Raw genomic sequence first — 72,089 nt, 5'->3', positions numbered from 1 at the left:
TTACAGCTGGTAAGCCACATGAGAAATTTTTGGGTTGCCCAGTTTGCGTCATCTGTAGACTAACCCATTAAAACAGTGACAACTCATATGCTAAACCATGTAAATATAATTAATATTTCCTTCCCAAAGAAAATTACAAAAAATTCCCCCTCCCCCTGGATCCCTGTTCTCTGGTTTGTCCAGAAGTGGTCTGCAACTGACACCCTCTTCCTCTTCATTTTTCACTTCCAGAGTTGTCTTTTCTATGATTGTATGACTTCTTCCTTCAAAGCAGTGAAGAATTTGGAGTACTTTAGCTTGCATCCTCATCCCATCTTCTCTTCCTCAAATTAAGTTTGATTTGGGATCCCCTTCAATGTTCCCTGTTGCCGTCAAGATGACCAATAAAAGAAATCCACCCCCTCCTCCATCCACTGTGCCCTATACCCTCCTTCGAAGATCCATTTCCCAAAAATTTCTTACTGTTAATCATAATTCCAAGAGAGTACAACTCATCTGAGAAGCCCCAAACTACTTATCAACCATCTCACTGGCACTCAGTTTTCCAAACAGCTGCATCCTCCAAACTGGACATGGTTGCAGCCAGGCTTGTCTCACTCCAACATTCCCATCCTCTTTCCAGAACAGCCACCCCTTGTCTCCAAATTGTCGGCAACTTTGCTCCAGTGCCAGATAAACCAGTCTAGCATTCATTCCCATCTCCAGCACCATGCACGCATTTGTGGTTTCTACCAAATGAACAAACCCAATCTTCAGGCCTGTCGCCAGCCATCACTTCTTCGGCGGAGATGTTAGGTTTAGTTACTCATAAAATCCACATCCTAGCTCTTTCCTCTTACACGTTGCTGCTTTGAAAGCAAGGATTCCTTTCAAATCAGGCCTTCTTTTGGACTTTAATTCAAGGAGGTCTTGCAAAGCCCTTCGTCCAGACATTTGTATGCTGTGCAATGAGTCTAACGAGACTATTAGTCATTTGTTCATTCATTGTAAGGCAGCAAGATGCATGTGTAAGTGTAACAATTTGTTTTCATACTTTGATGAGGTTTGGGTGACTCCAGCTACAATTCAGGATTTTTTGAAGGTGAAGTTTTGGGGTTTCAGAGAGAGAGAGAGAGAGAGAGGGTATTTTGGGACTCTGCTGCTTTTATAATCTTGTGTTCGCTTTGGCTGAAAAGGAATGCTAGAGTTTTTTCAAAAGACTTCGCCAGGTTTGCTTTTGAAGAGAGTTATTTTTCTTGCTTCTTTTTGGGTTCATTCTTTTGGGGTTTTTGGGGGTCTTTTGTTGTCTGATATTCAAAGGGATCGGAAGGCAGCTTTGATGTAATTTATTTCTTTTGTGCTTTTTCTTGGGGGATTTCTTATCCTCATTTCATTGTAATTATGTTTTTTTTTTAATAGACTTGTTTTATTATCTAAAAGAATATTAGGTTTAGGCTTTTACACGGTGAACAACCCAAGAGGCTAGAATCATTATAATCTGTCCACAATGATCTGATCTCCAAAAAAGACTGATAGGATATAAGGGGAATTGCAAGAGAAAGGGAAAGGGACACAATGAAGATTATATATTTTTACCTGGGGAATCATCCCATCTCCTGTGGCATAAGTAATTTGAGCAGAAGGAGCCTGGAAAAATCTCTCCAATCTAAGATGAGGGCATGAAATAGCAATAGACACACACAAGTATCATCTGATCAAACTCTCGTAGATATAGGATTATGATATTGACAGAAAAGAAAACAAGAATCATTTGATCAAACTCTTGTAGATTCTACATTTAGGGAACAACCCGCACGTTAGACCTTCCTGAAGAGCAGCATGAGCGACTCTTGTGTGGAAGCCATTGAATCAAATGTGCTGGAAGAGCTGTAAAAGGTGGGATTTAGGGTCCAAGTTCATGTTGATATTGATGATGAAGGGGATGGAGCTGCAGTGGGTGACAACCGTGGCCTTCTTCACATCTAACTGCTCCACTTCTTCAAGCACTTTGTTGTGGATCAATTTTCTAGTAGCTTTGTGCCCTAGCTGTCTCACCCTTAGCCTTCAGAATAAACCCCACTTCTGTTGATCTCTGTCTCTCTAATACAATGGAGTGACACAGACCTACTAGTGGCTTGATTGGTTAAATAACACCCCAACACCACCCATCCAGAAGGATGCAACATTTAAGAATAGAATTTTTTGAAGGTTGAATTCAATTGAAGCCTTGAAGGGAGAGATGGTGAGAAAGCTGGGATTTCAAAAACATTGGACCAGTGGCAACATTTTGACAAAGAGCGAGAACACATGGATTTTGTATTTTTGTAAGTAGTATAGATAAGTATCTGCCATATGGGGATCTCATTCCTCTTGCATAAACCAAATGGTCTAAATTCTAGGTATCTGTGGTCTATGGCTCCTGGGAACAATAAATTCTGCTGATCATTGGCATAAGGAGAGACAAATATCCTTGGATTTATAAGTACATCAATATTTAAAACTTAGGGGAGACTTTGTATTTTTGTAAATAGTATAGATGAGTATCCTCCATACGGCTATCTCAATCCTCTTGCACTAATCAAAATGGTCTAAATTCTAGGTAACTGTGGTCTATGGCTTTTGCAAACAATAACTTCTGCTGATCCTTGGCATAAGGAGAGACAAATGTCCTTGGATTTACAAGTACATCCATATTTAAAACTTAGGGGAAATAACCAGATTTGTATTCCCTATTTTTTATTTTTTTTTCTTGGGGGGATAAAAAACTTTCCTATTTTGACAGTTTCACTCCCACATGCCTAAACGATGGTGGTATATAAGCTGTTAGAGATAACCACCAATCAAACTCCACTATCAATATTGAAGTTACACCTGGCTTAAAATCCTTGCGACATGGTTGAAGCAACAACTATTATGGTGTTGTGGTCTAGTTGGTTCTCTCCTCCCATTGCCAATGGTAGGCAGATAGATGCTTCCTTCAAAAGCTTGATGGTTCTAAATGGAATAAGATATAAGCTCCTTGGTTATCAGTATCATTAAAAAAAAAAGCTTTAATTGAGACATTAGTGTAAATGCAATTTAGTCCTGTCACCACTTGATTGCGACTTGCCTTGATTTTGTTGTCCTTACTTCCCAAGATACCTTTTATGTGTCTGGAAGATACTTCCAGAATCATGAGAGTCCTTATAATTGTCTGCTTGGGTATTTCCTTTAACTTTAGGCAACCATGAAGGACTATGCAATTGAGGCACCAATCATGATTTCTGAGAGTATTTACTTTGTAGGAAAGGCTAAACACACTGCATATTCTGATAAAAAAAAAATTTTTTTATTGTCAACAAGTATTTGAATATATATGATTGATTTGAATTAACACTTCACTTACAAAAAGATATAAATGGACTTGTTAAAATTGGGATTCTACAGAGGATCGCTGGAGTGGTTGGCAGGGTCGGGTTGAGGATCACAGATTCTATCAACCTTATAAAATATTAAAAAATGCATAAAAATGCATGTGTAATGTTCTCATAAATTTCAGTGAAACCAAGAATGTGCAAAAACTATGAATTTTGTCCAACATTGAGCCCTCATATAACATAATGATCAAGGTGCTAACCACATTTTACTTCATTGTACAAGACCTGGCAGATTTGGTGTTTGATTTGGCTGGTCAGCTGCTGTTCAATCTTCTGCTTCAGTGCTGGACAGTGAGAAGCAGCAGCATATCGATGAAAACAATTTGGAATCTGAACCCTTTGCCTGTTCTGGTGCATTTTGGGGGAGAGTACTGGAAGGGTTTTTGAAGGGGCAGGAGGTGCACAGCCTGAAATTAAAGGATACCTTTCCTTTTCTGCAACCCTCGGTTAGCCAGGAAAAAATGTTGCATTCATAACTACTCCATCAAACCAACTTATAATGAAAAGAGCCCATGCCTAATAAAAGAGGAACATAAATTTTTTTAACACAAATAAGTGAAAAAACAACAAAAAACATGAAAACTAAAATTAAAAGGATGTTTTAAAAAACAAACAAAATCCAGACTAGCAAGTTAGCTCCCACTCATAACACAATTTGTCATCAATATCATTGAGAGTCTGAGATTATCATCACCGTCTTCATCAAGTAATTTTGTTTGTATAAATTAAACAAAATAATGGGTTGCATTTGCTTATACAAGTTGATAATTTCATGTTACACCTTGTTTCTTAGTCCGAGAGACAAGTTAAAACACAAATTCAATACAAATACAAAACCTTGGTATATTTACCAAGCAAGTTAAATGTTATGATACGTTATATTTTGTAGGTTCTTCAAGATGATATCCGGCAAGCTTTACTTGTGGTGGTTGATTGCTGCATGGAGCGAAACTACCTAGCTGCAATGGATCAGTACATCAAGCTGGCCATTGGAAATGCACCTTGGCCTATTGGTGTTACCATGGTTGGTATTCACGAACGTTCGGCCCGTGAGAAAATCTACACCAATAGTGTGGCCCACATTATGAATGATGAGACAACTCGCAAGTATCTGCAATCAGTGAAGAGATTGATGACATTTTGTCAAAGGCGTTACCCAACAATGCCATCTAAAGCAGTCGAGTTTAACAGCTTAGCAAACGGAAGCGACTTACAATCTTTGCTGAACGAAGATAGGGTTTTTGGGTGGAATAACCAAGCTTCTGAGGAAACCCTTAGGCTACCAGCTCCAAGGGAGACGTAGTCGTCGTGTTTTTAAGTGTACACTGTTGAAACGTCGTTAAATCTTAATGTTCTTGATGCAATATAATGTTTAACTTGATGTTCATGTCACGAAGCCTGCTGCCTGAATTGCACTTCTGAAGCCCAAATCCTCCCATACTATCATGCTTATACAAATGGAATTCTGACCGAGCCCAATGCATTAGCCCAGTTGCATGATAGTATGATACTTATATGAGTGAAGATATTATTTGCCTTATTGTCATTTTATGTCATTTTGCATTTTCATTTTCATTGCAGCGATGGCATTTTCATGGGCCTACTCTCTCTGTCCGTCTCTCTTTGGATTCTTGCAAATGAGGTTTGATTAGCAACATTCTTTTATGTTGATCAAAACACCCGAGTCCAAGCTATGCTGAGATTATTGATACTGTTGTTTTCCCCCACCCATCCGTTTTTTTCTTTCCAAGCATGAACTTGGAAATTTGAGTATATCTGGTATCTCTACAATTTTGCTCTGACCTATAGCCATTTGATCTTTATTCAATGACGGTATCAACAGCGTAAATTTTCTTTTGTCCTCAATAATCTATACATGTAATGTCACCGATGTGCCACAAAAGGCCGTTCAATTCTCTTAGAAATAGCAAATACAAATAAGAATTTGTAACCAGTCTTGAACTTAGAATTGTGCAAAATTAAACAAAATTCAAATGAGATGGTGTTTCGATTGGATGAAAATCAATTTTGTTATCCCGAATTAACCCAAAGCTGTTCAACTATGAACCTAATGTGATGCATAACTACTTACTTTTTTAACACAATAAAGACTGACAAGATGGTTACTCATAAAATTTGTAACCTACGAATTGAAAAATAGTATATTAATATTTGGATACACTAAAGTAATGTTGCGCTTTTATTGTAGGGATCTACACAAAATTATAACACTTTTATTGTAGGGATCTACACAAAATTATATTTCTGTGTGTTAATATGACAGTTTATGTTGATTCCAAATCTTAAGAGACTTGCTAGGAAACTTTTCCCCTTCTTGTATCATGAATATGGCAGGGATATTTTCATTTCTTGTCCATCCTTTATCGGTATTTTATTTTCCGTACCACAACAATTAGGAATAGAAAATTGATATCAAAGAAAGGCCTAACCGTTGGAATAATGGTATCCGTTGTCATTTGATAGGGGGAACTATAACGAATTATAGTAAATGCCTCTTGTAAGTCTCTTTTTTTAATAGCTTATAAAATTCACTTTTTTCCATTAAAAGCAAACTTGACATGGTGATGGAAAATGGAATTTGCTTGGTTCTTATTTACTGTGAATCTATTTTTGGGTGTAATGTACTATGCATTTATATTTTTTTGGGGATTTTGTGCAAACATTAAAATAGATATAGTCCCTATTTCCCAAAATACACCACATCCTTCTTCTTTTCTTTTCTTTTTTTTTTTTCTCAGCTTTGGTAATTTGCCTAATACCCTCATACCCCAAAATGTTTCCTTTTAACAATTTTGCATTTATTATCGTGGTGATTTTAGTAGTAGTAAAAAGTTTCTTTAGATTGGAATATAAAGGTGAGAGAAGAAGCATTCATAAATCTGTCTCATGTAAGAAATTTAAGTCAATTGAGATATATTTATCAGCTATTTTTCATCCCATTAGTTAAAATTGAAATTAGGGGGAAAGAAGTAAAGTCAATTATATCTATATATACACACACAACACTAGCAAAGATCTGAGAAAAAATTTCACAAGTTATATGAAAGTACAATTACAAATTTTAAACGGTAGAAATAAAGGCATAAAAACTTTGGTAGTGTTTCCTCAATGTTTTGGATGCTAAGTAATTTTTTAATCTTTGAGAATCCATGCATAAATACATATAATTCAAAAACATAAAAAACTTTTGAAGGAGTTCAAAAATTCTTCAATTCACGCTTAAAAGTATAAGTTACCAAAATTTCGACTACACTTCCCCTATATCGTTGACATTTTCTAATTTTTTTTACTTGAAATATTCAAGAAATTATACAAAATTATAACGGCAACTTTTGCATGTTAATTGAATTTATAGCAAACTCTTCCACTCCCATTAAACAATTATTAAGAAAACGAAAAAGTGGATCAAACTCTATTAGAACATTTTTCGCGATACTTCACATTTTCGATTCTTCAATTTTCATTTTGATTTGATTGGACCTCGGACCAACCTACTATCCAAGTAATCACGTCAATAAGTAAAATAAAAGTTTGCAAAAAAATAAGAATAATAATTTAAGAAATTTCAAATCTTTCAATAGAAATCAATTAATTCTCTTTGAAAACATGAGCTTTTATGATATGTCCTTCAGCCAATCGCCTGTATCTTTTCCCTTTTAATTATTTTCTTTCCCCTATTTGCATTCAATACATCTACATATTCAAATGGCACCAACCGTATTTAAACCACAGATGTAAGCTAGGTTAGTAAGAAATAACTTGGCTGAGATTAGAAATGGACTGTTTGAAAGAAACACCACACGAATCCCATAATGCATGCTGACTCCTATATTTTCCAAACCAGATTTTAATTCAATTGTAGCAATTATGTGCATCAGTCAGTATATATTATCTTAGTAATATGAAGCTAAAGAAAAAATAGATGAGAAGAACATAGTAGCAATGGTGGAGATATGCTGCATCTCTGAAATTAACATTAGAACTCCCAAAAACAGCAATGCAGGTGTTGACCCTGAGAAAAATTATGATTCAGCTACTTCTGAAATGTTATTTCCCTTGAAAAAAATCAATTAAAGAGGCATTAGGCTAGTGAAGTAGCTGTAGGTGGCATCAAGAAAATTTAAAACAAAAAAAATGAAAATGGCTAACCTCAATACAAATTCACAAAACCAAGATGGAACAGCACAAAGAGGCTTTTTTGCTTCATTGGCAACATTTTATCAAGAATTAATGAAAATTACCAAACCTTCAGTTCAAAATTTTCACGGTCGGCCGAACTTGACAATTGGGTCGACCAAACTTAAAATATAGTCGATAGAAAACTCTCGAGTTGAACATTTTTAACAAGGTTAATTTTTTGTAACCTTTTTTAATCTTTTCTAAAAAGACTCCTATGTCCCTCAACGGTTATAATTTTGAGTATGTCTATGTATACTCCTTCATTCGGAAAGATTAATGAGAGATTAGCAAACATCATTAACCAAAATCCTCTAAATTTCCAAATACTCATATAAGCTAAAAATTCCTCTCTTACTCATCCTACTTGCTAAAATCCTTTGATAAGAGTATTATTGAGATTGTTCATATTAGCTTACACTCTCATTGTATTTGTTTGATATTGATTTTATTGAGAGTAAGATTGAGAGTTTCCTTGTGATTTAATTCCATTAGTCTTTAGTGGGAATACTCTCTAAAACTTGTGAATCTTGCATTATTGTTGTAAGTATTCAAAGGCTTGTTTTTGTGCTTTTGTGAAATACTTTTCAAACAAGCTTGATTTCAAATATCTCTTATACTTTAGACTTGATATTTGTTCTAGAGATATTTGAGTGTGCTCCTGAGATCTTTGAAGTTATTGTTTGTGATTGATATACGTATTTTAACTCAAAGATATATTCACACCACTCTCACATATAAATTGTTATTGTTGCATATAATTGAGAGTTGGCATTTAGACTTCATTGAGCTTATACATTCATATAATACAGAAGTGCAATTTGTAATTGTATTGAGCATACTGTTGTACATCATCTGCTTAATTTTGAAGCACCTCTGTTTGTAGACAAATTTGATATTACTGGTTGTATTCCTGACAGGTTATCAGAAGAAGAAGACTAGCCCCGTGAATAGTCTCGAATTAGCTTTGACCCAGTTAGGAAAAATAGGTGCACCATCCTGGTAAAGTGTTGTAAACGGTGTCGCTCCACCCATTAAGTGAACGATAGTGGTAATCCTAGAGCTTGCGAGCTGAGGCGAGGACATAGGTAGTATGGGCCGAACCCCAATAACATTTCTTGTGCCTACTTTTAATTTCCGCACTTTAAATTTCAGCACTTAAATGTTTGTATTTAATTGTATTAATATTTGATTGGGTTTATGATTATATAGAAAAACCCTAGGTTTGTGCATTACTGTTTGAGGAATCTGAATTGACCTAGGCTAAAGTTTTAAAATTCCAATTCACCCCTCCTCTTGGGAATACACCAATTCCAACAGGTGTTCTCTTGCACTTCAGCAAATGGTTCGTCAGGCGTCAACATCTATCTATCCTCAATGGCACCAACTTCCATATTAATTGTTTGAGGAATGGTGTTTACATAAAATTCATAAGTGTAAATATGCGGGCTTGAGTTGTGTGCGTCCAATACAATGCGCAGATCATAATCATCTTGTACAAGAGCAACCTAAAAAAATATTATATAGGATATCTTGCAGTCACCCACAATGCAAGCTAATTTGGATCAATGTGCAGATATTTTGTATATTTTATCATACAGTTTGTTTAATTTTTCCCTCTTGCCAATTCAAATTGCTCTAACTAGTTGAGTACTATAACCAACTCCATCCATTCTTGTTATCATTCCTCCCCCCCCCCCCCAAATGTATAATAAGACAGTCACTGGAACATTTCTTGAGCTTCCTTCCATTGAGAGCAGTACTCTCAAGATAATAAATACCTACGAAAAACATAAAATCGAAAATTTCATAATTCGCTTCATTATAATCTATCGTCTTACATACGAAGGTAATCTTAATTATTGTGAATTAGGAATAATTTTTGTGAGCTTATTGCTGTGAAAATAATGATCATTCTATTAGTTGGAAATCTATGATTGAAATTGTTGATTTAACTAGTAATATTATTAATAATTTAAATTAATAATCATTTAAAAGTGGTATGCAGTAGATAGTTCTATTTAGAAGATAACAATGTGCTCTCGAATCCATGTTCTATCTTTTAATATTTTCTCGAGTACCGTCGTGTTCTTTGGCTTAATTACTCATAATGATGTACTCCTAGCCCCAACCAGGAATAATTTAACACTAGGAAGCTACTTTGATGGACCTCCACTTTTCCCTTCCTCTTTCACTTTATTAACTCCGTCAATTTATGCATGTCATTTGAGATGTATGCATAAACTATTTGATTATTAAGAATGAGGTATGACCTAGATGATTAGATTCTCAAGAAAGTTAGAAGTTCAAGGCAAATGACTAGATTTGGAGGCGGGCCCGCTACATATAGCATTCAAATTAGGAAAAAAGTAAATACATCTTTTAAAAAAAAAAAAAATAGTTCAATAGAAAACATGTTTTAAAGACAAAAGTCTAAAAAAAAATCGACATAAAAAAATTATTACCAGTAATATGATGAAAATTTAAAAATTTGACTAAAATAATATTTCTCCATTTTTTTCAATAAGTTTATCTAATTAGATGTATTAACATAAATTTAATTATGATTTTTTTGAAAAGAACATTTTGAAAATTCATATGCTCGTCAAAATTTAAATAATTTTAGAATAATTAGAATAATAAAATTAATGTTTTTGCTGAAATAATTTTTTTTAAAATTAATTATAGTATATCAAATAGCTTCAGTCTTACAATAAACTTAAATAATATATTCACATTTTTTTTATAGATTTAATATATAAATTAACATCTTACTCTCTTTTTATACTTCAAAAAAAATTTTAAATGCGACATGAAGCAGTATTCAACTACTTTTACTTCAATTCATAAATATATAAATCTCTATTTCTTTATTTTATTTCTTGTAATTTGTTTAAATAATAAATTTACACATGTGATGCGACTAAAGCATGGGATGATACAGATATTAGTTTTAAAAGATTTTGACTTCGAAAATTGGTTGAAACCTTGGTTTCAAAAACAATCTCTTATATCATAGTGATTTAATTAGGTTCTCTAAATTATAAACGACCAGATACAACTTGACATACTCACTTGTGGCTTCAAAATGAAAGCTACATTTAATTGAAGTTAATTTTTCGCATTCATCACTTATATATTCAAATTAACATAAGATGAAATAAATCCCTAACCAACAAAATTTACACATTAATCGATTGAACATTCAAATAATTATGAAATTAATTAAAAACCCTAACAATAAAAGTTTTCAATACGAAGCAGATGCTTCAAAATTGAAGCTAATTTTAATAATCATGCAAATTGATAACAATTTGACATTTATCATTTGCATATTAAAATAAACACAAGATTAAATAGAAATGTCTCATTCAAACCTCCAATTTAAAACTACGTTTAACAATCATGCAAATTGAAATAAAATTTACACATTCATCATTTATATATTCAAATTAACATAAGATGAAATAAAATCCTAAACATAAAAATTTACACATTAATTGATAATAACAATTTCACGTTCATCATTTATAGATTCAAATAAACATAAGACTAAATACAACTCTAACCTCAACAATTTACACATTACTAATTAAACATTCAAATAATCATGAAATATAATAAAAACGCTCACATTAAAACTTCTCGTTCCTTCAAAACTAAAACTACTATTATGCGAATTGAAATAAAGCGCTGACCAAAAAAATTTACACATTAATTTATTAAACATTCAAATAATTAAGAAATTAAATAAAAGCCCTAACAATAAAAATTTTCAGTACAGAGCATATGACTTCAAAATTGAAGCTAATTTTGATAATCATAGAAATTGATAATAACAATTTCACTTTCATCATTTGTAGATTCAAATAAACATAAGATTAAATATAACTCTAACCTCAACAATTTACACATTACTAATTAAACATTCAAAATAATCATGAAATATAATAAAAACACTCACATAAAAACTTCCCATTCAAACCTTCTTACTCCAAATTTTAAACTAAATTTAATATACATGTAAATGGATAATAAAATTTAAAATTTAATATGCATTCATCATTTATTCAAGAAAATTTAATATGAATTCTGAAAAAAAAAATTATAATGAAAAGTTTTTTTTTTTCCTTATGGGAAAGAAAACTACAAATCTTTCATTAAGAAAATAGAGGTATACATACAATTTCTATATCACGTGATATTTGCAACTACAATCAAAATCCCTAGAAATCTACAATCAAAATCCCTAAAAAAAAATTCAAGTTCTATTTACAAGAAATTGTGGAGAATCATAGGTATTTTTCTTGTTGCAATAATTTGAGGATCCTATCCAATTTTGGATTTTCTTGTTGCAATAATTTGAAAATCTCATTCAATTTAGGATTTGCTATTCCTGGAATTGAGGATGCCAACAAATTTTGTAATAGCCTCCCTCAAGCTGGTGTATTTTCGGACTCTACTGAGCTTGCCATCAATGTTGTGGGTATCTTCTTGTGCCTCCCTCAAGTTAATGAAGAGTGAGTTCCAATACGAGCTCGCAATGAGTTGAATGTTTCTATACTAAAATGCTATGTCAACAAATCTGCAAGCTGATTGTGTGAGGGAACAAAACTGAGAGCCAAAAGCTTTCGTTGGACGTGGTCTCTAATAAAGTGTCAATCCAACTCAATATGCTTAGTTCGTTCATAGAATACCAGATTTGATGCAATCTGTATGACTGATCTATTATTGTAGAATAATGGAATAGGTTTTTTAATAGAGAAAAACAAGTCTTTTAAGACATTATGTAGTCATACCAATTATGTAGTTGTCAATGCCATTGCTCGATATTTGGCTTCGACTGACGATTGAGATACCAGTTGTTGCTTCTTTGATTTTCAATTAATTGGAGTGCCTCCTAAAAAGATAAGCATTCCTAAAACTGAACACCTCATAGTTGGGCAAGTAGCCCAATCAGAATCACAGTATGCCTTCAAGCTAAGCGAGTTCATAATGGAAAAGAAAAGGCCCTATTCAGGGGATTTGTTAATATACCGAACCAATCTCTTTGCCATTGCAAGATAAGGAGCTCTTAGTGTCTGCATGAATTGGCTTAAAACTTGTACAACATATGAGATGTCTGGTCTGTTCACTGTCAAATAGATGAATCTCCCCACAAATCTTCGATATGTAATCACATCTTCAAGTAGATCTCCTATCTCACTCGATAGATTATGTTGTTGTGGAGTAGGTGTTTTTGCTACCTTTGCATCTTCTAGACCTACTTCCCTTATAATATCTCCTACATATTTTTATTGATTTACATAAATTCCATCTTGATTTTTTATAACCTCTAACCCCAAGAAATAATGCAAGGGTTACACGTCCTTTATTTTGAAACAAGTGTGGAAATATTTCTTAAATTGAGCACATTTATCTCCATTGTTCCCAACAAGTATAAGATCATCCACATAGATTAATACTACCAACAAACAATCCCCATTTGGAAGTATGAATAGTGAGTGATCCCATGGACTTTGCTTAAACCCATAGTTGAGAAGAGAAGTGGAGAGTTTCCCCAAACTACTATCATGGTGCTTGTTTGAGTCCATACAAGGACTTATCCAACTTCCAAACCAATGAATCAATAGGGACTTTCATGCCTTAAGAAGCTTTCATAAATACTTCCTCATCAAGTTCTCCGTGCTAAAATGCATTTTCAACATGTAGTTCCCATCCTTTAATCGTTAAGATAGCCAACAAGCACGAACTGTGGTGAATTTAGCCACAGGAGCAAAGGTTTCATTATAGTCAATCTCCTCTACTTGGTTATATCCTTTTGCAACTAGTCGTGCTTTGTACCTTTCGATCACTCGGTCTGCTCTTCGTTTAATCTTGAAAACCTATTTACTTCCAATTTCCTTTTTCCCTTTTGGTTAGGAAACTAGACTATAGGTCTTATTTGAATAGAGAGCTTTCAACTCTTGATTCATTGCCTTTTCCCACACTCGTTTCTGACAGCATCTTCCTAGGTATCTGGTTCAATTATTAATTTCTTCTAGTTCTGCATTGTTAGTAGAAGATACCACAAGATTTTTAGAAAGAAATGAATTTTGATAAACCTTATCATGCAATCTATTGATTTGAGTGGTATTCTTGGCAGGGGGGTCTATGGTCTTCTTACATGCCATTACATAATCTTCAAATTTTTGTGGCATCCTCCTTTCCCTTTATAGTTTTGAGTTCTCAACTATCATTTCTCTTTCAATTGCCTCATTTTTTATTTTAAGATCAACTTCTTTCATACCTTTTTCTTTCGTTTCTTTGTTTTCCTCTAACCCGATTGAGACTCCTACATCTCCAAATTGGTTTTAAGTATGTGTTGACTCTTCAGGTTCAATCACAGTTGGCAATGGTTGCACCAGTACACTTTTCAAATGTTGTACATTTTTAAATAGAAAAGAATCCTCATAAAATATGACATCTCATGATTCAAAAAACTTTCTAGTATTGAGTCCCATTACCCAATAGCCCTTCTTTCATTAGGTATATCCCAGAAATACACACTTTCTAAATCTTACAACAAACTTATCAAGTGGCTTAGGTTTGTGAGAAATGGTGTAATCCCTAGAGGGGGGGGGGTGAATTGGATTTTTAAAAACTTGGGCTAATTAGTTTTCCAATTCACCAATAATATCCCAATAAAAAATAAAGTTGTGTATATAAAATAATCACAACAATAAATATACAAACATACACATGTGGAAATATAAATGAGATAAGGGAGAGAGAGAACGGTACCGAGATTTTTACAAAGTTCGGCTATCCCCACCTACGTCCTCGCCTCGAACAAACCACCCTAGGTTTCCACTACACCACTCCTTTAACTGAGCGAAACAACCACTTACACACTCCTTATAGGCGGAGTCAACTCTCCGAGCAATATCCCCTTACACGGTCCACTCCTTATAGGTGGAGTCACCTCTCCAAGCGATACCCCACGCTTGGTACACCACTCCTTATAGGTGGAGCCACCTCTCCAGGTGATATCCCCTCACTTGGCTACAATTCACAACTCGAACCGCAAAGAGTATGAATGAAAATGAAATTTGCTTACAATGAATGCTTCTTCACAAGCTGATTTGTACAATGAAAAATATATCTAAATACACTCTCAAGTGATTTGAAATGTGAAGCACAATAGAGTTTGATGGAAATGATTTTTCTCAAATGACCTTTGAAATATTAAATGTAAGAAGGCTCTCAAGCAATATATATGAGTGTGAATATATGCTTTAGCCTTTCAAGGATAACTCAAAAATATTTTCTCCAAAAGATTTTTCAAAAGAAGAGTAGAAGAAATTTAAATTTGATGTTTATTGACTTTTTGAGTTCAATCCGTGTTTTGATGCTGATAAAGCACCAGTGTCTTATCTGTGCATTGAGTGCTTGTACAGGTTTTTATGTTGATACCCACATAAGACAAAGGGAAATGAAAGCCAGAAACACTTAAAGAGCACGTACTACTAGTGCAGTCCATGAAGACAAAAGAGCAACGAGGAAAAGAAGACATATTTATTTTAATTGTATATGCATTTATTTTTTATTATTTGGTTTATAATAATGCATGCATCTACAATATATGACTTGAATGCTCAAACTACCGTAGACTGACCTTAGGGCATCTAGAGTTTAACTAAAAATCATTTTCATAAAAACTAAAATCAAACAAAGGTTTTAGAACAACTTTTTTGGTCAACCGACGTTGGGTTTTTAGGCTTAATTCAAAAGTCTCGGTCAACCGAACCCTTTAGTACAAATCAGCTTGGTTGACCGAACCAGCCCTGAGTCAAAGTTTAACTGTCTCGGTCGATCGAACCCTTGGCAGTGTAAATGTCATGGTCGATCGAAACGTTTCGAAGTCAACATTTTGACTTTGCTCGGTTGATTATTCTATTTTGAACGTATTTTCCTCGGTCAATCGAACCAACACGTGTCTTAGACCCCAACTACTTGGTCGACCGAACTCACAATTCATTTTGGCCACGGTCAACCGAACCTAGAGGTATGGTCAACCGACCTTGTCTTGGTCGACCGAACCCACGAAGGGGTTCAGAATCGCCTAGATATGGTCGACTAAACTTGTAGTTCAAATTATCCACAATCGACCAAAGTTAGTGATATGGTTGACCGAACCTTTAATATGGTTAACCAAACCTATTAGGTTGGAAATTTTTTTAAGGGCTAAAACGCCATTAATTTTTTAACTAAACTTTTCCAAAATACCGAACGTGTCCCCGATAGTCATATTTTTCAGAAAATCTATAAATGCCCCCTCATTACTCCATATTAGCAACTTTGATTAACTCCAAGTTTCTCTCTAATCATTTGTTAATCAAAGTTCCCCCAAACCAATTTTTATTGCTAAAATCATTCTTTTCGGGCAAATTTTTAATAAGCGAAACTTTCCAACTCTTTTCCACTCTTTCATTTCAAAATTATCCTTGAAGAGAGTATATTTATTTTTGGGAATTTATTCTTGTATCTCACATGCACTTACTCTCACGTAGGTTTTATCTTGAAAATCCTTTTTGAGAGTAGCCTTAAGATTTCTTCCAGTTATTTTTCCTTGATAAACATTTTTGGGAGAAATCCTTTATTGCATAAATATTTTTCTTGAGCTTGAATTCCAAATTCTCTAAACATTCTTATTAGCAAAAATATTTGTTGGAGAACATAATAATCATTTTGATATTTTCATTTGCTTTATTTGTGCATTAACTATTTGAAAAAAACACTTTTACTCTACTGAGCATATTTTATATCATATTAGAGTGCATGAATTTAGAGCTAAAACGTTGTACATCTCTGCTTGTATTTAGAAGTACTTTATCATGTATAAAAAAATTTTTATTGTACTAGTTGGGTTCAACTCAGAATTCAACTGGAGAGTCTCAGCCCTGTAAGTGAGACTAGTTTGGTTCAACCTGGGAAATTGAACTGGGGAGTCTTAACCCCGTAAGAGAGACAAGTTGGGCTCAACCTTGTAATTGAGCTGAGGTTTACCTCGCCCCATAAGGAGAGGTTGTAACTGTAGAATCCGAATAATTAAATTAATAAAAGAAATAAAAGGAAGGAAAAAGGGAATTTTAAAAAGGGAGAAAAATAGGGCTTTGTCGACAAACCCAAGGTTTTCATCGACGAATGTCCCATAGATTTCGGCGACGAGGAACACGTGTTTCGTCGACGAGAGATTACTAAAAGAGTTTAGGGAATTTCAGGTTCATCAACGAAATATCCTCCTCATCGACGGAGTTCCTTTATGGGTTCGTTAATGAACCACTTGAATTCTGCGATGAATGTTGGCGTATAATTATGCAAATTCGTTATTTCAGCATGCATTTTCTCTCTCTCTAGATCCAAAAAACTCCCCCTCCTTCTCTCTTCATTTTTGGCTTCTTTGGAACCCAGATTGACGATCGAAAACCGCCACGAGGTTCCTAGGAAGATTCTCTACATCTTAGGTGAAGTAGATTTTCATATTGGAGTTTTGGGGCACCATCCCAAAACCAAGGTAAGTAATATACTTCAAGGATTTTTTAAGTTAACTTGGAGTATATGGAGTTTTGAGATTTCTAAATAATAAATGTTCTGGGAGTTGGGTTGTTTAATTTGGTAAAAATATGATTTTTAGGATTTTGGGTTATGAATGCCGAGGAGCGTCAGATTTGGAGTGTTAGTGGACCTCTCAGTAAGTCAGGTAAGGAGACTAAATTATAGCAGTTTATTTCTGAAAATTATGAGTTGAGAAATATGAGAAACGGTATTATGTTATTTTACTTGAAATTTATTATGATATAAATATTAGATGAAATTTGTGCGGCATATGATTTATATTGAGAAATGTTTTATGTGGATTAAATGATTTACCCTAAAAATGTGAATTGAGATATTAGATCTGAAATGGGGAAAAATGATGAAAGTAGAATATACTGAAAAATGTATATCTTCTAAGATATGAAAATGCTTTATGGATAAATGTGAATTACGTGTATTGAGTGGTATATTTGTATTTATGAGATGATTAAGTATTGAACTAATGAAATACCGTTGAAATGATGAAATGAACTGTGAATATTGAAAATGTGAACATTGCAATGATAATACTGCAAGGAGAATAATGATATATGAATATTGGTATGAGAATATGAAATTGTGAATATGTGAAATGAAAATATTGTAATGTTAATTTTGCAATATGAAAATGAGAAATGTGAATATGAGAAATATGATTATGAGAAATGTGAATTTGTGAAATTTAAATATTGCAATGCAAAATTTTACAATATGAATACTGAATTATGGGAATTAAAATGTGAAATTCTGAAATATGAATACAGACATGTGATTGACGAAATGCCAACACCATATAATGATTGTTGGTATGTGGCAGTGTTAACTCTGATGAATGGATATGAAAAATCTAATGACGGTTAGTGATATTGAGTACGGTACCGTTGCTAGTGGTGTTAGTGCAACCACATGGGCTCATGGAGCGTGTGACATGATAGTCGACTGAGTTGTATAGTAGAGTTGTTGTGCCCCCTGAGTCTGGATGAGGACTATTAGACGGCCAGTCATACTGTAGATACGAGATATATGATGATATTTGACCTAACTGGGTCGGCCAACCACGGTTAGGTCCAACCTTCGAGTCACACAATCCTATTCATAAGGGGAAGCATGACGTGGAAGATATCCTCAGGGCAGCCATGGGTACAGACACGGATGTATTGGGAACTAGTGACACTCATGAGCTTGATATGGAAATGGAAATGAAAAGGAAATTAAAATGGAAATGGGAATGAAATGAGAATGAAAACAGGAAAGAAAATGAGAAATGAAATTGCGTGAGTTAATAAATAATTAAAGCGAAGTAAAACACACCACCTGATGGCTTATCGAGTAAGGTGAGTGCTCTGATAAGTAACAATTGTAGTTGAACCCGAGTTGTTCAGGTTAGGCAGCAAACAATATCAAGGTAGAGAGAAGCTTGTATGGGCAGATAAGCTTCCCTATTCTCAGGAACTTCGCTGATAAACATGGGTTACGAATGAATGATTTTAGAAATGGAAGTAAAAGCTTATTAAAGCTTGTGTTGTATATCTATATGATTATGATTATGGAATTGGTATATTTTCTCAGAAGATATTATTAGTGAAACGAATACATGTTATAATATAATGAATGTTATAATGTCACACACTATAAATAATTTATTCCGTCTTACTGAGATGTGTCTCACCCAATTATTTAAATATTTTAGGAAATCGAGATAGACCTGGTGAAAGAGCTCCGAGATAGAGGGGAGCAAATACCCTAGGTAGATAGGGTGAGTATTTTGTGTTAGGGAGGTTGGATTCCTCTAAAGTTTTTGTGTTGGACATGTATTTATGTATGGTAGTACTCTGGTATGTGTATTCGCTGTGGATTGTATATATATATGAAATGACTTCCGCTGTTAAGATTGTGTATGAGCATGATTGTATACCCGGTACCCACTTTCTGGTCAGGTTATGTATTATGGTATTAGTGGTTGACGTGGTCGGTTTATGGTTATATGTGATATTTACATGGAAAATAAATGGTATGAAAAATTGGGGCGTCACAGTTTGGTTTCAGAGCTTAGGTTTGCTAGGTTCTGCAGACATTAGTAAACAGCGGAATACAATATCAGATATTGATGAGATATAAGTCAATTGTTGTTAAAGGATGAAATTAGAATTTAGGATTCTGTCTTACGATCTGGAAGCAGGAGTTTCGTGGTTATTTCTGTATTTTTCCTGAAGTGACAAATTTTGGAAAACCATAGATACTATTGCCGGATCATGTTTCTGAGTGGTAGGATTGAATCTTAAATGGGGATTGAGAATGTTAAGAGAAATGTCTATAGTAGAATATTTTTTGAGTTTGAGTATGTTGGGTGTGTTAGTGAGATATGATAATAGAGTTCTAAAATGGTTTTACACCCTTTGCACGATTGATCCCAGGAGTAGTAGTGCACAGGCTAGAGGGGATGATACAAGGCATTCCAGTATGCGTAGAGGAGACCTTGATGTTGTACTATGTGGCGTCACCCAGCAGATAATGTCAGAGATGGCTAGGAGTTTTTGAGGGTGGAGCTGCACGATTAAGTAGTTCACGCGGATGAGACCTCCATCGTTTTCTGGAGGAGTTGACCCACTTGTGGCTGAGAACTAGGTCGTAGACATAGAGGATATGATGGTAGTTCTTCCATGTACAGATGAGCAGAAAGTTTTATTTGCAACATTTAAGCTGACAAAGGAGGCAAAGCGCTAGTGGATATCAGCAAGATTGTTGGAGGAGCAGAGACCGGACCCTATAACAGTGACATAGAGCCGCTTCATGGAGATCTTTTTTGAGAGGTATTTTCCTGCTACTGTTAGGAGTGTGAAGGTGATGGAGTTTCTGCATCTGACGCGAGGATCATTGATAGTACAGCAATATGTAGCCAGATTTATTGAGTTGTCTCAGTTTGCTCCGTATTTGGTACCTGATAAGGAGAGGAAGACGAGGAAATTTAAGGAGGGTCTAAGGCAGAGTCTTTTTGATCAAGTTATAGGCTTTCAGGCTCAGACATTTGTGGAGGTAGTAGATAGAGCTACAGTGATTGAGGGTGGCCTTTAGAGAGGCACCACAGCACAAAGTCAGAGGAAGAGGCCCACGCCTTCAAATGTTTAGGCAGGGTCTAGCTGAGGACCTTGGAGGAGGCTGGATAGCAAAGGTGGACTGAGACAGATAGTGAGAGATCAGGCTGTACAAGGCAGTCAAATGCTTCCTTCTTGTCCCATATGCTTCAGGAGACACCCGGGAGAATGCCAGGTCAGGGAGGTGATATGTTATCGGTGCTATCAGCCTGGGCATATGGTAATGGATTGTCGTGCACCGCCAGTTGTTGCACTAGCTTATAGACCATATCGAGGAGGTCATCAGGCACCTCGAGGCAGACAATAGAGGAATATTGCCCCAGATCGAGTCCACGCGCTGACACTAGGGGGATGCAGAGGCAGGAGGAGATGTTGTGACAATTATAGTTTCAATTCTGTCATTTACACCTATTGCTTTATTTGATTCAGGGGCGACTCATTCTTTTATCACCTGAGATTTTGTTAAATTTTATAGGTTAGAAACACAGTAGTTGGGTGTCAGTTTGTCAATGGCTACGCCGACAGAGGCTGTGGGGATATGTGATAGAGTACTTAGTAGTTGTCCGATATGCATTCAAGGGAGGATTTTATTAGCTAATTTAGTTGTCTTGGACATGCATGAGTTTGAGGTGATATTGGGTATGGACTGGCTAGCTTCTTACTATGCCAGTATATATTGTCATCAGAGGGAGGTAGTGTTCAAACCTCCGGGGGGACAGGAGTACAGGTTTGTGGGGTCTTATGTGCGTATCTCACCACAGTTGTTATCCGTCATTCAGGCGAGGTGGTTGTTATTTGAGGGTTGTCAGGGGTTTGTAGCCTGTGTAAAGGAGACATCAGAAGGGGAGTTGAGATTATAGGATATTCTGATAGTGAGGGATTTTCCTGATGTTTTTCCCAAGGATTTGCTGGGACTACCTCCTAATCGTGAGGTAGAGTTTTCTATTGATCTAGTACCAGGGACAACGCCGATTTCGAAAGTGCCGTACAGAATGGCACCAGTAGAATTAAAAGAATTGAAAGATCAGTTGCAGGAATTGTTAGACAGGAGATTTATTCGGCCTAGCATGTCGCCCTAGGGAGCGCCGGTATTATTTGTGAAAATGAAAGATGGGTCGATGCGAATGTGCATCGACTACTAAGAAATTAACGAAGTGACTATCAAGAATAAATACCCACTTCCCGCATTGATGATTTATTTGATCAATTACGGGGCACACGAGTTTTCTCGAAGATAGATTTATGGTCTAGGTATCATCAGGTAAAGGTCAGAGAAGAGGATGTTTTAAAGAAGGCATTCAGGACTTGATATAGCCATTACGAATTTTTGGTTATGTCATTTAGATTGACAAATGCTCCTACAGTGTTTTATGGTTCTAATGAATCGGGTATTCCACCAATATTTAGATCAGTTTGTGGAGTGTTTATCAATGACAAACTGGTGTATTCAAAAAGCCCAGAGGAGTATGAGGAACATCTAAGGATAGTACTTTAGGTACCGAGGGAAAGAAACTATTTGCGAAATTCAAGAAGTGCAAGTTCTGGGTATAGTAGGTTACCTTCCTAGCAAGCAGGAAATTAAATGCGATGCTGAAAATAAATAGTGAAGGGAAAAGAGAAGGCAAACACAGTTTTACGAGGTTCAGCCTACTTGGCCTACGTCCTCGCCTTGAGCAACCACTCAAGAATTCACTAAAACCATGCTCCTTAAAGTGGGACGGAGCTTCCCTTACAAGCCGCTGCTTACAAGAGGCACAGCTTCCTCCTACTCCGTTGCTTACAAGAGATACAACTCTCTCCTCTCACACCGGTTCACACACCAAACCGTGTATACAATAGAATCTGGAAAATACACTCAAAAACAATGCTTCTAACAAAAGCTGGTGAGTACAATTCAAATTCCTAAAACATTGACATATGATATAACTTGAAGCTCGTGAATGAATGAAAACGATAAAATCATTTTATGTATGATATGCCTCAACATACAAATCCCTTTTTAACCAAAACTTTCAAGTAAAGATAAATTCAAACTGTTTTGGAATAAACTAGGGTTCTTGGTTCACTTTGCAAAAATGCACACTTATATAATTGAAGTGAACTAGTTAGCCAAAACTTTGTCTTGAATATACACTTAATCAAAATCACAAAGTTTTATTTCATGTACTCAATCACAAAACTGAGTATATTAATTTGCAGAAAATATCCCTCAATTAAAATTATAGTTCTACGTACCAAGGATATTAAATCAAGCTCTAATGTATCTAAAGATAGATCCTTTTAGAAACCACACACTTGAATCAAACCTTTCAATCAATCACACACCATAAATCAAATAATGATCTTGTTTAAAATAGCTTTGTATATGTATGGGTACTTTCAAGATCACCCTTTTAATCAAAACTAAGTTTTTCAATAATAAGCTCTTTGAGAAAATATATGTATATTTATATTCTCTTGAATCAAAATTTAATCTACCAAGTTAGATAAACTTTCTTAAGTAATGATCTCTTTAGAAAATTAATTTTTGTACAATAGGCACACTCAAGATCAATACTAGTCAAGAACAAGCAATGGATGAGATGTAAAGTTCACAAGACTAATAACTTGAAAGATCAAACCTCAATACTAGATTGAAGTACAGTAGAGTAAACAAGTTCCCTTTGAAAAACTGATTTGATTTGCCCAAGCTTGAAGATTTGAGATTGATGTATATGTAATCGAATAACACTAAGAGTAGATAATCAACAATCTTACAACAAGGTGTGTTCTTCTCTTTCTTGTGTGCCTAGCTTTTTGTTCTAGGGTTTAGATATTCATAATATATAGTATATTACCCTTAGAATTGATCTCAGCCATTGGATTAATAAGATACCTCGCGTGTCTTTTTAATAAAGAACCGATTTTTAGGCTTTCCCGCGAGTTCAGGCAACCGAACTCGACTTTAGGTGCCTAAGGTCTAAGGTTAGGCGACCGAGGTACCTCTGCCAGATTTTGTCTTTCCCCTTTAATTCTTAGGCTACCGAACTTAATCTTCACACTATCAAAGAAATTCTTCAGGTGCTTGAGGATAACTTCAGGCTACCGAAGTCCCCTTTTTCACACATATTCATTTCCAGTTTAAAATTATACTTTGATTCTTTGCTTAGGTCTTTTATAAAACAAGGTTTTCATGATTTTAAAAAACATTTCTGAGCCCATGTATGTACTCTAATGATCTACATGAAATGCATGAATCCTAAAATCATTCTAAGTTGTATTGAACCTCAAGATAAAGCATACGAAAATGTAAGTACATGTGTTCTAAATACCCATTCCCAAAACATTCTTGACCTTTGCTGCTTGCATCTTGATTCGCATACTCTTTGAGTTCTATGGTGCTTTCTAAAATGTATAATCTTTACTTTATGGCGTCCATGACTCATTATCTTTCCGTGCATGCTCAGTGTAAGTCATGTTCACAAACTCAATGCACAGATCAAATATCAAGTGATTTGTCATTATCAAAAACCGAATTGGACTCATAGAGTCAACAGGAATCATTCAATCCCATTATAAACTGGTGAAGTTTCTCTTCTTCTTTTTTCCTAACCAAGATTCCACACATACAACTTACACATCTGTAGTAACCTAGGGAATTATGGTATTTAATAATGAAATAAGGGAGGAAAGGAAATTGTAATTTTAATATTTAAACAGGGTCTCATCCTTGTGAAAACCTTTCTTCAAGATCTCTCCAAATGTTATAAGTAGTGTCATGGTATGTGTTGACTTTTTGAGTCTGATCCCTGGTTTTGATAATGACAAACCGCGAGTTACTTATGTGTATTTTTAGTGCTTGAGCAGACTTAATATTTTAGCGCACACATAAGGAAGTGATGGATGCCAGGAGGAACACAAAGACCATATCATTTGGCATACTCCATGACGAATCAAAGAAGCAAAAGAAGAAGGAGAAGACATTTGTGCTATATTGTAAATGCATTTTGTTTTATATTTTGGGTTTGTAATATTATGGACTATAACAATTGCATCGCATGCATGATATGATGCATAAGCTCAAAAGACTATAGAATGACCTTAGGGATCACCTTTAGTCGATCGACGTCAGATTTTTTGGGTTAACTCAAAGCCCTAGATTGACCTTAGTTCACTTCATGAAAAATCCCCTCAAACCTAATTGCAAACATATACAAATAAGGATAAAATCATACTAAGTCAAAAGAAGAGGAAATATTTTTCAAAGGGTTTCAAGCGACCGAACCTTGGTATTATAAATGCTTCGGTCGACCAAACCAGCCTAAAGTCAAACTATTGACTATGGCTCGGGAGACCAAACTGATTTTGTGCATATTGTCCACGATCGACCGAACATGAAAGTTCACTTTTTCCATTGTCCTTGGGCGACCGAACTTGTAGTTCAAAATAGGCTCGGGCGACCGAATTGTGACGTTCGACAACCTGAACTATGGACCAGGCACCTGAAACCACGAAGGTTGAGAAGTTGCCCTACTATTCAACCAACCGAACTCACCTCAGCCACCCGAAGCTTGGAACAAGCTTGTGTCTATTCGGGTGACCAAACCTCTCGAGTTGCTTGATTTTTTATCGCATTTAAACTAGGTTAATTTTAATTAACCAACATTAAACTTTTCCAAAATGACCCTTGTGTCCTCCAAAGGTTACAATTTGTTGAAAACTTATAAATACCTATTCATTTAGAGAAATTAAGTGGGATTAGCAAACTTGATTAGCAAAAAACACTCTGAAATTTTTACAAATTTTTCTCATACTTTCTCTCAAACAAACTCATATATTTTATTCCTACTGATTTCTTCGTTCTTGTAAGAGTGTTTTGAAATCATCCATCTTATTTACAAAAGCTCACACTCTCATTGCACCTTCACATTAGATATTGATTTTAGAAGAGTGAGTTAGAGTTTTCCCTTGGTATTTAATCCATAAATCTCTTTTGGGAAAACTCTTGGGCTTGTGAGTTTTGCATTTTTGTTGTGAAATTCAAGAGCTTGTATTGTGATATTGCCAAATATTCTTTGACAAGCTTAATTTCGAATATCTCCTATACTTGATACTTGAAATTTGTTCTAGAGATATTTGATTGTGTTCTTAAGTTCTTTGAGGTTGTTCTTGTGATTAATATATATTGTGTGACTCAGAGATTTATTCACTAACACTCTCACATATTAACTGGTATAGTTGCATATTATTGAGAGTTGGCATATAGACTTTACTGAGCTTATAAATCCTATCATACTGAAGTGTAATTAATTGTATTGTGCATGTTGGTACATATCTGCTTATTGGAGAAGCACATATATTGTACACGAAAAGTTATATTTGATAATTTGTTGTATTCTAGACGTGGTCTGAGAGGGTGTTAATCCAACCCGTAAGGATTAGTTGTAAAGGTTGAGGTCAGCCCTAGTAATTTGACCTGGTGTTGTATGCGGTGCCGCTCCACCTGTTAAGTGAGCTTTCTTGGAATCCTTGGGCTTGCGAGCTAGAGGCGGGGATGTAGGCAGTATTGGCCAAACTCCGATATCATATCGTGTGTTTCCTTATTTTCTACACTTCAATTTCCATGTATGTATGCTATTATTTATTGTCTTGATTATTTTACATACATGGTTTGAATGGTTGAGAAATATTGAGATTGGTTTATTTGTTTAAATATTTACTTAGTAGTTTTTTTGTGATTGGTAAAAGCTTATATAGACCTTAGGTTGTGTATTACTACTGTTGGCTTAGATGAACCTAGGAAAAATTTTTAAATTTCCAATTCATCCCCCCTCTTGGGATTATACCAAAGTCAACAAGATGCAACACTGTTATGTAACTCCTCGTTGAGTGAGTTTAACAACCATGCGACTAGTATAGCATTGCAAGTCAACCAGTTGTCCTCTTTCGAATCTCCTTCTTCTGATTTTGGTATTTTTCCATTCACAAATACCAGTTTATGTTTTGATCGCAAAGCATTGATGACAGCTCTCCTCCATGTTGAATAGTTGGTCCCCGTTAGTGGATGAAACACCAACAAGTCACCTGGTCAATCTGAATTGCTCAAATGATAATGAGGTGGTTTTTCACTCATGATTTTGGTATAAGTCTTTGTTTTGGTCCTTGCCATAGGATATAAAAACAAAAGAATTCAGTGTTCACAATATAGAACAACTTAGCTCTGATATCATGGAAAAAATATAACAAAATTTTTTTTTCCTTATGGGAAAGAAAACTACACATCTTTCATTAAAAAAATGGAGGTATATATACAATTTCTAGATCCTATGATATTTACATCTACAATCAAAATACTTAGAAAAATTTCAAAATCTATTTACAGGAGATTGTGGAGAATCATACGATTTTCTTGTTGCAATAATTTGAGGATCCCATCCAATTTGAGATTTGCTTGTTGTAAGAATTTGGGGATCCGATTCAATTTAGGATTTGTTGTTGTAATAATTTGAGGATCCTATTCAATTTGGTATTTGCTATTCCTAGAATTGAGGATGTCCACAAATTTCATAATATATTCATCATTTATATATGAAAAAATCAGACATGAAAAAGACTCTAACCTCAATTTGGGGGTTGCACAACGATGCTTAAAATCACCAAATTGACTTCTATAGAAGCCAATTCAAGATACAAAATAGTAATTTATACTTCAAATTAATTAAAATTTCAACTCAAATTTTAGAATCTCAACTCAAAATTCTGATTACAAGAACTAGGGTTTTAAATAACACAGATGTGGGAAAACATATCTCATTTATGTTCCTTATATACTACTTCCCAATGTTCACTTGTACCTTGTGGCAGAACATTTGGATTGTACAATTCGAATTAGAATGTTCACTTGCAATAGTGGCTAGCACCCTCTTTACTCCTTTGTTAGCATCATCGGCTCTCCTTGACTTCGTGCGATTGCAGACAGAGAGGAAGGAACAAGATTTAACTAAGCAAAAAATGCTATACCAACTAGCGTTTTTTAATTGCCACGTGTCCTCCAATGGGGGATTGCCTAGATTATAAAATGATGGTCCATCCAGCATTTTTTGGGGCACATTAGTTTAGGAAAGAAAGTTATGTCAGAGCTATTTTTAAATAATTTTAATTAAAAAAATATTAATATAGAAAAAAAACTCTATATAAATACATGTTTGATGAAGTAGAAAGGAGGTCATTGAGAATGATGTGGTCGTCCAACAATTTATTGTGCCTTATAGATGAACTTTTATAATTTTCAAATTGACGGAGGTGATGTTTTAGGTAGTAGAAGAGGGAGAGTTTGAGAAAGTTCAGGGGTGGCAAAACGGGTCAAAACCCGACAGGTGACTCGTGACTCGCCCATTTAAACTGGATTGAGTTTAATACAAGTTGACCCGTTTATAAATAGGTCAATCCAGACCTGGCCCGTTTATAAAAGGATCAATCCGGATTCGACCCATTTATTAAAGGGGCTAGGCGGGTTCGGGCCGGTTACCTGCCAAGTGACCCCATTAAGTAATTATATCTACAATGAAATGAAACCCTAGTTCCTCGATCCCTATCTGGAGTCTCTGTCGTAGGCCAACACGACCTCCTCCACTGTTTGGAACTTGCCTAGCCAAATCTAAGCATCATTTTGCATTGAGTCGCATATTTTCACCCCTACTTTCCCCATGGCTACCGCTGTACTCCCTTGTCCTCTAGTGCTGCTGCTTCTTGCCCACTTCTTCTTCCAACGCCTCCTCGTTTCTTACGTCGGAGTCATCTCTGGATGCCGACCAAGCCCCACTGCCGGTGGTGGTGGTTTTGGTGCTAGTGCAGCTGGTGTTGGTGCTGCTATCGCCATCGGTGATGACTATAGGCCCTTAGGGCCCTATGGCAGATTGTGGTTATGGCAATCGACATGGACTCTGCCTTTCCTTTCTTATTATCTTAAATCTATTAGATATGTCTTCGTGAGCAGGCGAGATTTACTTTGGCAGCAGCGGTGCAGATTAACAAATGACTTCTTTCTTATTTTCTCAGTGCTGCTCCACTGTAATATGCTTTAGTAATTTATTATTATTTGGTTTAAATGAAACCCAAATCTGGTTTAGCTTTTTTACTCTATATTTTTGGAAATTTGAGAAGCTAGTGTAGGTCGGCCCTTAAATGTTTAAAAGTTATAAAATAAATAAATTATGTTTTTAAACTAATGACCCATTTATGATTCCTTATTAAATGAGTGGGTTTGAATTTATCTATTAGTCATCCATTAATAAACGGGTCAATCAAAACTCGAATCCATTTAAATCAAATCCATTTATGACCTACATGAACTTGACTTGTTAATTCGTTTTACCACCTTTATGAAATTTTAAATTGAGAGAGAAAGGAAGTGGTATAATCTAACCAACTCATGACTTTTACAAACATATAAATACATATTTGACTGAATAAATACTATTCAGTTGAATTTAAATATAAGCAAAGGTCTAAACCCTAAAATATTATTATTATTATTTAAAATTAAGTGATGAAAACAGAGCTGCCTATAAAGTCCAGCGACGGTGGACGGTGGAGCGAAAGCCACGGTGTCGTTCTCACGCCATCCGTACATCCTACGATGACACCACCCTTTCTCTTTCAGAAAACAGCCGGCGAACCATTTCTGGCTTCAGGCCCACGTTGTAAACATTCGGTGGCACGTGGCACTCGATGCTTACCTCGCGCTCCGGAACCCTCACTCTCTCTCTCTCTCGCCCTCTCTCTCCTCCACCCGATACGGATACGCTCTTCCACTGCGCATCCATGGCGAAGCGTCCTTGTTCCATCTCGACAGACCCTCATCACCCCGTCCCAAACCCTAGGGCTTCGTCTCCGGAACAAATGGACAACCTTCTCGACGCATTTCTAGGGCTGCGTGATGCCTCCGCTTTCTCCGTCGAGCTCTCCTTCGATCGGCTTCTCGAATCTAGGGCTTCCGACGCTGACCAGGCACAGCTTATCGATCGCGCCCTCGGTTTGGGCTCTGCTCTGCTTGAGGCTGGTAAACGAGCCGCGAGAAAGCGTGCCTCCAAGCACAACTCGATCGTTTGGGCTCTCCCTCCCGATCTTACAAGCAGAGTATGTTTGTGTTTCGTCGCTAATGAGTAAATTTGGGCAATTTCGTGGTCCTTTTTCTGCATGTTGCTTGATTCGGTTTAGTTTGAGAAGGGCTTTGGATTTTGGAATGTTGTTGCTGGGTCGATTTGAAGATATGCGCGTTGTCGCACGTTGATTAATGTATTTCTCAATTTAAAAGACTTTGAAAATTTTTTATTCCAGTGTAAATTTGAGATATGCATGTTTTGGCGTTACTTGATTTAATATTTATTGTTGATTGGTACCCGCAGAACAATGGGATGATGATGCTATGCAGGTTTATGTTTAAACATGTCCTATTTTTAATTTTTTGTTGAAACTTTGAACTGATGAATTATGTAGCTGGATGTGATCAATATTTCAAAATATTTTTTTGGTTGTCTAATGAATATGAATATGAATGAAGTTAGCTGATCTGGAATAGCATGGCATTTATGATGTAATGTATGTAAATTTTGCCTTTCTTTGGTGATGCAGTCTAAGTGGTAGTCCCTGGTATCTGTATTTGTTTGTATGTAATTGTTTCAAGTAAAAAACTGGTAGTAGATTTATTTTTATCTAAGTTTATCAGTTCATAGAAATAGTGGGCATTTTTTGAGAATATGGGAACTTAGTGGTTGGAGCATTCCAGTACAGAGTATCAGCTCTCTAGTCCAAGCAACACCTTCTATTAGCATTTCATGAAAATCTTGACCTTATCATATGTAGTATGGACTATTAAGTATAAAGTAGTGCACTTTCAATGCATTTCATGGAGATATCATATTATGATATAAATCTTATGGCACATACATGTGTTTGCACCTGTCCTATGTGCATATGTTAATGTGAAAATATTGGTATGCACCTAGCACTCACTTCACATTTGTTATGCTGATGGATTACATTCATATGGAGGGAAGTGTACTATCCGAGTAACTTTGTTTTTTATTCTGGTTTGCAAGGTGTTCTCCATGCTTGATACGCAAAGCCTGTGCTATGCTGCTGCTACATGTTTAATGTTCAACAAGTGTGCTATGGATCCTTTGTGCTATGCTGATATTGATTTGACAACAGTAGTCCCAAAGGTCAATAATGGAGTTGTCTCTACCATGATCCACCGAGCTGGAAAAGTACTTCAGTAAGTTCTATCATCGTATTCTGCTTATTCTGTGTTTTCTTGTCTTGATACGTTGGTTTTATTTTGATTATCTTGAGAGCCCCTATGAATTATATGCTTCAGAATTTATTTGTCATATTAATTTTTGTTTCTTATTTTATATGTTTATATACATATATACATATATATATATATATATATATAAAATTGTTTCCAATTATCTTCCCTTTCTTTTTCTATTATTTAACATCTAACTAATAATGTGCATCTGACTTAATAATTATTAATTTATAATTCATTCATGCACTGCTTCTTATTAATAAACTTATTATCCTCTTTTTCTTTTGATATCTCCATGGCTTGACTATCAGCACCCATGCACAATCAATTGGTTAGTGCAAGTCACTAGGATGCTTTGTTCTTACCATGGTTTGATCTATGAGGTATCACACAATGGAATGTTGAAGTAATGTACATTCAAGAATCCGAAACATTATCTTCATAGGGGCTGGGCAAGAAGGATTACCAAACTATCCCAATTAATTAGGTATAGTTTTTGCTCTCGTGTACCTTATTCAAGGTTGTTTGCTATGTAGGTGCATGGCGCAAGACATAAAACCCTTTGCATACAGAGAGCTTATTGAGCCTCGTTACATCACTTAATTACTAACATTAGAATTTTTTATTTCTGTAGATTCCAAGAAGTTCTATAGATTCTCTTTTTTTTTTCCTGGTAAAATATTTGTAGGATTATATTCTAGGGTTATGAATGAGTTTCATTTACAAGCACTAACCATTTTTCTCTATACATGAGTAGATTGTTGATTATACTTTTCAACATATGAATATGCATTTCCCTCTTTTTAAGTGTTTCATAACAAATTTTCTTCTAAATTCAGGTCTCTTAAGTTGGGTATTGTTCCAGGTCCAACCACTTCACCTGGTTCTTCTCAGCCATTAGTTTATACCATTAGGAACTCTGTAGACACATCTGGCTTCTTGTGGAATGATAAAAGAACTAGAAAGGGGAAGGAATCATCCGTTCTTACAAGGAACTGCTTAATATCTCTTAGTGAGGATGGTGGTGCCACTGGGTATGATAGAAAACTTTGATTTAAATATATGTTGATTGCTCTTAATGACTTTAAATTGCTCTATATATTTTCTTAATATTGCATTTTTGTATTATAAGGGCCCTTTTAAGAAGATTGCACCTTTACAATATTGAGAGATTGGATAACACCGCCCTTTCTGTGGCACTTTCAGCCTGCTCATCTCTCATTGATCTGGAAATTGTTGGCCTGTAAGTTTTATTAAACTGGTTTTTGTTTTCTTTGCATTCCTTCCTCCCTGCTTTGTTTGATCACATTATAGGATTGTTTTTAACATGGATTATATGGCTGTCGGATGTTTATCATGCATTTCTTTGCCTTCAATGTTTGGTGTGAATCTGTACGTCTATAAAAGAATGGTTCACTGATTGCTTGTTTTAGTGTTCTCTTCTGTTTTGATTGCTGTTAGGTTATGCATCTCCTAGTTGCCTTGCTATTTGGAGCTAATTGTTACGTGCCTTCTCTGCCTCATCTCTGTGTGATGCATTTGGCATGGAGTAGTTTTTAAAGCTTGATTCCATTTTTGTATTTTAAAAACTTTGGTATTGTATTAGAATTATATCTCTGAAATTTCAGGATATTTTTATTGAGGAAATTAATATTTTAGTTGATTTATGTTTCTAAAAATAGTTTCCTCATCTTCCAAGTATTGTAAGTCTATAAAAAGCGACTGTGTGTTAGTTTGATTCATAATTGAATTGAGAATTTAAGGTTTTGGACTTTGGTCCCACAGCTGTTTTCTGGAATTTCTAGCATGAACATGTGCGCTGTTCAGTTTCATCTCAACTTTCCATGGCTTTTAGTGTTTGATAGTGTTTGTCTGTGAGTTTTAACTTCAACTTTTAAGGCTTGTGATTTCAAACACCACCATTCAATACCAACCTCTGCTGCTCCTCTATCACTTCCAAGCATCATTAGCAACTGTATGAATTGAAAAAGAAGAAAAAAAAAAAAGAAAAAAAAAGAAAAGAAAGAAAGAAACTCATTTATCCTAGCTTCCTACCCACATTAGATGTTGCTGCCTCAGTTAGAGGCCTTCAAAGCAACCATTGGCCTTCCTCCTCTTTGTTTTGAGCCAACACCATTCCTGAATCCCAGAGCCTTTTACACCAAGTCCTCCAATATCCCTTAGAGCTTCCATGCTGTTCTCAAAGACCAATCAACCCATATCAGTTCAAATCCGCAATTGGAGCCGGCAACATCAAAGTATTCTGGCTGATAATTGCTGATTCTTCAGTGATCTTGTTCGTCGTTCGTAACTGCTTCATAACCGATGGTCTTCTCTACATGAGTCGCTTCTTGATATCATTGCACCATTGTCATCCAGAGACATTGGAGCTGCTTGACTGTTGTGCCAATGCCCAGTTGTATTCGTTGCCATCAATTATTTTTTTTGTCAATGTTTTAAAAGGCGAAGGCATAAGGCGAGGTGCTTTAACCCTTAAGAGGCGAGGCGTGAGACTTTTGAGAGATTTTTTTTTTTTTGGTTTAGGTAAAAATATGTAAATAAATCACATATATTTTTTTAAAAAAGAAAAAAATTAAGAAAATCATAAATATAATGTAAAAGAAATAATATAATTTGCAAATTGCTTGTTGAGCATACAAAAATTGCTGATACATCCAGTACGTAAATCATGACAAGAGATACTTATATTGCAAAGTTAAAATTATTTTCAAGATCTATGATACAACTCTCAACTCTCAATTATTTTTGGAAGATTGAGGTCCAAGAGTTTTAGAAATCAACTCATAATATGACATTCCTTATATGTAAACATGGAGTTCAAATTTTCTAGCAAATCTAACTTGAGAATCACACACCCAAAATGCGTAAGCCTCAACTAAAAGGCGCAAAAGGCATGCCTTTTGTACAAATGCATAAGCCTCAAGGTGTAATGCATTAGCCTTTTTGGATTTGGTATTTTAGATTGAGCCTTTTAAAACGTTGGTTTTTGTCGACATCTTGCCGGCATAATTACAAAGGTTTGAAGAGGTAGAAGTTGGTCCTATTTCTGCTCAAGTAGACAATTTAACACAGATTCACTTTATTTAGTTTGAAGTGGCCAAAATCAGTTCAGTCAAACAAGACTGAAGAGCCAACGACTAGAACTGGCCAGACCAATAAAAAAATCAGGGAAAAAATGCTGACAAAGGACCTGTTTGGTCTGTTGCTTACAAAGTCGCTCAAATGTATGAATGGGAGGAACGGGTGGAAAACCAAATCCATGAATTGACATCTCAAGTAGTTTCTCTTAATTCTCAAGTTGATCTCTTCAATGTCAAATTGTATCCAAATTTGATCAGAAGTTTGATGCTCTCGAGTCCAAGATTTCTTCACTCCTATCATTTAGTTGTCTAGATTAAAAACAGAAGGGAGTTGTCAACCTTTATAGCCAGTCTGAATGTTGCAGAACACTTTAGACTACTCTTGTACAATGTTTTAGCGAATTGGATTTTGGAATTTGGGTCTCTCTTTGCCTGAGTGCATTGGAGAGGGATATCTGGAGATTTACTGAATTGATTCAGTCAAATTGAAAACATCTTTATTTGTTGTATAGACCAACCAGACGAGAAGGTTGGTATAACAATTATTTGTTTCAAGGGCCTTGCATGTATCTTGTGTCTTAGGCTTGTTCATGAGTGCTGACTTCAAATTCAGGCTCCAATTAGCAAGTGAATTTTATGTGGCATATGATGGAAGAAAAAAATTCATCCCGCTCAAATATGAACCAGAGATGTGTGCATTTGATGATGAAGATGTTGATGTGTGCATGCTTGACTACCACAGATTATTTTCTTGATATTCTTTTGATTAAGATGGTTAGCAACATCATTTTGGGAAACTTTGTTGTGGACAATGCATTGAACTGCAATCCTGCAATTTTCATTCTGTTGATCAAATTGCTTCCAAATGGGTTGAACACTGTCTGTTTGGCTGCTATAATTGTGGGCAACAAGGACATTCTTATCTCAGTTGTCCTATGAACACAAGTGGTGCCGTGGGAGAGACTGATGTGAATGCACTTGTGTATTTTGGGGATGAAGTTGAGGAGGGTAATTTTAGCTAGCATGCATGTCCAGTCTAACTCCAGGTTGGGTTCTTTTTTTCCATTAGGTGAGATGGATGTAGTTAGCTAGCATGGTGAAGATTTTAAATTTAAATTCTAATTTTATTTTTTCCCTATCAAAAAAATTCTAATTGTATTTTTTTTTTTTTATGGTACTTTATTAGGTTAATATTTCTAAAATTTAGGATATTTTCATTTAGGAAGCTAACCTTTTAATTTATTTAGAGTTTCTGAAAATAATTTCCTTGTCTTACAAGAATTATAAGTGTATAAAGACGTTTTTATATTAGTTTTATTTAGCAAACTAGAATTGAGTTGTGAATTAAAGTTGGACTTTGGTCCTGCATCACTGTGGACCATTAGATCTGAAGTGCAGGCATTTTGGGCTTTGTGCAAGATCTGTTATTTTGTAAACCTTATTACTTTTTATTACTTTGAGATCTGTATAGGTACTATGTTTTGTCATCTTTTGGTTACTCTTTGAATCATGAAGCCATGAACTGTTTTTATATGCACAGTATTTTTAACATGAACATGCATTGTTATGTTTTCTTTTCCCCCTATGGTTACATTCTTTTTTCTTTTCCTATTTTTGTAGAGGATTCTTTACAAAAGTAAGTATTACTGTCGGATTTTTGGCCTGCTTTTGAATTTTTATGGTTTTTTTTTATAAATTTTATGGGTAATCAAAATATTCCCTTGTCTGGATCTCTCAATGTTACATATGAGAGGATATTAAGTATCTTGTTGCCTCCTTGTTTACAATATGCTTTCTTTTTGCACTCATTTAGTTTGCTTATGTATTTTGCTCCCTTGTAAGCATATGTGAATGCACTTCTAGTTTGCATGTTGATAATTGGTTTCCTCCTCCATCCTTTTTTTTTTTCACCTTTCAAGTTTGACCTATTCATATTAGTAATGATTCTTCTTCCCCCTTTCCCCCCTCCTCCATGCATCTTTGTGCAAACAGTCATGTTGAATTGAGGCAAACATTGACGTCAGTGAGCACACATTGTCACTTGATAGAGCGTTTGTTTTTCGAATCTTCAAAAACAGGTTTGGTTTCTCTTTTTCTAATGTTTATAGTTTCCTTGCTCTGAAAATATCTGCTCACCATATACTTGTTAAATATCAGGTAGAGATGACAGCTTGAAATCACCAACCTGCATTGATCTAGTAAACAATTGTCCTAATCTAAATTCATTGGCCCTTAGAGGGTTTAAGTTGCAGGACTACAAAGCTCGTGTACTTGTTAAGGTATGTTCTTAAACAATTGCAGTATATTTCATCGTGAGACTAAAATATTTTTCTTTTTCTGGTTCTGCAAGCAGCTCATATGCCCATGCGGATTTAGGTCAAATGTGTATATATATATATATAAATGTATGTACATGTATCTAATTTTCTGTTCACAAGTTGAGGCCTTGTGGGTAAAATGTTGCTTTGAATCACTTAGAACTTTAGACAGTATTGGATTGTGCCATATGCAACTGTAACCAGTAGTGCAATGGTGAGGAGTGATGGCTAGCAGGGTCTAAGGGACTGGCACCTTATTATCATTATTTTGATAAGCAGATAACCTCATCAAAACTTGGCAATCTATATTACTAGTACTTGGGGGAAAATGTGTGTCTTGTGTTAGGTTAAGGTGTAGACCCAAGGAGAGGGGGGGGGGGGGGGTTGAATTGGGTGATTAAAAATTTAAGCTAATACTTAAACAATTTTTGTCACAATTTAAACAAATTTTTTAAGTATGCACAGGCTATCAATGATCACAATAAATATGTATGAATGTAAATGTGCTGAAATTAAAGAGTTAAGGGAAGAGAGAACAAAACTGAATTTTTACAAGGTTCGGAAATACTTGCCTACGTCCTTGCCTCAAGAAAACCACTTGAGGATTCCACTAACCACTCCTTCAATAGGCGGAGATGCCTCTCTCCTTCGCTAGGCAGAGATGCTTCACTCCTTCGCTAGGCGGAGATGCCTTTATAATTCATCCTTCACTAGGCAGAGATGCCTTTACAATTCCTCAAGCGAAATACCCCTTTGGCTTGACACGACTCATCCTGAACCGTCAAAGTACAATGTAGAGTCAAGATAAGTTGATGTACAATGAATGTTCCTCAACTGAGCTGATAAGTACAATAAAAATAGCACAGTAATACACTCCCAAATGAATATGAATGAAGCTCAAAGGAGGAACTAAATGTTCTCTAAGACTTTGAGAGAAAATGAGAGTAAGAGAACTTAAAAATGATACCAATAATAATCCCAAAATCAATGAATGTTTCAATGAATGAATGAATTGCAATGAATTGCTAGAACAACTCTAGAAGCCTTGTATTTATAGGTAAATTCGAGTTCTAGCCGTTTATAGCCGTTCGGACAATAATTCTCACGAGTTTGGTCGCCCGAACGGCCTGGAGCAGGACTAGTGTTCAACCAGTAGTGATTCGGTCGATTGAATCCCCTGCTTCAGGCAACCAAACTTCCTGGAGCAGCAAAACCCTTAGTTTTTTGTTCCAAAAATGATTTTATCACTTTGAAATGATATTTGCACTTTTATAGAATGATTTTTCATGAAATTTAGAGTGCCTAGAGTCCAACTAAGTCACTTATGAACTTCATCACATAATCAAGGGTAGTGTACTCACATAGGTCCTATTTGCAGTATGCATTAAAAAAATTCTCCAAGTCTTCAAGCTTGGTCTTTATAAGCTTCATGACCATAGCCAAATAACATCATCTTGTATGCTTCATGGCTTTCCAATTTGCATATGTTATTGTGCTTAAAACCTTAATTCCTGTGAACACACTTAATAGCACAATTAGATGCCTTAGTTTGTCATTATCAAGATGGTTTGAAACCTTGAAAGGCCAACAGCTTGGAACTGTGAATGCATGACTGCCTAAGATTTAGAGGAAGAACATGTCCATACATAAAGGGAAAATTGAAAGGGATTCCTTGGCTGACTCCTATTATTTGATTTAAGAATTAAGATTTTGTGTAACTTAGTTTTTATGCTTAATTATTGGCAAAGTTGATATAAGATTAGGCCACCAAATAAACAAATTATTACCTTTGTCCGTGACATGGATAAAGCTAGTCCCACAATTGCTTCTAGGAGAATTCTTGAGCATTGAATTTTGATTTGTACCTCCATGGCCTGTTTTCTCATTTTACTCTCTTTGTTGTTTCACTCAATTTAAATTCACCTATAAATCACATCTCATCTTGAGTAGACTAAAAATTAAGAAGCATAGAGACTGGACTGGTGATGGAAAAATTGAAAGAAACATCAAAGTCTGCAGGAATGGACTAAAAAGAAGGGGAACGGGCCCATGACACATTTGGTTTGCGGAATGGAATGCAGATAGGATGGAATGGAATTTTGAATGGAGAACATGAAAACAAAGTTATGACCCCCTATTTGGTTAGCAGAATGGAATTGAAGTAGGAAAGGAATTGAGTGTGGACCGTAAAGAAGGCTTTCTTAGTAGAAGCCTTGTTATTGGCCAATATATATGGAAAAGATCTATTGCACCCTATCAAATGCTGTAAAAAATTATTTTGCCTAAAAATGTTGTACTTCTCGATAAACTTAATAAAATTCTCATACTTTATAATAGAGTAGTTAATGTACAATTTATCTATTAAAAATTAATGCTTTGGTAGATTCAATTGTTTCTAATCATCACACATAGCATAAGTACGACATTACAATATAATGCCACCATGCACTAGTTAACACCTTTCACAAAAAAATAAAAAATTAAAAAATCAGAAGATGAAGAAGGTGATTGCAATTTTTTTTTTATTGGTCCAGCTGCAACAAACTCATCCATTTGCACTCGAGCTTGATTCCATGCGGAGATGGAATCCGCATTCTTGTCCCACTAGGCTAGAATGCTAATTCCTGTGTTTAAAGGGGTATGATTCTGTTCCTTTGTATCAAACCAAACACTGGAACGATTAAGTGGAATGCTCATTCCATTATGGGATGAAATCTATCAACCAAATGAGGGGTACATTGATTCCATTCCAATTTCATTCCTTTCCATTCCTATGTACCAAATGTTAGGGGTGGAATCTGCTCTAATATGATTTGATTTTACCCACAACTAATGACCGAACTCAATTCTTCAGTTGTTAATGTTGTAAACTGATACTGAACCAAAAAACTGATGGCTTGGTTAAGAAACTAGAGCGAAATTTTCGGTTTGGTTCAGTCTTTAAACTGTTTTTGTAATTTTGAACTAACCTTAACATATAGGTCCATTACAGCGTAACTGCTCAATGAACAATAGCTGGAAGCCAACAAAAGGAGGTCCAAGTGCAAACATAATGCCAGCTGCAGTCCATTTGTTAGGAAGACAACTGATGCAGGGTAGGCCTTTGTAAGAGATTCAAGCCTAAGTGGGGCAATTGCTGCATGCACAAAACAAAGGAAAGCACAGAATGGTGTTATATGAATAAAGGAAAGGCCCTCCTCCCTTGTCCAGTTGTCTCACTTTGTTTTGGGAGAAGGGTGTGATGCTTTTCCTTGTCTATAAAATGCTTCCATCCCCCTCTTTACTTTTGGATCATATTTGGGATCAGTATGGATCGTCTGATTCTTCTACTGATCGTCTCGGGGGTCTATCTTATATGCCAGCTCCTCCATTAGAAGGCTTAGAGGGAATTAATATGTTTGAAGATGTGGTTACTAATGATGAACATAAGGTTAGGGATGGAATTCTGCCTACTCCAGTCCCAAGAAATTTCTAGAAAAGACATTGAAACTCAGAGGTTGCTGGATGATTTGGGCCTCCTGTTGTGTGATTGAGGAGGAAATGAAGTTAGGCTTGGTGGGGCCAAAACTAAGGTGAAGAAGGGTCAGAGTGAACTAGCTAATTTGAAGTGTTTGGCGAACTGTGATGGGAAGGGATTAAAAGAGGGATTTTCTTGGCTGATAATAGCAGATTTTGTTTTGCTTTTATTTTTCTATTTTATTTTTTGAGTTTTTTGTTTTGTTTTTATCTTCTTTTTGAGGATTTAGTATCCTTGATATGATTGTACAATCTCTTTCTTAATATATTTTCTTTTATGTAAAGTACTTTTTTAAATAAAAAAGCTAACAAATAAATTCAAAAAGCATAATAATTCAAATTTAAATAATAAAAGTATAATGTTATTTCAATTTTTTTGGCGCGATTTTCTTGAACAACTGGAAAATGTAAACCTATTGTTTATTATTTTATTTTTTGTAAAAAAACCAAAAACTCTAACCAAAAAACCTGACCAAAATATGGGACAGTTTGTTGATTCAGTCTGATTTTTGGTTATTCGGTAATTTTTTTACGCCCTACCAAACTTGCAATCAGAGATATGGCAAAAAATTGAGTGAAACTGATAAATGATTGACTACTGGAGGTGGAAAAATCAAATGGGAAAATGAGAGAATCTGCTCTTTTTTTCCCCCTTGAGTTGGCAAGCTAGATTTGATGAAGTTTTGAGGGATGAGAAAGTGAGTTTGGAATTTGAATGGCAGTGGGAGTTGATCAAAGCATTACTGCAGAATCTAAAGAGATGAAATTGAAAAGAGAGAGAATGATGGTGGGATAAGCTATCCACATGGCTAAGTCTCATGATCCCCTCATTTTATGAAGATATCTAAAATTTTAAAACGATTGTCACACTGTCAAAAGTCAGTTCACTGGTTTTAAAACATTTGTCCCAATGACTGAAGCTCAATTTGTAGGGTTTGAGCTCCAGCTTTACATATATGCCATTAGATGTATGGCTACTCCTCTAGTTCCTTGTAATGGGGCATTTGATATGGGCAATGACCCCAAGATTAAGGAATGGTTAATTTTAATGACATTAGTAAGTTCATTACAGAAGGGGAGCTCAGGCGCAACTATGAGGTTGTCGCCGTGTGACCTGGAGGTCACGAGTTGAGGCGTGGAAATATTGTCTTGCAAAAATGCAAGGTAAGGCTGCATACTATAGATCCATTGTGGTCCGCCCCTTCCCCGGACCCCGCATACGCGGGAGCTTTGTGCACTGGGCCGCCCTGTTTTTTAGTAAGTTCATTACACTATGGTTGGACCATGGTGATCCTATGTGGCAGTGATCCCAACATAGAGATCATTCCCAACTCAGTGATCTCCCCAGTCCTTGAGATGGGTCATCCAAGATCACCCAAAGTAGTGATACTGCTGAAAAGTTTACGACTAATTTGCCCCATTCAAGCACTTGGTAGACAAGAATGTCCTTAATCCATCCAACATTAAAATAATGTAATATAATATGGTTATATCATATATATATATATATATATATATATATTTGCTTGAAGGTATGCTGAATTTATACACAGGGAAAACAAGAAGGTACAAAAACAATAAAAGCCTCAGCTCCAGGCCACAGGCAAAACAACAAGAAAACAGCTACACAAACAAAAACCAGTTGTTAGAACAGCCTTAAACAAAACAGCTAGAAAACTCCTTCACAAGCTGCCAAATCTAAGATTAATATCTTGTTTAATCTTGCTGACTATAGTTTCAGGATTGAAAGTAGCTTGATCATATATAACATAGTTTCTTGCTCTCCTGATTTGATAAATGATTGCAGTCCTGATTAGCATCAAACTGTCATTTTTCCTTTCCTTTCCCAATGAAGAAATCCATTCTAATTCTTTATTCCAAGAGTTGCAATTTCTGCTAATGTTAAAACTAGTATAAGGGTGTCCCCAGACCACAAGGCTCCCCTCTTTGCAAGGGTAGGGAGAGGGTCGTCACAGTGTATGCAGCCTTACCCCTAATTTTATGCAGAGAGGTTGGTGTGACAGGGACAAAGATTTTAAGGGGAGACTAGAGGAGTTAGCATAGTGGAAGACTATCTTACAAAGAAGGATGTTGAGTGCAGCCATAGGGAAAGGAAAGAAAAAGAGGTTAAGAAGTTGTGGGGTGTTTTGGATTCAGAAAGTGCTGATTTGAGTGAATTTGACTGTGGTGGGTGGTTATTGTTGGATGAGATTCGGAAACAATATGGTTATGCTTCTGATTCTTGCGGCGAAGTAGGGGGATTTATCTTATGTTCATCCTGCCCCATTAGAAGGTTTGGAGGGAGTGCCTATTTTTGAAAAGGATGGTTTAATCAACAATTCAGAGTGTAGGGCTGGAATATTGCCACCTCCTGTGGAGGAAATTCCCAAGGAGGATTTAGAAGCTCCAGATCTTTTATATAAGTTGAATTTAAAGTTAAGTGATAGTGGAGGAAATGAGATTTGCTTGGATGTTGGCAAAAGTTGTAAATTGAAGGGTTAAAGAGAACTAGAAAATTTGACGAGTTTGGTAAATTACGACAAAAAGGGTCTGACAAGGAATTTTTTCTTGGTTAATTTTATCTAGTTTCATGGTGTTTTCGGTTTTTTGTCTTTTTATTTTTATTTCTTTCTTTTCTGCTCTTTTGGCGGACTCCTTGTCCCTGCACATTGTACCTTCTTTTTTCCCTATCTAATATACTTAATTTTATCATCCCCCAAAAAGGAAGAAATGCAAGGCCCACCTTCTAAAACTGGCAGAAGCTTCAATATAAACTTTTTTAGTGACTTCACAACCTATTTTAAGCTGAATCATTGCAAATTATGCATATTGAGTTGTTAATAATCCCCCATATATTCAGTCTCTTCTGAATTGCTAACCAAGCAATGAAGGAGAATCTTGAGACATTCTTATTAAACCAAATGTCTGAGCTCCAAACAACTGAATCCTTTTTATCTCTGATTAAGTTCCAGCTGAGCTGAAAGAGAAATCTCCCAAGGAATTGTGAATCCAAATGCATTTATTTTCTACATCAGAGATTAAATTGCATGGAAGATTATTCTTTATCTATTCAGAATTATTAGAGTTTTTCTAGAATTCAGCAACCTTTAATTCACTTTAAATACCCCATTCAAATGGAAAAAGATCATTAAAGTTGACAAGAAGAGGATATAAAGGCATCCAATTGTTACTTAAAAAAAAAAAAAAACTTTTTTCTCCATTTCCAGTCTTTATTTTGAACCAGCTGTTTTCTAAATATCTGGCCTTTAGAATTTTTTTCCAAGTGCTTGAACTGTTTAGATTTGGTTTGACTGCCCAAATACTATTCCTCTTTAGCTTGTAAGTGTGTATCCATATAACCCACAAAAAGTCCTTTGAAGAAACTATCCATAAGAGCTTTATTGCTGTATCCTGCTTCCAGTCAGATAAGGATTTCAAGCCAAGTCCACCTTCAGCCCCTGGGCAACAGATATCTTTCCATTTAGCTTTACTTCCCATTGAATTCTATTCATTACCTTTCTAAAGAAAAGCCTTGAAGCATGTATCTAGATTTTGAATCACTAAGCTAGGAAGAAAAAAAAATACTGCAGCCCAATAAGCTTGAATATTCTGAGGAGTATATTTAATTAATTGCAATCTGCCAGCAAAAGGTAAGAATTTATGTGATCAAGAATATATTCTAATTGACATATTCTGAACTAGAAGGGAGGCTCAGATATTTGACTGAAAGAGTGCCTTCTTTTAAACCAAGTATATTTGAGATTTCCTGCACAGGTTCACTAGAAATACCAGAACAGAATATCTTTAATTTTGAAGGATTATATTGTAAGCTAGATATACTATAGAAAACTTCTAGAACAATTTTGGTAGCCATAGCCGAATTTGAATTTCCATGGCATAAGATGAGGAAGTCATCAGCAAAGCATAAGTTTGTCAAGTTCAACTTGCTGCACCAGAGATGTTAAGATAACTTCCTTCTTTAGCTGCTAGATTTGGAAGCCTAGTTAAGGCTGCCATTATCATAACAAAGATGAAGGGGAGAGAGGATCTTCTTGCCTGATCCCTTTACTCCCTTTTGAGAAACCAGTAACTGATCCATTAACCATTAATGACCATATGGAGTTGAGATACATTCTTCTATCCAGCTTATAAATTCAATAGGAGTACCAATACTTTCAAAAATTCTGAATGTGAAATCCCAACTCACTAAATCAAAAGCCTTTTTCAAATCAAATTTTAAAGCAAATCTAGGAGGATGAGAATGCAAATGATAAAGATGGAGCAATTCTCGAGTCAATAGAATGTTATCTTGTATATTCCTGCCCTTTATGAATGCTGTTTGAGTTGGGCTAATAAAAGTAGAAAGATAATTTTGCAGGATATTACCCAAAATCTTAGTGATGGATTTACAAATGACATTACATCATGCTATAGGTCTAAGCAAGATTTTTAACCTTAGGCAGCAGCACCAGAAGAGTTGTATTTACCTCCTTTAGCAACTTCTTATCCATGATGAAAGATTTAATAGCCTTGCAAACATCCTTTCCAACAATTTTTCAACAATGCTTGAAGAATTTTGAACTATACCCATCAGGGCCTGGAGCTTTGTCTTCAGGAGGAGAAATTTTCTTTTTAGTCTCTTCACTATTAACTTCCTTGGCTAGCATATCTTTAATATCATCAGTCTAGCCAAAATTTAAGACCAGTTTAAGGTAGTCAAAATTACAGTTTTTGGCCTCTTCATTCTTTTCCCCAACAGATTATAATAGAATCTTATTAGCTCTCAATGTCTTTTTGAGAAGATGAGCTGTTGCCCTCATCATCAACAATAAATCTAATTTGACTCCTTGCTTTCCTATCTTTTGCAGCCATATAAAAAAAAAAATTTATTTTTTTCTTCCAGTTGTAACCAAGATGCTCTGGACTTTTGTCTCAGTAAATTTCTTCAGCTCTCAATACTTCTGTATAAATCTGGATTTTTTGTCATCAGAACTAGGGAATTTTTCTTTCCATCCAGAAAATTAAAGACCATCTTCATCAATCTCCTTCAGAACTTATACTTTCCTGCTGATATCTTTATAATACCTTCTGTGAAAGTCTTAGTGATTTTCATGGCTTTTAGCTTCTGACATAGAATGTACATTGGAGAGCCAAGAACATTAATATTCCACGCCTTAGCTACTGTTTCCAAGAAATCTTTATGATCTGTCCAGCACTTAACTTGTAAGGAGTATTATGCTTCATATTACCTTGAGAGCTAAAATGCACCAAACAAGGGCTATGATCAGAAATACCTGGAGATAAGAATTCTGCTCTTAAATATGGGAACTTTTAAAAGAGTACAAGTAGGACTGTAGGAGCCATAATTCTGTCTAGCTTCTGAGCTATAAACCCTTCACCTCTTTCATTTGACCAAGTATAGAGAGGCCCACTATATGGAATATTAATGAGATCAGTCCAGTCCGAAAGAAAGCTTTTTAAATCTTCAGCCCTTGAATAATTTCCTGCAGTTAGACCATTAGTAATTTTTGAAACTTGCTTAATAGTGTTGAAATCCCCCAGTACAATCCAAGTAGCTTCTTTAATACTTATAGGAAGAGAACAAAGTTCCTGCCAGAGAGCTTTCCTTTCAATAGAGTTGTTTGATCCATAAAGAAGTGTGAACCATCTGGTTCCATTATTTATCTTTATACTTGTAGTGATATGCTGCACTCTTGATTATGTTGACTATATTAATAACAGAAGGATCATAACAAAATCATATTCTAGCAGATCTATCTGCTTGAGTATAGTTATTTATAAATCTCCAGTTTTTGTTTTTGTTTTTGAAATTTTGCTGAAGTTGTCAGCCTCTACTTTGTTTTTAAATAGCCTCATCAATTTTATGTTACTAGAGGTAATAAACCTCATATCTCCCTTTGTTTCATCAGGTCATTTAGGCCTCTTATATTCTAAGCTGCTATCTTCATTTAGAAGAACTATTTGGAGATTTCTTGGCCTGATTTTTAGAAGGCATTCTTGCTATCACCTCTTTGCTCTGGAATCTTTCCATCAAGATGTGGAATCTGCTTAACAGTCACTAATGTGTTCTCTTTCCCATTCGCTAGTAGCTTGTTCTTCATTTTTAGTCTCCATTATACTGAGAGCACAAAAATGCTTTTCTGCTCCCAAGGGTGGGCTGCTGAATCTTTACTTCTCCTACTTGATATGAACATTGTCCTTGAGTAATTGAAAGATATTCATATCATTATTTTCTGTATCTACTGTATTAGATGCAGGTGCCAAACTTGCAATTTTCTCTTTGCCTTTAGCCACAGGAGGATTTTCTTTAAGATCACCTCTCTTACCAATCTTTATATCATTATCAATCACAGAAATAGATTCAATATGAAGTTTCATTTTTCTCAAATTAGACTCATTAGGTATGTCAGCATTCTTCACCCTTGTCTTAACTTCGCAATTTTTTGACATATGTCCAAAGATCATACAATTTAGGCACTTTTCAGGCTTCCTTGTATACTCAATTCCAAATGTTAATATATTCACCCGAGGGATATTTAACATCTACGGCATCAGACAGGGCATCACTAAAATCCACTTCAACACAAATTCTTTCATTTTCTTAGTATAGGAATCAAGAAAAAGAGGATTGAAAATGAAGTTGGCAAGATAGCTCAAACTCTTAGAAGTACAATAAATCGATGGTACATTGAAGAATTCCACCCAAATTGGTAGCCCATTTATCTGAATCTTTTCATTCTCTGTTATCAGATTCCATTGTGAGAAGAAAATGGGGAAGTTACCAATGAACCACAGTCCATTATCAAGAACCCAATATTTATCATCTTGATGAGCAAACTTTAATATAAAACCTCCTGAAGCTAGAGCGAAAATGTCAATTACGCCACCTTCCTTCTAAAATTTTCCATTTATACTCTGAACATAAAAAAAAAAGGAAGGAGCCTTGCCAAGAAATCTTTCAATTAAAGATTTCTCTAAGGTGGATTAACAATAATCTTCCCCTCTGAAATTGTAGGCTTGAAGTATTGCATTTCTGGTTCTTGAATGGATTGGGAAGTGAATAGATCTCTCCTACTGGATTTATCACAACCCAGGCCTCTATTTTCTTCCAACTGATCTTTCTTTGATGATGCAAGGAGCTCTTTTAATTCAATTCCAGTAAAATCCCTCATCTTACCCATTGAAGTATCAAATTCCATTCGTATTTCTGATAAAAAAAATTATCAGTTGATTGAAATCTTACTCAATCTAGACTGATTCTTGAAACAACCAGCGCATGTTAGTTCGTATGAACTAATTTGTTCTGAGAGAAAACTGACTATCCCACTCGTCCCTCTCCCCCCCCCCCCCCCCTCCAAAAATATATATATATAATATTTGTGTATATAAATACATGGTATAAATGATTTTTTTTAAATGCATAATGTATAATTAGAAATACTGCAAAAATTCAAACAATGATAACATAATAGTAATTGAAATAATAGATAAAAAAATAAAATTAATATATATTCAGTAACTATTATTATATTTTGCTATAACATGACTATGAATCCTTAATCAAGACATCCACTACGAGCAACTCATTGTACTTATATCATGTAGTGAAAAATGGACAAGGGTGGGCCAGGTCAGGCCATTCTAGATAGGAGAGGGTCAAAAAGGTAGTAAAGGAAACTAGGGTAATATTGGCAAGTTGGAACATAGGGAGATTTATGGAAAAAAGCTTGGAGTTAGTTCATATAATGATTAGAAGAAAGATTAACATAATATGCCTCCAAAAGAATAAATGGCTAGGGACAAAACTAGAGAAATCAGAAAATCAGGATTTACACTGGTACACTGGAAAAGAAAAACATAAAAATCGGGTGGGATTCATTGTAGACAAAAACTTAAAAGATAATGTGATAGATGTTAAAAGAGTAAGGATAGGATCATAAAAATCAAGATACTTGTGGGCCAAGAGATAATAAATTTCATTGGTGTGTACGCTCCCCAACTAGGATTAACAAAAAACTTTAAAAGACAATTTTGGGATAGTATCATACAAGGAAGGCTAGGGTTTGGAAAAACATCCATTGGAGCTTATTTGAATGAACTCATTCAAAAGGATAATAAAGATTATGAGAGGATACATAGAGGCCATGGATATGGAGATAAAAATAAGCCTAGGGATATCATTTTAGATTTTGCCATGTCATATGATCTTGTTCTAATGAACACCTGCTTTATGAAATGAGAACACGTAAAAACCTTCAAGAGTGGACATAGCCAAGAGGGAAGATCGTTTATCTTGTAAGGATTGTAAAGTAATCCCAAGGGAAAGCTTGACTTCACAACATAGAGTTTTAGTATTGGACTCTTGTATAAAGAAATGGAAGAAAAAGAGCAGCGTAAATCAGTGTAGGAGGATTCGGTGGAGTTTGAAGGGAGAAAATATTGTAAAATTTGAAGATAAAATTATCAGAGAGGGTGATTGGACAATGGGGGATAAGTAGATGTGAACACCATGGAATATAATGACAAATTCTATTAAAAAGACAGCAAAAGATATTTTAGGTGAATCCAAAGGAGGAATCTCGAACAAAAAGAAAGCTGGTTGGGATCAAGATGTCCAAAAAATAGTAGAGACAAAAATAATATGGTATAAAACATGGCTAAAGTGTAGAAATATAGAAAATTTTGAAAAGTATAAAGGGACAAAAAAGGCCATTGGTTAAGCTAAACATAAAGCTTATGATAATTTATACGCTAAACTAGATACAAGGTGAAAGAGGCATATATAAACTAGCTAGAGCTAGATAAATAAAGTGCAAGTATTTAGGAAATGTAAAATGTATGAAGGATGAGAATGATAGTGTCTTGGTAGAAGAGAAGATATAAAAGAGAGGCGGTGAAGATACTTTAGTAAATTTTTTAATGAAAACCAAATTGGAAGCGTAAACCTAGATGTTACAAACAAGGAAAAGACTAACAATCTTAGATTTATTCGCAAAATAAGAGTCATTGAAGTTAAAATGACTAAAAAAAGATGAAAATTGGGAAATCTATAGAATCAGATAACATCTGAATCGAAGTTTGGAAATGTCTAGGGGATAATGGAAGCATATGGTTAATTAATCTATTTAACACTATAATAAAAACCAAGAAAATACTAGAAGGATTGGGGAAAAACATGTTAATGGCTATTTATTAAAACTAAGGTGATATTCAAAATTGTAATAACTATTGTGGAACTAAACTTATGAGTCATAGGATGAAATTATGGGAAAGGGTAATTGAACAACGAAGAAGAATAGAAACGAGGGTATCAGTGAATCAATTTTGGTTTTATGCTGGGGAGATCCCATAATAGAAGCTATTTACCTACTTAGAAGATTAATGTTTTTATGGAGTTAGATAAAGCATATGATAGAGTAGCAAGGGAAGTTCTATTGCTGGTCTTAGAAAGAAGGGAGTATGCAGTATATATGCTGATGTCATTAAGGATATTTATAATAAAAAAATGACCAGCCTTAGGGTTGTAGGAGGAGAGTCTAGAAAATTTCCAGGCACAATAGGTGTACATCAAGGTTCTATTTTGAACCCCAATTTGTTTGCTTTATTGGTTGATGAACTTCCTAGGAATGTCTATAATGAGATCCCATGGTGTATGCTTTTTTGTAGATGATATTGTTTTGATTGATGAAAGTAAGAGTGGGGTAGGATCTAGGTTAGAACTTTGGAAAACAACTTTAGAGCCTAGAGGTTTTAGGATAAGTAGAAATAAGATAAAATATATGAAATATATTTCAATAATGTAAAGAGGAATATTGAAGATAAGATTGAACTTTATAATCAAGAAATCAATAACACTAAAAGTTTTTGGTATCTTGGATATATTATGCAAGTGGAAGGAGAAATTGAAGAGAATATAGTACATTGAGTTAAAGTAGGTTAGGTAAAATGGAGGAGTGCACTTGTGATCGTAGAATACCACTAAAATTAAAAGGAAAGTTATATAGTACAGCTATAAGACGAACAATGTGTGTGGGTTAGAATTGTTAAAAATTCCACTTGCGAGTTTGCCCCACATTGGAAAAATATAGTAGACCTAATGGCTTAAGCTTTTGGGTCAAGTTGGTGCTTAACATGTATATCAAACTCACTCACGTGAAGGCTCCCTTGGTCCTAACAAGTTGTGTCCAAGTTGATGGTTTGAATTGGGCTCGAGCGTTCATGCATGTATTCCTGTGGATGTTGATCCCGTAGAAGAGGAGCAGTGGATCCTACGGATGCTAATCCTGTAGATGAGTGGACTCCTATGGTTTCATGTTCTCTCCCATGGTTGAATAGTGGCTTATAGTTGGTTGCATGACATGGAGTGATCAAGAATTGTTTACATTCAAGGGGGAGAGGTTATAACTCACAAGTGAGGGGGAGATTGTTGGGAATTTTATTTGTGAGTTTGTCCTGCATTGAGAAAATATAGTGGAGGATGAGTGCTTATATGCATGGTTGGACTCAAGATCTAATGACTTAAGCTTTTGGATCAAGTTAGTGCTCACCCATGTATGTCAAGCTCACCCACGTGAAGACTGTGCTGGTCCTAACAAGATACCATGTTAGATTACCATATTCTAACATGGTATTAGAGCTGGTTGCCAAGAGGTTTTGAGTTCTAGTCTTGTTGCCCACATTATCTGTGTGGTGTTTAAAAAAAATTATTGTATTCCCTCTCATGGTTGTTATTTATCGTGTATTTATCTCTCCACATGCTTGCATATGCAGGGGAGTGTTAAAGCTTGATTTACATTGTTGGCCGACAACCTATCAGCTTAAGCTTCTAGGTAAAGTGGTATTCTAACAAGAATGTTTGGCAACCAAGAAATAACACATTCAAAAAGTAAAAGTGGCTAAAATGCGCATGCTAAGGTGGATGTATGGTGTAACATTAAAGGATAAATCAAGGGATAAACATATTCACAATAAGTCTGGCATAGCACCAGTAGAAGATAAGATAAGGGAGGGGCAGCTTCGATGGTTTGAGCATTTGAAACGTAGGCCAACTAGTGCACAAGTGAGGAGGAGCTAGCTAATCATTGTAAATGGTACTAGAAGAGGAACGGGTAGACCTAAAATAACTTGGAATGAGGTAGTAAGGAAGGATTTAGTCGATCTTAAGTTAGTCTAAGAAAATACCCTTGATCGCTGAATTGGCAGAAAAGTATTCATATAGATGATCCCACATAGTGGGACTGACTTGTTATTGTTGTTATGACTATTGACAATATTGAGTGATAATTTTGGTATTGCATAGCAAATGACTTTGGATCCTCATGGCATACCAACGAAATTATTCCTTGATACCTGGCGATCTTTGATTTCTGAAATATGCCTACCAAATGGAATGAATTCTCACCTTGGGATGAGGATTATCTGTGATCTAACATCACTTTACATGAGTGTTGATTTTGGGGCTGGAGCATATGTTGGCCCACAAAGGGACCAGTACATTGGTCTTGAATTGGCAGAACTTGCTTGAATTGGACAGGTACTAGTTGAATCTCTTTTGTTGCTCTTGCAGGGATTTCGTAAACTGAAATATGTTGATTTTTCAACATCATACTCAATCACTGGAACCTTTCTAAGGTACGTGCATCTATGGACGATGCTGATTTAGAATTCTTCCACATTGATCTTTTTCCTTAGAAGCATTCCTTGAGTTCTTTCTCAGGACATTTGTACTTTTATCCTTCAGGAATCTTGGGAACAACATGGGTGGGAATCTACTGGAGGTTTTGATTTTGCGAGACTGCATGCATCTCAAAGAAGTTAGAACTGTGTGTGTGTGTGTGTGCGTGCGTGTGCGTGTGCGTGCACATGTTTGTGTGTGTCATTGTCAATGGTCATGTGCAGGTGGAAGTGGCTCGCTTTTTGGCAGCAGTTCTTGCTGGAGATTTCAAGCTTCTTAGACATATTGTGGGTAGATATAATTGTCAACAGTATTTCACGTTCATTATTATTCTTTTGATTCATACTTATGTTTTCTTTTAAATTTGACCACGGCATCCTAATAGGACATATCCAACAGGGAAGGCCTTGCATCAGATGGTGATTGGTATGATAGATGTTACAGCTCAAGGTAATGGTTCATTGCTTGGATTGACACTTGATAATATTACTCTTCTTCGCCTTCAGCAACAATTTGTTGGTCCATATTCTGCAGCATCATTCCTGTAAAGCAGGTGTTGGAAGAGAGGCCTGATATGTGCCTTCTGGCTGAGTTCCCTTCGGAGGGGAGGTTAGTTTATTGGAAGTGTATTGTTCTTTTAAAAAATTGACAGTAACTTGGAACTGTATTCAAACCCCTTTTTTTGGATTTTGTCTTGTTTTACAGTTTATTTGACATTGATCGAATGGCTTATAGCGACATAAGCAGTGACATCAGTCTGCCATCGCAGTTTAGCAGTCATACCTCGGACGGTTCAATTTTTATGAGTTACTCAGAGAGCAGTTATAATAGTGATCCGGGTAGTAGCAATGAGGATGGTCGAGATTCCGGGTATGTTATTTACGAGGAAAGCTCGGATGAGGTGGACTTTCTGGCTCTCTAAGATGAGCACCTCAAACATGGCAGTAGGCTGATTTTATGGTCATTAGACTAATTTGGTAACTCTCTCTCTCTCTCTCTCTCTCTCTCTCTCTCTCTCTCATGTTTTTTATGGAATCGGGGCTCTAGAGTGGTCAGGTACATATTTTGGAAATTCGGTGTCAGATTTTTTCTCACTTCTCAGGAAAAAAGTTCATGTGTCAAATTGTGCCATTTTGGATAATTGTAGGTTTAGCATTTGCATAGTGCTGGTGGCTGATGTGTAGAGAATAAATTCTGAAGTAAATCAATATCTTCAAATGACAATGGAAAAAAAATGAAATATGGAATACATTTGTAACTGGGTACATCTGTTATTTGTCAAACAAACAACAAGATTTATTGTGACCTGATTGAACCTAAATTTTTTACATTCTGGTCTCAACTAGAGTTTGATTTGAAGTTTTAAACTGGGACTTTGTCCTGCATACACCCTGAATTTATTTAGATATTGTTCTTCATTTGAAGACTTATGCGGATTTGGATTTGAGCCCCCAAAAGTATATATTTGCTCTGTCAGGACCTTCTACTCCCCAAATTTGCAGATCTGAAATTCAGGTGTGTTCTTAAAAACCATACAACCTGCAATGTAGAAATCAAATTCTAATACCGAATTCAGATATCCAATGATATATTAATCCAAATACACACATCATTATTATTATTAGTTGTGGGGGAGGGGGATGCTTTGGGTAGTGATTAATTATATATAAAAAAAATAATGTCAAGAGGGGTAAAACTAACATAGCTTTAAAAAATCAAGGAGAATAAAATAAAAATGGACAAAATGATAGAGATAAAAGAGGGAAAAAGGTTGATCACAATCTAAAATGAGGAGGGAAGTTACAAATTTTTTTGGTTATCCACTGCCTTCGAGAGATACACATATCTAAATAAGACCCAAAACCTAATCATAATTGATCTTTAAGCACTTCTCAACAAACGTCAATTAGAGTTTTTTAGAATGAATTGTTAGAGTAATATTGTTGAATAATTGGGCAAAATGGAAGACCTTACCTCAATGATAGGTCTCCTCTATTTGTAATATATGTCAAGTACATGCCAATGACTATATTACCCTTACTAACTAACTCTTACTAATTATGCTAAATGACCAATATAACCATCAACACTCCCCCTCAAGTAGGAGCATATATATCATATGCTCCCAGCTTGTTAAAATGAATTTAACTCGAGCACCTCCCAAGGCTTTATTGAATAAATTAGCAAGTTGCAATCAAACTTCACATGAGTTGTTGTAATGAGCTTCTGCACAGGTTTCTCCTTAAAAAAGTGGCAACCAATTTCAATGTGCTTTGTTCGCTCATGGAAGACCGGGTTGAAGGTAATATGAAAGGTAACACAATTATCACACATCAACTCTACAGACTGAGAATGTGGAAAACCTAGTTCTTTCAACATGTTCTTCAACCAAACAAGCCATGAACTTATACTCTGCCTCAGCCCTTAACTTGACCACCATACTTTGCTTCTTAATTCTTACTCTTCCAAGAAACGAAATTACCACCTACAAAGATACAATATTCGATTGTGGATCTTTTGTTGAAAGGTGATTTGACCCAATCTATATTTGTATATCCTTGAATATGAGTGTGACCTCGATCTTGATATAAGAGACATCTTTCAGGAGCACATTTGGGATATCTCAATTTGCAAATTATTACATACCAGTGACTTGTTCTGTGAGAATTGGGAAATTGACTCACAGCATTTGTTGTGAAAGATATGTCTGATCGAGTGATTGTGAGATAATTCAACTTCCCAACAAGTCTTTGGTATCATCCTGGATTAGACAACAAATCATCCATATCTGGAACGAACTTAGTGTTGGGACCCATGGGTGTATCAACAAGTTTGGATTCCAACAAGCCAATCTCATATAAAATATTAAAAACATGCTTTCTCTATGATAAGATGGAGAAAGGACACATAGCAGAATATATGAAGAAGGGAGAACAAAGGAGCCTTAGGGAAGATAATTGAATATGGGCTTTTACCACCAAGGATAGAGGATGACATTTTATTGATCAGAGAGCAAAACAATGAGCATGGCATCACTCCACAAAACATTGGGGACATTCATTTGATGCAATAGGATATGAGTGACTTTGAGAATATGTCTGTTTTTCCGCTTTGCAACTCCATTTTGTTGTGGCGTCTAGGCACAAGATGATAATTGATCATACTAGAATTGGTCATATGTAGTAAATTGGGAACTGAAGTACTCCTTAGTATTATTACTATAGGGTATCCTAATTGGCCTATCAAACTGAGTCTTCATTTGAGAACAAAAGGTACAAAAGATGTTAAACAACTCAAAACGATTGTTCATTAAATACGACCAAGTTATCTTGTAGTAATTGACCAATGTAACAAAGTTCCGAAACCCCAATTTTGATGTGACATGACTAGGACCCCAAATATCAAAATGGACTAGCATGAGAGGACTAACCTTTTGTTTGTTGACTTGGGAAGCAAAGTGAACAAGATGGCAAGACCCACACTCAAGATTAGACAAGAACTGTAGGTAGGAACTAGTTGTTTGAACTTTTCCAAGGATGGATGGCCACGGGGACAATGGACTTGAAATGGTGTAGCAGCGGTTGTGCAGGCAATGTTAGGGGAGAGTAACTCAAAGTAGTAAAGTGCAGGCCTCATGTCCTATGCCAATTGTCTTCCTCATTTGAAGATCTTGAATAACCACAAAGTCTAGAAAGAAGGTTAAAAAACAATTTAGTCGACTTTGTAAGCTTACCAACTTATATGAGATTGAAAGGGGATTTAGGAATGTACAAAATAGATGAAAGAGAGATGGAGGGATTATGTTTTACTGATCATATTCCCTTAATTGTAGTAGTGGACCTATCAGCAAGGGTAACTTAAGGTAGATTTTTAAGATACTGGAGGACAGAAAATAAGTTGGTTACACCTGTCATATGGTTAGTGGCGGCAGAGTCGATAACCCTAGGACTAGAGGGAGAGATACTGGATGACATAAGTCTCTAGGATTATCCTTTTGAGCAAAAGGTGCAATGTGATAAGATGCTTGTTGGGTTGCCTGATAGTATAAGAACCATGAATACTCTTCCTTTGTGACAGTTACAGTACGCTTTTCACCTGAACAAGTGCCTGACGAAGGGGGACACAATTTTGGGGTTTGTGGTCACCGTTCCAACACACAACCTCGATACAGCAGCACATCAGAAATACATAGCAAACAAAATGCTCTTGGGGATTCATGGTCTCCATCCCAACCCTCACAAATGAAACCAAGAACAAACAAGGTGGATTTCCAAACCAACTGAAACAACCACAAACATGGTTAACTACTCAATCAACCATGAACAAGTTACCAACAACTAGACATAGTACTGCCAGTGTCCCTAATTTTTTTATTTTTTATTTTTTTCATAAAAAAAGAAGACATTATCAATAGAAAGAGAATTTACAAGAGGGAGAATGAGAAATGTCCCGAGACAATTTGAGACACTCCAAGGCTCTAAACAAAAAACATGAAAAATGCTAAAGAAATCATCCAGTCAATGTATTCCTCCAATCCCTTTGCAGCTCTTGAAAGCTTGCCACCTTCAAAATTCCTTACCCAACACACCACAAAGGGGCTAAATGCTTTATTGTTTCCCCAAATCAACATCTGATTTTTAAATTTTTCCCAAAAGATATCTGGGTATTATGCTCCATCCATAAACCCCATAATACTGATGAAAGGCACACTTCCATAAAGTTGCCTTGTCCTTTCTTCTACCTAAACTTGTGAAGGTTATTTCTAAAAATTCTTCCATCGAGGGAGGACAAACCCGACTTTCTCCCATAACGGCAGAAAGCATATTCTGAATACTCCAAGCAAATTCACATTGCAAAAGAAGGTGAGAAGTTGTCTCAGAATTCTTGTAATAGAGCACACATGCATCGGGAGAGAGCCTTCATAGGTCTCTTAATTTGCAACAAGTTATTGGTATTTATCTTATTAAGCACAACCAAGTGAAAACCTTTATTTTAGGGGCAACCTTAGCCCTCCAAATAATGGAGTATAGCGAGAAAGAAGAGTTTTAACGAATCAAAAATTCAAAAAAAGATTTGCAAGAAAATACAGCTTACTGGTCCAAAAAAGAAGAACAAATGTCCCTCCCGAAGAAAGATTACTCCCACTCAATAAAGATAACAAAGATGACAATTCCACCATCTTCCTCATTCAGAGGTCTCCTAAAATGAAGATTGCAGGAAGCCATCGGATTACTCAATTCACCAACAAAAAAATAAATGACTTTATTTTGTTCAAAATTTAGATGAAATAGGTGAGGGAAAGAAGTAAAAAAATGGTGCATTTCCCAACCAAGGGTCTTTCCAAAAACGAGTATGAGAACCCCTCCCCACCTCAAGTTTAGTGTGTGGGATAGAGTAAGGATAAATCTAAGAAATGGATCTCCACGGACTCCCTAAGGAACATCTTAAATTAGCCTTGGTATCCCACCCGATTTCATCCATCCCAAACTTACTTCTTCTTACTTTATGCTTGAGGGGCAATTCTTCTAGAGGGAAGTGCCATAGCCATTTAGCTAGAAGTGTGGTGTTTTTAGACACCAACTTGCCAAGATCCAAATTCCCCTCCTTAGACACTAACTTGCCACTGAAGCAACATGACATTGATTGTTTGATACTATCCCATCCCACACATCTAACTCCCTAATCAAATTCTTACTTCTTTTCCCATTAGCTAGTCTATGAAAGAAAGAAGAGTTGTAGTCACCATCCTTTAACGCATTTGAATTTGTTCTTTTGTCTCCAACTCCTCATTTCCTGAATAATCGCTTCCTTCTAACTCATTTTTCAGGGAAACTCTCCTAATATCCTCACTATCTGTAAGAGTACAATCTTGTTCCTTCCTACCTAGAGAAGTTAACTCGCTTAAGATGTTAGATTTTCTAATTCTGATGTGACCAATCACCTCCTTATTCCAAACTTTCAACTTTTTCTTCAGGTGTTTCAACTTTCTCATGAAATGGAAGCCACCCGAACCCCTTTCTGATTCCTCTCCCCAAGAGTCCCTTACCAAAGGCTTGAAGGCTGCATGATCCAACCACATATTCTCAAATCTAAAAGGCATAGGTTCCCAAGACACCTTTCTAGATTCCAATTGGATTGGAATATGGTCAGATGTAGTCCTAGGAAGAGCTCAATGAGAAAGGTTTGGAAATTCATCCTCCCACTTGCTGCAAAACAAAAACGAGTGCCCCCTACAGACCAAGTAAATGGAGCATTCCCTGAGGAATAATATCTTTGAAGCCAGTCCTTGATAAGCAAATCAAAATTTTTCATGCTAGCTGTTACTCTGCCATCCGCTTTCTCTCGCTGGGGAATATCACCACATTAAAATCACCTCCCATGATTCACCTAGGGGAGCCGAGACCAAAAAAAAATAATACAATTCCTCTAAAAAAGAACTCCTAAGAGTTGGTCTAGTAGGCCCATTCACAGAGGAAACCCGCTATTGACCCCTCCCTCTCACTTCGAATAACACAGAAAGGGAGGAAAAACCAGACAACATTTCCAAATTGAAACTTTTTTGAGAATCTCACATTACTAGTATGCTACCAGAAGCACAACGCATGGGTAAGAACTCCCACCCCCTACTGTGTCCCCTCCATATTCTCCTAACAACCCCGCCGTCAACCTCTTCCAATTTAGTCCCTTGGATAAGTACAATATTTGGAGAGTATTTGTCTAGGACTTCCTTTATCAAACTCCTCTTCCTAAACCCCTCTAGCCCTCTTACATTCCAACTAACAAGATTCATAATTTAACTCGCTTACCCCCCCCCCCCCTTCTTGCCAACTCCTTTTCCGCTCTCGTAATTAATAGGAGAAACCAGATTTAGGGTTTTAGGGTACACAAGGCACCAACCAATCACCTTAACGATACTAGACAACTACAAATAAGGTTAATAACCAAATCAACTATGAATAAGTCACAACCAGACGTAGCACTGTCACAGCCCCCCAAAATTAGCCTACAGACTGCCACTGCTACAAGACGCCAACCGATCACCTTTACAATACCGAACAATAACTAACAAATTGCCACGAGCGAACTATCAAAAAATGTTGAATTTTTGAACAAAAAACGACCAACAACTTAGTATTATGGTCTATAGAAGAAATCAAATCATTTTGAAAGAATCGGAGCTGAACACTTGCTCAAAAATCTCTCACACGCCCTCTGTGAAGTCAGAGCTGCCAGCTTCCAGCACGCGCATGACGGTGCATGGGGCACTTTCTGACTATGAAATTTCACAGGTCAATAGAATGTGAAGTTCTGTTTGCGTCTTTGTGGTTATTTTTGCAAGATATGAAGGATTTCTTTGAGTTTCTGAGAAGGCAGCAGCAGCCAGGATTTCCCTGCGACTACAGTGTTTTCCAGCCACTCCTGGATCTTTGATTCTGGTCTTTGGTGGTGTTAATAATCCTTCTACAGCAGCAGGTTTGAGGTTTAGGATTTGATTCTGCTATGCACTTAGGGTTTAGGTCGGATACTGCATTGACACCATGTTGAATAATTGGATAAAATGGAAGACCTTACCTTAGGTCTCACACTCTTTTCATAATATATGTCAAGTATATGCCAATGAACATAATACCCTTACTAACTCTCACTTACTAACATAACTCTAGCACATACAAGTAATGCTAAATTACAAAAATAATCATTAACAAATACAAAAGGGTGTTATAATTGACCGCATTTTTACTAGTGTTATTATGTAATTTGGTGCCATAAGCAATAATACGAGGGTTTCCTCATCATACAAGAATTTTCTTTTGCCCTTAATTTTACAATTGTCTTATCATACTGGATGAGTATAATCAAATTTAGTTTAATCTGGTCATAGATGTGGATGTGCATGATATTTAGGGGCATCTGGTTCATGGAATAAAAAAAATTCTCATGAAATGACATTTTTGGGAATCTCATTCTTGGGAATTATGCAAGCCTGATGAGAGTATTTTTGTTTGGTTTGCTTATAAGATTTCAGGAATATATACAGGATACCCATTGTTTTGTTTGGTTTAATGTGGGAACCATGTTAGTGTTTGGTATAATGTGAGAATCTTGGCACGCTTATCAAAAGATGTGTGGAGGATAGTTATTTTTTTTGGCCCAAAAACTTATTTAGAATTTCTACTAAATTAACTCTATTTCCTGAAAAGTTTAACCATCATACATAAAAAAAAAAAATATTTGAAAATTCAACACTTAATAGTCTAATTAACCTAAACAATGGGAGGCAACATGATTTCAAAGTTTCAACTATTATGTTATATTATTGTTACAACATTATATTATTTTAATCTTTATTACGATTTTCCATTATAGTAATATTATGGGGCATTAATGTCCAAGTGGCCAAAAATAGTAAGGGCAATTTAGTCCAGAAAATATACTTTTTTGAATGTGATTCACATGAAACTTACCATGGGAGAGCTTGAAAAATGGAATACCCCATATTTTGTATGAATCATTCTTTCTCAAATAAAGAAAGCTTTTTGCCACGTTAGATTTTTGCCCTACCCTAAAACAAACAAAGAAATATGATGCTTTGAGAATGTTGAAAGATTTGGCAAACAAAATGCCTCCTTATGGTTTGTTAAAGAATAGTTAGTATGTTGGAAGTTACTATTTTTGACACTTCCGGTGTTTCAAATCATTGTGAAATTATGTGCCTTTAATATCATATTATGATTAGGGATCTTTTAGGAATCAATGCTGGCAAAGGTGGTGCATAAAATGCCAACTGTTCTGGCCATCCAGTTTATATTTGGTTTGCAGAGCAAATAGAAATTGTATTAGAGATATAATAATTTGTAAGAGTCGCTACTATAAATGTTTGTGTTATTTCATCTAGCACATTTTTAGTTTATGTTATTTCATCTAGTACATTTTAGTTTATGTTATGTCATCTAGTACATTTTAATTTATGTTATTTCATCTAACACAAATACGATAGGAATAGACATTTTTATGATGAAATTTGAAAATAATTATTCCTTTTTATAGATTAACAAAATTTTCTTTATTGTCATTTATTTTACAGTGAAATCATTGTTTTTCTTTTGCAAACTACCAAATTCCTATAATATGACCGATCTATTCTTAGCAATAGACATTCCACAAACTAAACATAATTTGAAAATACATTTAGTTTGCAAAATGCCTATTCCTAGGATAATAGATTGAGATAGATAAAAATGTAATAAAAATTACATGGGAGTATAATAGTTTAGAAAAAAGCCACTCATGACAAAGCTTGTGCTATAATATAGGAATAGATATTTTTGGGGAAATTTGGGAGTTGTCATTCCTTGTCTATTCCTATATATATATTTATAAAAATAAAATTTTTTGCATGGTCATTTTATGATGACAATACATCTTTTGTATAGTATCCAATTCTTATATCACACTCTTAGAAATAGATGTTCTGCAAACAAAAATGTAAGCTTAAGTTTTGCAATGTACAATTATAAGTCCCTGGTTGTCTTGTGTTCTTACGGTTGTTTCCTGAAGTGGTATCGAAAGAGATGACAATGCAGTATTGCTTCAATGGATTATCCTCTTCATTACTGTCTTAAATATTTCCTGCAGAGGGCCTGTTGTACTGTTCTGTTTCCAATTCTCTTCATGGATTCTTTTTGTGAGATTGATAAATAGAAGTCTCTGGTAGTGAAACATGAGTGCATAGATGATAGATGCTAAAGATTCTAGTGCTGGTGTTGGTGGGGCTTGGATGATGACATTTTAACATGTTATTCAAGCTTCTGCATGCATAATTCTTTTCACGTGTGCACACGCGCCCGTGCGCTCTTGATCTTATTTATTTTACCATGAATCAGGAGGGCTGCAGCATTTGTGGAATAAAAAGTGTGGGTTGGTGAAGTGACTTTGCCATCAATTGCATCACTTCTTTCGTGTGGATGCTCTGCTGCATTCGTTGCATATGGATCTGTAAACCTACTGAAATATACGTGTTCCCCTCAAATGCATCTTTTCATTTGGTTCACCGAGCCAGATGTGAAGCCTTTTCCCATTCGCCCCATTGCAATGCGCCAATGGAAAAACCGAACTAGGGTTAAGACCAAGAAGTAGAAGAAGAAGAAGCATTAGACAAAATTCAACGTCTTCCAAGTATTCAATTATGAGAGGTCAGTCCCGCTTTTGCTAATTTAGGGGGGCTGGGAGGCGGCTGAAGCTTTCAGCTTGTTTGTAGAATTGTAGCATGGTTTTGTATTCAAAACTTTTCACGGTGTATTATGGTTTATTTTTGCTGCTTACGGGCGGTCGCGTCTCCGTTGTAATGCTGTGTGGATCATGAATTACGTGATTACCTTACAAAAAATCATAAAAAGAAAAGAAAAAAGAGCATTAATCTATGCTATTGGCTATAATAGTTACCATGTTTATGGATATCTGCCAGGTGTTTAGAAGAATTTGTTTGATGAGGTATTCTCGGAGTATGTTCTATTGAAATTTGACTTACGGGCGTAATGCAATTCAGCTGGTCGGAAGGAAGATCCTGTAGATTTATGTGCACTCTATGGGGCCATAAAAAATTGTGGAAATTAGTCTTAACCTTTTGCAAATTACAAAAATATCATTTATTTTTTAATTATTAAATGTTTGGATATAAAAATAAAATTATTTTTGCAATTGAACTTGCCCTCAGCTTCAACAGTGTAAAAAAATGAAGTTATGCGCTCATGTTGTATAATTAGGGGTTAGGGGTTCGGTCAAAAATTTTGATTAAAAATTTCATTAATCAAATTGATTGAAATTTTTTATTAACAAAACTCACAATAGATTGAACCAAATTTTAATTAAATTGATTAAGTGATTTTAATTGATTTAATAATTTAATTTGTAATATATATATATATAATTATTTATCATTAATTTATATTATTTGGTTAATTTGGTAATCAAATTAGTTGAATCTAAAAATCGAATTGAAAATTAAAAATTAAAAATTAATAAAAATAAAAATTAAATCGAACTAAATAAAATTTTAATAAACTGATTGAATTTATTCAATTAATTTAATTTTAATTTCACCACTGCCTATGGTCTTATACTCTTATTGTGGGCTATAGTATTTGTAAATAGGGAAATCTTGTTAGGCGGTGCTGCTCTAAAGAACATTTAGGTTACGTTAGCTTTGGAATTTGATGGAATTTAATAAGAAATTTAAAATAAAAATGATACTAATTCTTTATATGTTTTTTATTATTTTATTTAATTTGTAATAAAAAAAAGAAATAGACATTAATAATTATTTCTTATTTTATTTCCTTTCATGCATTCATAAAAAAAATTTCAATTGTTTACTTTATAATAATAATATATTTTCATATATAATTAATTTTAAGCAATCTATTATAATTGGTTTGTTTTTATGAATAAGTATTTTATGAACCAAACATAATCGTAGTTTTGTCTCCCAAGATTGAAGACACGCATCCAAACATTGATCACTACTTTGAATATTTTTAATTCACATCATTAAATAGATTCAAAACACTAATAATCCATCCTCTTTCATGCATTGTATTGAATAATTAAATTATTTCTAAAAGTTAATTATGGTAGTATTCATGTGAGAAAATATTAACATCCTAAAAAGTACCCTTGATTTTTTATTTTTTATTTTTAGTAAGGATAGGTGTGGCATACCGCAACCAAATGCCCTCCAACCTCCCGATTACGTTTACATGGAGATACATGCGGGGTTATTTGCATCATAGATCACTTGGATTGAAGCACGAACGATTCTTAAACGACAGTAGGGCATAAAGGCAAGACATTCGTGTATAAAGGATATTCATAATACAATAGGATACATCTTAGTCTCAGACAGCAAGTGGACTACTTGTTTTATTTCATTCAAAAGAACAACCATACAAGCATTCTCACAAGTAATTCAAATATTCATTACAAATACGTGGAGAATACATGTAAAGTCATATCTCCTCCCCATTTAACCCACATTACATTGTCACCCCCTAACATCCTCCCCCACTTATTTTATCGACGTCCTCATCGATTTGCTGTAAGGAGTCCTCAGTCTCTGGGATCTGTTGTTGTTGTTTTAAGGCTCATGAAACCTTGAATCTTTTGTATGGCATGCTAGACGTTTTCTATCTTCTTTCCACTGTTATTGTTGGCGACCTTTGTCGTTGATGACTTGTCTACAAGGATCTCCTCTACGTCTCTGGCTACGGTCTTCATTTTGGGAATGATTGATCTCCTAGACTTCTATCTGTACCGATCTTCTTCGTTAACAAGGGGCAATTTTAAGTTGCTGATATGATGTACTAAATGGATTGGTCTTTGTAAATGTCTTAGAAGTCTTCCAGGCGGTACTTTTCCAAGCCCCATATCACTAGCTTCAAATTGTCGTGGTCGTCACCCTTTGTCTGCACGATTCTTCATGAATTTGTAGGCTTTCAAGTAATGTCCATCACATGAGCCGTCAAAAGTGTGTGGGACAGTTACGTGTTAATCTGTCACCATCTCAATAGGATATAATTAGTTGCAAAATATTTCATCAAATTAATGCAAAATTAATCTATATCTAATAGGGAAACACAACTTCTTCTTTTTTTGAGTTCACCAAAGGTTGCAAGTGTTCTTCTTACATACATCTCGCTAATTAGGCTTTTAGGGACTCCCCAAAAGCCTTAAAACTCCCACCATACACCTTTTTTCTCCTAAGTCTATTTTTGAGGCTTATGTTCCCTCTTGGAATGCTTTTAAGGCATTCAAGGCCTTCCATTCTAGACATTCTGCCACATGATGGGGCCTCATGCACAAAAAACAAGCAATTGGTGGTCGATACTCCCTATTTCTTATGTCTCTACCTTTTGACTCTCTAATTGTTAAAGGTCCCTTATCCCTCCAAAAGCTATTAGTTCCCTTGTCACTTCCCCCGCTTGTAGGTCTAAACCCTTGGTTGGATCTTTGTTCATTATTGTCGGACGTCGGGTATTTCCTATTTTGAGAACTATTTGAGTAATCATCTAATCGTGTGACTGTTGCAAGGGTCGAGTATGAGAAATCATCTAATCGTTTGGCTGCTACGAGAGTCGAGGGGAGGACATGAACCCCTTGCCTTCACAGCTCATTCTTTAGCCATGTTTTGAGTCCACGGAGAAAATGGAATACTCTATCAAGGTCCACCATATCTTTGATGTCGAGCATTAGGGCCTAAAACTCCCATGCATAACTCCTTATTGAGCCTATCTATTGTAAGTTATATACGTTGCAACATGCCATGTACTTTACATTTCTCGTTTAAAATTGTGCCTTTAAAGCCTATTTCAGTCCCTCCCAAGTATTTATGGTATACCAATTATTTTGTTTGTCTTCATATTTGGTTCTCCACCACAACTTAGCATCCCTAGAAAGATATTGTAACGACCTGCTATACTTTTATATATATATATATATATATATATATATATTGAAATTTACACTGCTCTGATACCTTTTAATTTAAATCACACTATGAACCTAAGCAGTGGGAAGCTGAATATATAAAAACATATATATATATATATATATATATATATTTACAATACTAGAGTGCCAGAATATTCCCAAAATATACATATACAACTATTCCCAAATTACCCTTCTACAGAAACTAGGGCTCTACAAAAATAACCTCCCAAAGTACTCACCCTCAAATAGGGTAGTACTATAGCCCCTTGTACCAGCGAGCCTGATCTGCTCGCCTAACTGGATCACCTGAATAAAAATATTAAATTACTAGGATGAGATAATGCTCAATAAGATGAAATATGCTATCACAAGTGTGTGACAAATGAGTTACATTTCAGTAAATATCCGATTTAAGAAAAATGTCATGAATAACTGAATCTGAGAATAAGGGTATAAATATATACAATATAGTTTCTATCTACATTGCTTAACATAACTGTCTTTATAAATTTTCTATTCATAATACTTCTAATATACGTAGGTACATCCACTGTTTCTATAAATCTGTATATACATATAATAAATGAGAAAACTTCCTTGGATGACTATATGTCATGATTTAACCCCTCATGACAGGGTTGTGCAGCCCATAGGCGGGACTTATCACTAGCTGGCCTACCATGATAAATCATTATACTCCGAAAGTCAGATCGGCCTCCTCAACTCTAACTAACGGGGAGCCTGTCCATTTCATAGGCACGATCGACTGCTATAAATCCATATTCTATCTGAGTTATGTGGTTGCACTCTAAAGTGTAAATAGCTACGGTACCGTCCTCTGCAAACTTATTTGTAACGATCCATCAAGGTCTGATACTATATATTACATTTCTATTTAAAATCTATCTATTTTACCATGATTTTGTATTAACTGTATTAACAATGACGCTGTAATAAATTGTATCTGTATCAATTGCATATCTGAAATAAACTATAAATTTGTATGTCATGGTTCTGTAAAACTATATGATCACAGTACTATGAAAGTTGTAAAAACATTTTCCTGTGTATATAAACTGTAAAACATGATTCCAAAAATACTGTAAAAACATCTTTCTGTATATATACTATCAAACATGATTCTGAACTAAATTCATATTCTCATGCCACACAATAATTAAAACATCTTAAACATAATTTTATAAATATATAAATTCCTGCTTTGTAACCCATGAACATATATTATATTTTACTGGTAAAACTCTCTACTTTAACTAGTATAACATATTTCTCTTGCTTGATTTCTGCAAAAGCCCTCTACTGTGACTAGTCCTACACCCGCAGGATTCCCCACCCAACATCCTGAAAATAACATTTTTTAGAACAAAATATAAGTATTTCTTCGTATACTACGTTTCTTATAACTGTGGAAAATGCATATATTGAATAAAATGTCTTACTCTGAAATAGGGATGAAATTCAACCCAACCCCACCAATAATCTGCTCTGCTCCGACAGACTTGGAGAGAACTTTCCCAAGAGCATTGGGTGGCCTCAGATCATCAATCCAGTGAGAAACGAGGCTGGGATCGAAGAGAGAAGAGGGAAAAACCATAGAGGAGAGAGAGAGAGAGAGAGAGAGGATTTTGCTGAATAATTCTGCGTAAAAATCCAAGTTTAAAACTATTTATAACTCAGGATTCATTTCGTCGACGAACCTGCACCCCTCGTCGATGAATTTTAGACTGGCGCAAATTCCCCTCACGGTATCTTCTCGTCCACGAGACATGACCTCGTTGACAATATCCTCATGTACCCTTGTCGACGAATCCCCTGTATTCGTCAACGAGGCCCTGATTAATTTCTTGGGTTATTACAGATATACTATTGTAATGTTAACTCGGTCCTCCTCTAGTTTGATTCTTGAGCACTTGAAGTAATATTCTAAGTTAAAGATGAATTTGTCCAACTCTTTTGCATCGCAAGCACCCTCATAGCATTTAGGTTCTGGTACCTTCATTAGAGCTCCCCCCAATGGTATTGGTTATCAGCCTTCGAGACATCTGTGCCACCGTGTTTAACATAGAACTCATCTATTTTAAGTTGTTATGAAATTGGTCCATTAGGTTCTAGAGCTTGTCCACTTCCTTCCAATCCTCTTTCAGGGTGTCAATGGATTCTTTGACATTTTTTGAAAGCAAATAAAAATTGTTGGTTAAATCTCGTAGGTGGCCTCAAGCTCTATTGGCTATCTCCCTTGGGATGTAAGGGATGACACTAAGCCCTCAATGTGTTTTAGCCTATTCTCAAAGGCTTTTGATTGCTCAATGTTCCTCTGGAAGACCTCAAGCTCTATTGGTTTTTTCTCTAGTGATTTTATACGTGGAATTCCGCAATTCTCTTCTTAAGCTCAAATACACCATAGAGGTTTCCTCTAGTGTTTTCTCAGGCGGCCTCAAGCTCTATTGGAACATTTCTCTCTTTTGACAATTTCATCCAAACACTTGAACTTCGAAGAACTTTGTCTCCAAGGTTTCGAGTTTTATTACTCTTGCCTTAAGCACCTCAATGCACTCTATCTTTACAGACTTTGAAGTTCTCATTTTTCCACTCATGGTGCTCGCACACATTGTGCTCTAATACCAACTGTCATGGACCCCCGAATAAGGCTCAATGAAGGGTAGCATGGCACTTGGCGAGAGCTCTCCCCCAACTGAGTTAGCTGATAACCACAAATTCAACCATGCAAAAATGAGCACTAGATTAGTCCTAACAACCACTGGAAAGGAGAACTGCGTCAATATAAATGGCATTATGGCATATAGGCAAGACATTCATGCATAAAAGATATTCATAACACGATAGGATACATCTCAGTCTCAGACAACAAGACATAATAATGAAAAAGGACTACTTATTTTATTTCATTCAAAAGAACAACCATACAAGCATTGTCACAACTAATTCAGATATTCATTACAAATCCCTAAAGAATATAAATAAAGTCATCTCTCCTCCCCATTTAACCCACATTACATTGTCACCCCCTAACACTATGCCTAAATTAATATTAAATAATGAATAATTCTATGTATGACAGTAAATTTTAACTAGTAATGTGGAATTTTCATAATTTGATACCTAACAAAGCGGATAGGGTCGAATAATCCATGGTGGCTTATCGGGTGAGGATATTATAATCCATATCCTACTCATTTAAGTTGCGAATTTATGGTGGTTTAGTTCGAATGATCCATGGCGGATGACGGATAAAATCTGTCATTTGCATATCTAATATAATTTGTTTTACCATCCGATGAACAATTTATTTTATAACATAATAACTGAAGTCATTTTTAAAATTATAATTTGATAATAATAAAAAATTTTAATAACTAATCACAAAATTAACATTTTTTTTATTTTTTAGAACATGAATTTAGAGGCTTTTGATTTGATTACAAGAAAATTAAGTGCTTGGGCTTGAGTTTAAATGTGGGTATAGGGTAGACCTAGTGGAGCTCTTTAATTGAATTGACGCCTGATAAGCATGAGTGTATGAGATTATCAATGAATTTAAATGTTAGTTGTTAGCGGATAGGCGGATGTCCATAAAATAAAATCATAAATCTGTTAACTAGCTTATTTAGAGGTGGATAAAAAAAATTAAACCATATTCAACTTATTTAATATACGGATTGGTTATAAGTTAGTTTAAGCAAGTTGGATTCGGTTAGGATTAATGGATTTTTATCTATTTTGCTATGTCTACGTGGTTTGAAAATTGTAACGATGTGTAGACTCTAGAGAGATTCACATGCTTTGAGTATTTATTTTGATTTGGATCGAACTAATTTTTTATATTTTAATGCCTATATTTTCTCTTACATGAATCATGAATGCACAATTACGAAGTTGTTTGATTTCTTAGAAATGTTTTTGTCATAGTTACTAGAAAATGTTTATATACAAGCAAGCAATGTCTTGTTATATCGAACAAACTATAAGAAATGTTGTTACCATACTAGGTAAAATAGAAAAAACTTCAATTATTATGACATGAAATAAATTGTCTATCAAATGATAATACAATTATATTTGACAATGGCTGATTACCCGCCATCCGTTGTGGATTATCCAACCCAAACCGCCATTAATCGACAACTTAAATGGGGTCAAATATGGAATATGACTCTCTAACTCGACAATCCATCTAATCTAATATGGATTATCTAATCTGATGCGCTTTGCCAAGTCTAGTGTTTAGCCTACTGGCCTCCCTCATTAAATTCACATTACCTGTGGAGGTGTAGACTTTTTGAGTCCTATCCCGTTTTGATAATAACAAAGCACAACATCTCATTTGTGTGCCAAGTATGTACATGATTATCATTCTGAAAAGCACAGATGATGATACAATATGGAAGCCTTGAAAAGCTCCTACACGATCATACTCCAAGGCATATTCCATGGAGTTTTAAAGAGGAGAGCCTGAAGGCTTTATTTGTTTTTAAGTTGTAATAGTAATTAGGTTTAATGTGTGCATGTATTTCATATGTTTTAAATTGAAATTCTCTCTCAAACATCGACCTTAGAATGACCTTCGGAATCCAATCTTTGATGAAAAACCTTTTCACTTAAAATGCTCATCTTACTCAAAAGGTATTAAATGGTTTGAAATAGTTTTGAAAGCAAATCACTATCCAAAACTCATTTGGACAAGTATTCATCTTCATTGGACTTAATCTCTTTCATATACTTTTGTCCAAGTTTAGTCCAAGACTTTAAAAGGTTTTTTAAGTGTGAAAAACAGAGGGGTTGACTCATCAACGAGTGTTGTTGACTAGTTAATAAGAAATTCCAATAGCTAAATATCCTTTTTCAGCCCAGGTGACTCGTCGATGATAGTAGGCGACTAGTCGACGAATGCAGGACACTTGTCGACGAATGAAGGTCACTCGTCAACAAGTCGTATAGGGAACAAAACTCCCACGAGCGAAAATGGCTAGTTTTTCAAAATAAAATATCATATCTTTCCCCAACGGCCATATAACGGCTAGTTTTGGGTTTGGCCTATAAACACAAGTTTAAACAACTTGTAAAATGTTAGAAAAAGGGATTGAGAGTGTAATAACCCAAGAAATAAATCGGGGTCTCGTCGACTAACCCAGGGTATTCGTCGACAAGGGTACAAGAGGATCTCATCGATGAAGACACGTCTCGTTGACGATAAGATACCGAGAGGGGGGTTTGTGGCAGTTTGAAATCCGTCGATGAGGGGTGAAGGTTCGTCGACAAACTTCTTCAGGGACTCGTTGACGAGATATGTTAACGAGATGACATGTCTCGTTGACGAACCCGAGGTTATAAATAGCTAAAACCCAAATTTTTTAGAGAAAATTGGCGCAAGAACCTTTCCTCTCTCTCTCTAAACGTCTCTCTCTCCTCCTTTCTTTGATCCCAACTCCGTTTCTCGCTGGATCGACGATCTGAGGTCACCATGACGCTCCTGGGAAAGTTCTCTACAAGTCTATCGGAGTAGATCGTTGGTGGGAGTGGGTCGAATTCCATCCCTATTTCAGGGTAAGACATTTTATTCAGTATTAGTCTTTCTCATAGTTATATAAAATATTGTATGTAGAAAAATAAGGATATTTTATTCTGGGAGATGTTATTTTCAGGGTGTTGAGTGGAGAACCCTGTGGGTGTAGGACCAAGCACGGTAGGGAGCTTTTGCAGAAATCAAGTAAAGGAAATATGCTATGCTAGAAGTTTTTGATTATATTATTAGAGATTTTATGTATATACATGTATACCAGTTATTACTCAGCTTTTACAAAATAAGAGTTTTTAATGTATGTGTGGCCTAAGTAGATATTTACCTGATATAGAATTTATACAATTTTTTCAACATATCATGTTATAAAGTATATACAGATGTAGATAGATATTTAATAGACAGATATAAACAGATTTTATTCAGCTCAGTATTTTACAGAATGCCATGTTTTCCTAATGCCATAACACTCAGACTATACAGACAGATTATACAAACAGATTATATAGTCAGATATACAGTTATAGCATCAAGATGCTACAATTATGTTATTTAGATATTACAGTATTTACAGTACAGAATTATAGTGTTATGATTATTTTGGAAACATGATGAAAGCAGTAACAGATTATAGTATTATATATATGGTATCCCTGTGAAATATTACAGACAGATACAGATTACAGAGCACGGTACCATTGCTATTACAGATAGAGTGCAACCACATATCTCAGATAGTGTGTGGGTACTGTCAAATTGTGCTCGGAGTGGATGCAGCTCCCCAGTTTCTGGGTTGAGGAGGGCCGGTTTGACAAGGTAGCAGCCAGTCCCGCACCCAGGAGAGGATGCAGTTTGGCAGGGCTAAGATAGTGTAGAGTACAGTGACTTACCTGGTAGGTCAACTAGAGTTAAGTCCCGCCTACGGGCCGCACAACCCTGTCATGAGGGGTCAAATCATGACATACAGAGTTTCAGGCAAAAAACACAACTATGTATATGTATACAGTTTTACAGCATTTTATAAATACAGTATGATATTAGTAGTATGAAAAATAGAAAATTCAGATGATACAATTATATTTTAAGCTACGATAAATGTAAGGTATGCTTTACTACTTTACCAGCTTATACAGTTTTAAATATTATTATTATTATTATAAGTTATGCAATTTGGTCGCCAGACACTAGTAATAGCATATTTCCACTTACTGAGCGTCGATTCATCCCATTATTCTAATGCTTTTCAGGTGAACCAACTAGGCGAGTAGATGAGGCAAGCAGATAGAGAGAGACCCCTTCTATTGCCCTGTATATAGGGTAAGTTTGGTAGGGAAGTTGGGTTTTTGGGGTGACGGTACTGGTATATGTAATTATGATATGGGAAAACACTGAATTTTGGTATTGTATGTATATATATGGTTATGTGATTTATATTTTTCCGCTGCATAGGTGTGCCCATTACATATAGATATACCTTAGTGCCAATCTAAGACCTAAAGGATTATGGTAGGAATATCAGAGTAATATATAGTTATAGTAAAAACAAAATATCAGATAAATGGAATGATATTTTGGGTCATTACAGAGAGCATACTTGCATATTTTTTATTCCCAAACATATTTTATACTCCATTTTGAAGATCATGGTCATATTTCTCCTACTCTTTCTTTTTGAAAATCTTTTTGGGGAAATTCTTTTGGGTTATACTTGCAAGGCTTGAGCATATATTCATATCTTTATATTTTGTTTAAAAAGCCTTCTTACAATTTCATTTTTGAAAGGTCAATCTTGAAGAAATATTTTTCTTTTACTCTTCA

The 72,089-nt window shown here is 35.4% G+C and overlaps 2 protein-coding genes across 7 annotated transcripts in view; both read left to right on the top strand.

Moving 5' to 3' along the window:
* Positions 1-4,941, top strand: part of LOC131155533 (uncharacterized) — an 11,515-nt gene extending 6,574 nt beyond the window's left edge. Inside the window, exon 2 of the mRNA XM_058108750.1 lies at positions 4,285-4,941. Coding sequence (XP_057964733.1) covers positions 4,285-4,698 — 414 coding nt within the window. The 3' untranslated portion in view covers positions 4,699-4,941. The remainder of the gene's footprint in view (positions 1-4,284) is intronic.
* A 23,936-nt stretch (positions 4,942-28,877) lies between these two features.
* On the top strand, positions 28,878-61,662 carry LOC131155046 (F-box protein SKIP17-like). 6 transcript variants are annotated; one of them, XM_058107947.1, is made up of 13 exons: positions 28,878-29,419; positions 30,382-30,557; positions 31,436-31,630; positions 31,741-31,839; positions 35,690-35,775; positions 35,855-35,976; positions 51,119-51,183; positions 51,293-51,365; positions 51,451-51,513; positions 51,612-51,676; positions 51,761-51,835; positions 51,932-52,203; positions 61,111-61,662. In XM_058107947.1, exons 1-12 carry the CDS (start codon positions 29,012-29,014, stop codon positions 52,146-52,148), a joined length of 1,644 nt encoding a protein of 547 aa, XP_057963930.1. In that variant the 5' UTR covers positions 28,878-29,011; the 3' UTR covers positions 52,149-52,203; positions 61,111-61,662. The 6 variants fall into 6 exon arrangements, with proteins under 6 accessions (XP_057963930.1, XP_057963929.1, XP_057963927.1 ...); XM_058107946.1 differs by having other exon boundaries at positions 31,729-31,839; XM_058107944.1 differs by having other exon boundaries at positions 28,892-29,419; positions 51,293-51,374.
* The last annotated feature ends 10,427 nt before the right edge of the window (positions 61,663-72,089 follow it).

The sequence above is a fragment of the Malania oleifera genome, chromosome 5 (genome assembly GCF_029873635.1).
Source record: "Malania oleifera isolate guangnan ecotype guangnan chromosome 5, ASM2987363v1, whole genome shotgun sequence".
Taxonomy (NCBI): Eukaryota; Viridiplantae; Streptophyta; class Magnoliopsida; order Santalales; family Ximeniaceae; genus Malania; species Malania oleifera.
Note: the sequence above shows the minus strand (reverse complement) of the source record. Positions and strands in the feature narration are given on the sequence as shown.

Bases quoted from the DNA above. Each gene is read 5' to 3' on its own strand.
- LOC131155046 (XM_058107943.1), top strand. From the start codon at position 29,012: ATGCTTACCTCGCGCTCCGGAACCCTCACTCTCTCTCTCTCTCGCCCT. The intron at 29,420-30,381 runs GTATGTTTGTGT...CTGGTTTGCAAG, and splicing joins CTCCCGATCTTACAAGCAGA to GTGTTCTCCATGCTTGATAC. The intron at 31,840-35,689 runs GTAAGTTTTATT...TTGTGCAAACAG, and splicing joins GATCTGGAAATTGTTGGCCT to TCATGTTGAATTGAGGCAAA.